This window comes from Aristolochia californica, unplaced genomic scaffold, assembly GCF_029961685.1.
Source record: "Aristolochia californica isolate CCGP_79_NKW_82.1479 unplaced genomic scaffold, dmAriCali1.0.hap1 SCAF_13, whole genome shotgun sequence".
NCBI classification, from domain to species: domain Eukaryota; kingdom Viridiplantae; phylum Streptophyta; class Magnoliopsida; order Piperales; family Aristolochiaceae; genus Aristolochia; species Aristolochia californica.
This window is the reverse complement of record NW_027181804.1, coordinates 24,572,481-24,644,569: the sequence shown is the minus strand read 5'-3', so window position 1 is coordinate 24,644,569 and position 72,089 is coordinate 24,572,481. Positions and strand designations below refer to the sequence as shown.

Here is a 72,089-nt window from a genome sequence, read left to right as displayed (position 1 = left end):
ATGGATCCAAAGGTCGGGGAGATATCCGACACGAATCCATTTCTCGACTGCAGAGAATGGCCCGGATTCGTGGAGCCAAATTTGGAGGCAAAGCCTGACCGCTGGTTGCTGTCTTCGGTGAAGAACTGGGGCTTCGAATGAAGATGCGCTCCATGCAAATCGAAGCCAGCAGAGATCGGCCAAGAGTTATTAGGAGGAAGCAGATTCGAGGGCACAGAGGGTTGGGGATAGTGGACATAGAAAGGGCGCATCTCCGGTGTGGGCCATGGCGGAAAGGGGATAGAGGGTCCCATGGCAGCGACGGCGGGATCATGATGATTTGGGTTGAGATGATCCGAAGACGGAGTGGAACGCAGAGAAGAAGGTGGCTGAGGAGCTTCTGCAGCCAACTGAGGGGGTTTCTGGAGTAATTTGAGGAGAAATTCACCGCCCGAAGGTCCGAAGTCCGACGGCGTTGGTAGTCCGCCTCCGCCGGACATGATTCCCGTCGATAACGAAAAGATATAAAAGGGGAGAGCGAGGAAAAGAAAAGAAAGAAGCCTGAGGGGAGGCGGCGAACGAGCGTGACGACTGACGAGGACGGGACCAGAGATTTTTGAGTGGCGGCGCAAACCAAAGCACGGTGAGATGTTGTAATCAGCTTTAAGGCAGGCAGGAATCCCAAATCCTAATAGTAAACTTCTCCCTGCCTAGCCCCGACCTAATGACTCTCTCACTTGGAAGCAACCCCGCTTGCTTGTTCTAACTTAATAGGTATTTATAGAGAAAGATGGCTCTTTGAGAGAAATATTGGTCTTGGGAGAGGATATAGATGTAAAGTGCCCTGAGACTGGGTACCGGGTATATAGACGCCGAGCAGGTTGCCGGCCCTCCTGCAGTGTAACCCTATGCCGACTGTTCAATCAGAGGAACTTTCCAATCCGGTAAGCAAATCAAAAAGGCCTGGAGACACAGCTGGCCTTTTCTTCTTGCCCAAGAAATCCCAGCACCCTATTGGAACGACAACTTCATGGGTCGGACGTACGGAAACGACCAATACATATTAGCGAATGATCAATAGTTGCTGAATGAGAGCGCCCCTGCACTGGCTGCACCCTCCATATAATAGCTCTAAGATTATCACTGAATTGTGTTTAAAATATAACCACCCTTAATGTTCATTTTTTAATTGGGCTAAGTTGAAACCTCGTTAAAGAAAGGGATCTCTACCAGTATCAACCCACCATGATCACATGAGCGGGTGAGGTGGCATAAGAAGTCTCACAAAGCTATAATTATTATGGAAGCAGGTCTCACATAAGAGTTTCAATTTAAAGGTGTTTTAGTCATATTAGTCTTGTATTTATATTAGGTTATTTAATTATGTTAGGATTTATCTTTAAATATTAGAGTTTGGGTGTAATTGGGACAAATGTAGTTTAATTGTAATTGGACTCTACTACCTTCCTCTATTATAAATAGAGATTCATGTACTCTGATTACAAAAAGTCAATGAAGTATTTCTCTTTTTCATAAATTCAACAAGGCATCAGAGCAAGTTCTATGAGTTGACTCGGTCAACCCACAGAGATAATGTGATCATTTTTCTTATTTATTATCTTTAGCAGTTTAGGTACGTATTTATCTTTTTTCAGTTTCTATACCCGTTATTTTCTTTGTGGTATCACCTCTATACTGAGCTTTTCATATTTCATATTACATATTGGCGGAAAGATATTCGAGTCTACTTTCCAAGAAAAAATTAATGTTTTCAATCAGAGTTATCTATAAAGAGAAATCGATATTTGAAGCAACAAAGGTCAGATTACAAAAATAGGTTCGAGCAGCAGTAGAAAGCTTCAACTTCTGAGTTATTTGATGCTATCAAGAATGAGACTTTATATGGAAAATTATATATTAAAATAAATATTTGTAAGTCTATTTTTTTACCTATTCAACCAATTCTCGATCTGATTTTTTTATATTGATATATTGATCTTGGAAGAGTCAATGGTTATGCTAGCAAAGGGGGAAAGAATACTTAGTTCGGCCAGATTACAGAGACCGAAATCTATCAGATTATATATCTCAAAAGAAGTATATTTTATGAAGAGAAGTTATACTTAGATGAAATGTATTTAAATCTATTTTCAAAAGGAGAAAGTTTCATATCAATCTGACCTATATTTAAAGATATATTCGCATTGGAAGAATCAAAGGTCATGCTGGTATCCTGTTGCATTGAAAAATCTCAATTTAAGCCGATTGTTTTACGTCACTTTTATTGATCAACTATATCAAAAAAATATCTTACTTACACCTTTTTTGGTTACATTTCTCCTCCTTCTTATTACTACATCTATGTTATTTAGTTCGTTAGGATCACTATCATTACCTTCCAGCTTGAGGGGGAGAAGTAAAGATGAAGTTTTTGCATCTAAGAAGAAATTTTTGCAACAAAAAAAATTGAAGATCAAGAATCCTGACTCACAATAATAATTGTGGTAATTATTGGTGATACCTGACTTGGCTCAACTTTGTTTTCTTTATCTCCGACTGGATTATTATTTTGAAGCATTGACAGCATATTCCATGGTCAACATATTATTTGGTGCAGATACTCGCATCGGATTATTTCATGGGTCCTTTTATAAGGTTTTTTATTATTTTGGTTCGTGTTATATGGGCCCATGCCCACTTCAGCTGCAGCTATTGTGTCTCTTTAGATGAGACATTATTATTGAAAAGTGGTGGCCTCAACATCCTATCTTCCTCTTTACCCATTACCTATTGGTTATTTGACAACCTTACTCCTACCATCCTTTATTTGACTCTCATATACTTCTTTGGGCTAACCTTTTGTGTGTTGCTTCAGTTGGGAGTTTAAGTCCATCATGTATATGGGTGTTTTAAGTCCATTGAGACTTTTGATATATATATATATATATACTCGTGGGTATTTTATCGTCATCTTGAGAATGACAGCCATTACCCACTTATCACCCATTTCTACCTGTGAGAGTCGGTGCCCGAGTTGGGACACCGTGATGGAAGAGTTTATTTCTACATCTATGTTACCCGTTACCCCCCTCCCCCCCTTAATTAGCATTTATTACTCCTACCACTTGAGAATCGTTGTCTTGTGGAGGAACACAGAGAAGGAGGAGTTTTACTACACTTCTGAGCAATGCGTATAGACCCACTACCATAGAATGATAGGAGTGTGCCCTACATCCAGCATGGGTTATGACTGGAGTATGGAGTGATGTCATACGGCTTGGAGTGATTTTACTCTCACTTATCTTATGCTAGTTGGGCCTCATGGAAGAGACCACCAGCGTGAGGGAGAGTGTTGGAAGATACGGAGGACAACCATTTTATACGAGAAAATCTTATACATCATTTGCAGCAAGTTGGGAGTTCATGATATTCTCTCACCCCCAGCTTGAGGGGGAGTGTTGGAAGATGGGCCCAAGCCCACATGACCAAGAAAGGCCCTTGTATCCAAGTGTGTTGGAATATGGGCGCAAGACCATAAGATATGGAGCCACCATGATCACACGAGCTGGTGGGAGCCACCATGATCACGTGAGGTGGCACGAGGAGTCTTACACAATAAGAAGTCTTACAGAGTCAGAATTATTATGGAAATCGGTCTCCTAGAAAAGTTTCAGTTTAAAAGTGTTTTAATCATGTTAGTCTTCTATTTATATTAGGTTATTTAATTATGCTAGGACTTATCTTTAAATATTAGAGTTTGGGTGTAATTGGGACAAAAGTAGTTTAAATGTAATTGGACTCTACTACCTTTCTCTATTATAAATAGAGGTTCATGTACTATGATTACAAAAAGTCAATGAAGTATTTATCTTTTTCATAAATTCAACAATATTAATTGGAATTTCAGTTTGATTGGATCTTCATCATATCCTCTTCTTGTTTGTATTTTGCTAAACATCTGTTGACTTAAGGTGGCTGAAGGAAATATAAGTAATAAGAGTGACATACTCAAAATTACTACTATTCCATTAAGAAGATTATCCAATTATCTTAGTTGGCCTCAATTAGTTAGAAGATTTTATATTACTCAAGACCTTCTCGGCCACTTAACCAAGTTTTCACCATCGATTGATGAAGAAAGTCCATTCTATTTAAAGTGGGTTAAAGATGACAATTTGGTAATTAGTTGGCTTATTAATAGTATGGAAGAACATGTAGCCAACAATTTTGTCCACTTAGAATCAACCAAACTTATTTGGGAGACTGTACTAAGTTATATTGTAGTACGGCGATTTTACAAAAGTTATTTGATGTATTGCAAAACATGCTCAATACTAAGCAAGGAAACAATCTTCATGAATATTTGGCTCAGTTTTGAGGTTTTCTTCAAGAGTGGAAGATCACTGAACCATACTCCACCAATATTTTGGTTCAAGAAAGGCAAAGGGAAGCTATAGCAGCATCAATTTGTTTGACAAATATCAAGTCATTCCTTGAAGTTGCTATGACTCAACTCTTAGTTCCTCCTCACTTCCTTCCTTTGATGATATAAGTGCCACATTGCAGCAAATTCCGGATTTGTCTCCTAACTCAAATAATGATGTTTTATCTGCTATGTATTTAGGTATAGAGGTACTTCATCCTCCAACTGAGGTTGCGGCATAAATTTTAGAGGAAGCCGAACAAGAGGTGGTGGAATCAATTCTAGTTCCTCTCGCACAAAGCCTCAAGTAAGCACTTATTATGGTTATTAAAACCACCTTGCAGAAACTTGTTGGAAGCTTCTTGGCAAAATGTAATGGGCCATGGCGACTCCAGCTTCTATTACTAATGATAAATGGGAAGAAAAGGTTGAACCACAAACCGGAAAATGACTCTAACTCATGAAGATTATTAAACATTTCAGAAAATGAAGTCATTAATGGGGACTTCCCTTACATCCTCACCTACGGTTGCTACCTCTATTGTTTTAGGTATACTTTCTTCCACACCTCCTCCTCGTCATCTTGGATAATAGACCCAGGGATCTTCGAACATCTCTTAGGTAACAAACATATGTTAAATTTTTCATGTCTGTGTATTCCCGATAAGTTTGTTACTATAGTTAATGGTTCACAAACCAAAGTACTTAGCAAGGGATTATCTTCTATTACACCTTCTATCCCACTTCGAGATGTCCTATTTGTTCCTCAATTCCCTTGTAACTTACTCTCAATAAGTCAACTCACAAAACTCTAAATTGTTTTGTCACCTTCTCACCATCTTCTTGTGTATTTTAGGATCTAACAACAAAATAGGTGATTGGTGGAGGCCATGAACAAAGGGGTTTATATTACTTGAACCTACCTCCATTAGCTCCACGTTGATTTTCAAGACTCCATGGATCTAACTCATGGAGAAAAAGAGAGAGACACCATTGGGAGAAAAACAACATGAAGAAGAGGTTATGGACCTATGTCCTAACCCTTCTCCTAAAGCTCAATTTATAGATTAATGGAGCTATAATATTACAATTATATCCCTAGAACTTAACCTAGTTAGAAGTCAATGTAATCTCTTATGAGATGACTCTTTATTTACTATCCTGCTATCACTATGTTGGCCAATGGGCCTTGAACCCATCTTCGTCATCTCTTGGAGGTGTGGGCCTTCCTTGGTCATGTGGGCTTGGACCCATCTTCCAACACTCCATTTTTACCCTTAGAGAGTTTGTACCTGGTGTCATACTTATCCTTAGGACACCAAGATGGAGAAGCTTATTACTACATATATGTTATTTGGTTCAAGCTGGGATCACTGCCATTACCTCCCAGGTTGAGGGTGAGTGTTGGAAAATATGATGTTACTAATGTAATTAGTTTATATTTTTTTGTCTCTTCTTCACTTTTACTAAGGTGAAGGGCATAATTGTAATATTTATATTTATTCATTTATAAATAGAGCTTAAGGGGGAGGATTTGGATATAAGTCCATAACCTCTTCTTTATCTTATTTTCTCTCAATGAGGCCTCTCTCTTTTTCTCCATGAGTTAAATCCATGGAGTCCTAAAAATCAACATAGTATCAAATCATTGATTTTTAGAACTCGTAGCTATGTTTTTCAGGATTCCAAAAACCTAGTTTTTTTCTTTGTCTTATTGATGGTTTTTTTCATAGGTATTGGAACTTCATTTTTTATATTATTGCTTGTTTTCTCCTGCTACTTTGATACCATGTGAAGTTGGGTCCAAGGCCCATCCCAAAATGACTAGCCAATTTAGGAAACCTCTTTCCCAACTAATAAACTCAAGATCTTTGTACTCACTGATCCATGTGGGACTATTCCTTAACAATATGGGAGAAATTTCAAGTGGGTATAATGTCCCACAAACATGTTTCATCACAAGAACAAGTAGCAGAAATTTTAACAAAACCACTTACGTCTAAGATCCTATCTTTTATATGTGGCAAACTGGATATTTATGATGTTTTCTCTTCTCCAGCTTGAAGTGGAATATTTGAAGATGGGTTCAAACCTACACGTCCAAGGAAGAAAGCACACATCTCTAAGAGGTGGCATCTTGGTTAATAAGAAGATTTCTCATAAAGATAACATGAAGATGTAATTACATGTCTATTTACGTCTCTTCTCTTGTAAAATTTGTAGCCCTAAGGGCATTGTAGTCATTGTAATATACACTCAAAGAACTATAAATAGAGGCATTTGGCTAAGAGGTAGAGTATTAAGTTCTCTCATCTCTTCTCAAACTCGTCCAAGCTCTCCTCTCCCCTCTCTTGGAAGCCAAGCTCTAAGCTCTCTCTCCATTCTCTCTTCTTCTCTTCTTCTTCTTCTCCTCTCCCTCCTTGGCTTGAGATCAATATGAAGGAGTCCTAAGTTCTACATCTTATATGGGTCTCAAGAGATATGTTAAGGAGATCAAGCCTCATGATTTACTAGAAGAGTAGCCCCAGTCCCTTCAGGACACGATTTGCTTCATCTTCTAACAGATGATAGGGAGCTCCTATGAAATTAGGATTAAAGATATTAGCATGGAGATAGTAACTCACAACCACATTCCGAGGAAGGGTACCTTCTCCAGACTCACGACCGCCTATATTTTCTCAATATGGGGGATTATCCAACAAGTAGAGTTGGATTTTGGGTATTTTATGTGACTACAAATGTTTGATATATGCCATGACTACCTATGTTGATGGTCTCCCATTTGCCCAACAAATCACGTCTATGAAGCACCAATGTGTGGTTAAGTTGATGGATGAGGAATGCATCGACATTACTAAGAAAATGTCAAGAGGCGAAATTAAAGTTGGAAATTTTGGCTTTGAAAATTGGAGAGGACAATGTGTTCCCAAGAGTCAATACGGGAATCATTAACCTTGACTTGAATCCGGTGGAGAGCTGATTCAGAGCGTCAGTCAATAGGAGACCAATACGAATTTTTCAAGCTCATCCTCAAGAGGTAGACTCCAGAGATTGAAAATTTTGTGGAGGAGTTGAAGGCCTCACCTGTTGATTTGCAGGCTGGACAACCAGAGCTACGAGAGGCACAGTTTGAGATTCAATCTCTCCTTGAGCCTATCCTGATCCATCTGGCTCCACCTCCATCTCCCAAGGGCTAGGCATTAGCCTAGATTGACTGAGTGGATCTTTGGATGTACTTCTTGTTTAAACCTTTGTACTTACTCTCTTTGTATCGCTAGATATTTTCCATATCTATAGCAGGCTTTAGAGCCATTTTTTTGCTCAAAATTGCCTTATTCTTTTTTATCATAAGAAAGGGGGAGAAAGCACTAAGAGAGCACTAACATGCACAGATTCAGGGAGAGCTAACTCCCAAATTACTTGAAATGTCATCGCTTAAATTTTTAGGATTGTTGATACTTTAGTTTTTATATATTGGGTTTTGTCATCATAAAAATGGGGGAGATTGTTGATCGACTGTTGACTTGCATACATATTTTGATGTTAACAAATGTAATCGATCTAATAATTACAAATTCAGCATTTTAGATGTCCAACCTTCAAGACACACAAAAATCAAGGTCTATGCAAAAGAACTAACACAAGCAATTTAAGACCTCAAGCATCCAAAGAGTGTCAAGTTATCTCGAAGCACCCACAAGAGAAGAAATGAAGAAGTGGAGTTTAAAGTCTACTTAGGATAGAAAATCTCAAGGACTCTATGCATGTAAAGAGAGCAGCCCCAACTGTTCAAAATTGAGATACAACTTGAAATTTTTGGAGCTTTATGACACTGGCATTCATAGCATGTTTTATTGATGCATATCCAACCTTTAAACATGTTAGAACTACTTAGGAATAAAGTTTCTTATGCTTTGAAGTCAATTCTATCAAACTGGCTTTTGATTGATTGATCATCATCTACCATTGATCGATTAACTAGAATGTGTACTAGTAAGAAATATAAAGCATAATCAATCAATATGTGAACATTGATTGATCAGCTAGGACTTTGCCAGATTGTGCTACAAAGCATGATCGATAAATATGTGAAAATTGATCGATCAACCAGAACATTTCGAGATAGTGTTATAAAGCATGATTGATCCTTCTCTTTGCACTGATCGATCATACTTTTCTAGGCATGCAAAATTTTTAAAGCAAGATCGACCACCCTATTAGTCTGATCGACCATTGCCTAGACATTGATCGAGCATACATGTATTGCATAGCTAGTAACTTCAATGCATGATCAATTAGTCCGTGTACATTGATCGATCAACTTAACTTATCAAACCCAAAAATAAAATATTGATTGATCATATCAATTGATCAATAAGCCATCTCTGACAAAAATATAGCCATTATACTTGATTGATTAATCATTAACTTTACATTGAACAATCAATGATATGTCAAATTTTCCTTAACAACAAATAATGGTTAGTTTGGCTTGGGATATTATAAATACTCCACTAAACATGCCTTTGAGAGGTTAGTAAGTATTTATTGGCATACCTAAAACATTCAAAATACTCTGCCTTGCAAATCTATTCCTAAGTTCATTTTTTAGAGAGAGAAAAACATTATCTTCAAATTCTTTTTTTCTCTTCTCAAAACCAACTTCTTGCATTCACAAAGTCAAGCTCCAAATCCTTTTCAAATTGTGCATCAAATCAAAAGTTGTAAGGTTTTCTTTTCTTTGTAATTTTTCATTTTACTTGAGAGGTTCGTCTAGAACCTTGGCTTAGATAAAAAAGCTTGTTAGAGCTAGAATCTAGCCAAATCTCAAGGGAGATTTCTTGTAATTGTGTACTTGAACATACACATGGCTTAGAAGATAGCATAAATCTCTTTAATGTAAATTCTAGCTAATAGAGCTAAGATTAGTGAGATTTCTCAAGCACGAGTTCTTGGGCGGTGTCTACCAATAGGGAAACTTCGATAACAAAACATCTTGTGTCAGCATAATGTTTTACGTGCTTTTACTTTAAATTGAGCACATTCAAGTTTTAAATTGTAAAACTCAATCCGCCTAACAACTCCCCCTCCCCGACAGGCAACCTTGGTCAATAGTTTGGAGCTTTCTTCTTTAGGATCTATTGCATCAAGGCTTGGCTAAGCTTCTGGTTGCCATGGCATAGCTTGTTGGTCTCAACTCCACAAAAAACCTTAACAATTCAAGGTAGATCATTACTTCAATTATTTAATAGAAAAGGAGTGAGTATCTTTTGCAAGTGTTGTACCTTGGATTAGCCTTTTGTTCAACCCTGTAATGTGATATGTTGTCTCTAAATTGATTTCTTGTGTTCTTGGTCCTTCTTTTTCGGTTCTAAGCCCGATCTTGGATGCTTCATGTGACTTTTGCCTAAGGATTTTCTCAGTGATAATGCAGTTGTAGGTGGCCCATTATTGATTGTTGATGACCTCATCCAATCATCTAATACTATCTTTGTTAGAGATTTGGGTTTCTGGATTTTAGTGTCCAACATAAGTATTTCTAGGTCCTTGGTTCCAGTTAGAGAGTTAAATTTGATATAGATTACTTTGTAACTATCTTAAATGTTTCAACTTGTATGTATACTTTTTTACTTCAGTCATGTTAAAGGTAGTATTGTAATTTTAATGTTGGTGAAGCTATAAATAAGATTATGAGGGAGGGAGTATGTCTTTATTCAAGCCTGACCTGCAACATGTTTCCCTAAACTCTCCTTTCTCTTCTCTTACATTCTACCACCTATCTCTTCTCCTTATTTTCTCCACTCTTCTCTTCTTTCTTCTTCACTTCTCATGAGCACAAGTGAGAATATTTTTAAAAATTTATACCGAAGAACCCTTGTATCAAACATGGTAGTCAAGAAAGGGGTTCTAAGGTTCCAACAGCTACTACTCATCCTATATGCTTAGCTGTATTTGGTTGTTGTCTTGATGAAATTCTCCTCCCATAAACCTAGATAATTCAGTTGTCTTCTTTTCTCTTCTAAGGTGGTGAAGAAAAAAAATCATACTCTTAGAGTTGACCATTAAGGTTTTGAGTTGTTCAAATAACTTGGTCTTGACCAGGAAATATGGGTTTGGTCTTGAGGTTGTTCATGTGAAAGATTAGTTTTCTATCTTTACAAACCACTAGCTCACTCAAACTCAAGGTTGTCACTTGAATTTTTTGTGTTTAAAACATAACTCTTCTGCCATTGTTGCCTTCAAGTCTGCACAAAAATTATAGAAAGAAAGAACATTGAGCATTCATGTTGCGGCGAATTGCAGGCTAGTTTTTTTAAAATACCTTGTGTGTTTGCTGCATTAAGATGATTCGGAAACTTCTCTTCCTGCTCTTCCAATTTTCCATAACAAGTGCTTCAGATTGTTTGTTTAAGTCAAAATCCTATATGGGACAATGTTGTATGTTTTGTTCAGTTTTTGGTTCTTCATTGCAAGCAAAAAAACAGCATTAGTCTCCTTGTCCACCTACAACTCTCTTCTAACATGAATTTCCTAGTTCACATTAAATCTACTCCAGCATTCTGACTAGTTCCTTTTTTTTTACATTAACGCAGCACACAAGCTCGTACTCTGGGATTTGTTTTTTAATTTTGGTTAGTGACCCCTTACATAATTTTGGAGGACTTGAAAAAAACTGATTTTTTATATCAGAACTATTCCACTTAAGGGTTTCTCAAACTACTTAAGCTGGTCCCAATCAGTCAAACAATTTTAATCACCAAAGATATCCTTGATCACTCTTTTAGACCACCGACGACCACTAATGAAGATGGTCCTGCATACAAGAAGTGGCTAAAGGAGGATACTTTTGTAATAAGCTGGTTGATCAATAGTATGGAGGAACATGTTGAAAATAATATGGTTGATTTAGAGACTACCAAAACTATTGGGGTTATATGTTCTAAGTTGTATTCTACCTCTAACAGCTTGTAGAAGCTCTATGATGTGTTTTAGATGATGTACAACACAAAATAGGGGTAGAACCTACATAAATACTTCTCCTCATTTAGAAGACTCATACAAGAATGGAATCTAGTCCAACCTTACTCAATTGATATTATTGTTTAAGAGAAACAGTGAGAAGCCTTGGCTGCTATTATTTGATTTACAAATCTTAAACCATACTTTTAAGTTTCAAAAACACATATTCGTAGCTCCACTGCTCAACACTCCTTTGGTGTTATTGTGGCACAGTGCTCCAAATACCAAGCAAAGAGTTAGAGACCACATCTATGCTTGTAGAGAAATCTGCAATGTATACACAAGAAAGAGGTAATGGTGAAGCCTGAGAAAACTGTAGAAGTGGCGAGGGAAAAGGAAAAGGAACAAGTGGATGTAATACCTCTAGCGAACCGATTTTAAGCCTTGAGTGTGCACCTATTAAATGGTGCACATGTCATGTAGCAAAGAATTGTTAAAAGCTTCATGGAGGCCAAAGTCGCCCACTCCAATCAAGCCACAAACACAGACTTCAAATGAAGAGGGGACCAATATCCTTCCAAATGTCAGAATATTCTCATTCATGAGACTATGAAGCTCTTCAAAAACGTAAAAGTATATTGAACTCTCCTGGTGCCACACCTTCTATTACTATTGTTGCCACTACCATAGGTGCTTATTCTCTTCTCTAACATGCTTGTTCTTCTACTTGGACCATTGACTTAGGGGCTTTTGAAAATTTGACTTGGAGAATTCGCTCTTTATCTTCATTAGCACCTTGCTCTACTAATCAATTGGTGTCAATAATTGTTGATTCCCAAACTAAAGTATAGAGCATTGGGTCCTCATATCCTACTCCATCCTTACCAATTTCTAATATTCTAATTTATTCCTAAATTACTTTGAGCCTCATATTTATGAGTTGATTAACCATGAAACTTAATTGTTGTGCAACCATTTTCTCTTTTCACTGTGTTTTTAAAGATTTGTAGACCAAGTGATTGGTGGAGGCCATGACCAAGGGGATTTTTATATTTTGGACGGCCAAATCACTTTAGTAGCAACAACATCACAGCATCAAGCTCTACAATGGAACACAATAGATTAGGCCATCTCTCTTTGCCTACTTTACAATCTTTATTTCATCCAACTTGAAAATTTTCAAGCTTACCTTGAGAAGTGTGTCAACTTGAGTAAAACACCATCTAAGCTCTTTTTCTCCTCATTTTGGGAATGTTAGTACAAGTCTTTTTCTTTGGTACATTTAAATGTTTGGGGACTAGTGCGAATGTTGAATATTACACATTCTAAGTACTTTATTGTTTATTTAGAGAACATGTGTCGAATGGTTGTACTTGTTGAAAGATAAATGTGAAATATTATCTATTTTTCAATTGTTTTACGCCATGATATCTACTAAGTTCAATACTAGGATTAAAGTATTTCAATCTGATAGTGCAAAAAAATAACTCTCATTAGATTTTCAATAGTTCTACAGTAACAATACAATGTTCATAAAAAATCATGTATATATACACTTCAACAAGAACATGTTTCTAAATGGAAAAAATAGACAACTACTAAAGGTTACACATGCCTTATTATCTCGTATAAATGTTTCACAATTTTATTGGCCTCATGCCTTTCTCACTATCCGTTATCTTATTGACCACATGCTCTATATGGTTATCCATAGCGCTATTCCTTATTCAGCTTTTTTTTTTTACATACAAAAAATGCATTTTCACTTCCTCCTTAGGTATTTGATTGTATATGTTTTATTCATAACATGTCTCCGTAAAAGGCAGAGAGAGTAATAAAGAAAGATAAACAACGAGAAAGGAGGGAGGAGAGAAGAGATATCTATCCAAGAGCTTACCATCAACTAGGGCAACTTGGAGAAGTAATAACTTCCATTAATACTTAAAGGAGATTAATTATAAAAAAAATTCTAAATTGTCCTTGAGGCTACACTTGTGATCTTTCTGCCAGAATAATAAGATAGATTACATCATATGCAATTACCCAAACACAAAAAAATATCTCCTTGGATTTCAACACTCCCCCTAAAATCGGGAATAAGCATCATAGGTCCCCAACTTAGAAGCATAATTTTGAAAAACGAGCTCCCTATAAGGCTTTGGTAAATAGATTTGCAAGTTGGTCTTCTATGCACAAATAAGTAGTAGTTATTTAACCACGTACTACTTAATTTCGGATGAAGTGATACTATAGTTTGATATGTTTAGTTCTCTCATGAACTATAGAGCTATTGGAAATAAAAATAGAGAGCTAACTATTACACTTCATAACCATCAGTAGGAAAAAAATATTCTCATTGGTTTGGTACCCTTTTCATAGAGCCCCTAAAAATTGCCTCGATCATTCTTTATTTCCCACATCCTATGACCAAATTTCTTGCCTATTATGTTTTTGTGTTAGCACTCCTTGTTAGCATAACCTCTCTTCCACACTAAGTGCAAGTAATAATCCTACCACTATATGTGCTACTCCCATTCTTTTGGTTCCTAGGATTTCTTAGACCTTTCTTTGTACCATTATGCATAGTTTTCTTTTCATTGAGAGTTATGTTGCCCTTGGCATCCTTTGAGTTATTTAATTGACTCTAAGAGGTACTAAGCACCTCCACATTTTCCTTTTCTAGGGTAGAAACATCCTCAACATCCAACCATGGAGGAACTAGGCCTTCCAAATTATCCTTCAGATTTTCTAAAGTAGACTTACTATCATAGTCTACACCATTATTTTTTTGACACAAAGAGTACTTTTTAAATGATCTTTTAATACATTCTTGTTGTTTCTCTAGAGAGTTATACATGGAACCACCTCAATTAAATAAAGGAAATAAAAATAAAAATGAAATAATTTTATTTAATTAAATAAATATTATGTTAATATGAATAAATTTACTTAAAATTTGTAATTAAATTTTATAAAATATTTAAATATTCAAATATTACAAGCTATTTGAAAATATTAAGTATATTAAGTAACTGAAAAAGTATTAAGCTACTTAAGAATGAAAGGCTTTCAAGAAATTTCCCATCTTTGAAAATATTCCTCCTCAATTTGTTTCTTATAAAAAAATTCTCAATTTTGATAAAATAAAAAAATAAATCTAATTATTTTAAATAGTTAAACAAAAAGGATTTTCAAAATATTTAACCAAATAATAAATTAATTAATAAAAATAAAATTATTAATACTTAAATGTAATTTTAAAATATAAATTAATTATTTAATTAAAAAAATTAAAAATTTGAACAATATAAATAATTCTTATCATAACCAAATAAAATGATGCAGTACATAAAAAGGAATACTACTAAGGGTTTTTACCATCGGTTTTGATAAAACTGTCGGTTATTATCTCTAATATTGACAATTTAAGTGACCATCCGCTATCGTTTCATTACATCGATTGATCATAGGAAGTCGTCGACAATTATTTTGTGAGTATTTTTACTAGCATAATTTATTTTATTAAAAATAAAAAATTATAAGATATATTCTTGTGTTGGCTACTTGGCTTCAAGCTACTTCACAAGTTAAAATTCCCACCCTCAGGGGAATTTTTAATTCTCGCCTTCACAGTGATTCTTTATTTGTTTCCTAATAAAAATTCCTTGGAAGTAACCGCCATTTCAACCATATCCCCCACTCAAGCGTTCAACTAAAATGGACTGAAATGTTATTACCTCAACTTGTGGTATCATTTACAAAATAATTACAAATAAAAAGGGAGTAAAAAGCAAAAAGAATCTTCAACCGGCATGTCGGACGCTGGGACGGACACGTGTACAATAGATGCCCGCGGACGGCGAATGGCATCTTTTCACGTGAAAGCCCATGTGATTTCCTCCGCCCGAATCTCTCCTCATCATTGTGTCGTTTCCGTACGCAGCCCGACGGCGGCTTCCGCCACCAGCGACTCCACTATCTCCCGCTCGATTTCGAACACAACTAGCTCCCACTCCTCCAACGCGCCAACGCACAAGGGCGTATCCGGCACGTCCAACCCCACGAGGGCGTCGATGTCCTGAAGTGTCTTGCAGTTCGCCTCCGGGTAGTTATTCATCCGAGCCCACAGCATTTTCAGTAGGTTCGTCCCCGTAAGATCGGCTACTCCGGCGGCGGCCATGTGAGTACGAAGACACGGCTTAAGGAGCTGGGCCAAGATCTCATCAGAGAGATGAAAGAGAAGCTTGCGGTAGGATTTAAGGTTTACTGGGCCCACGGTTGGGGTGTAGTGATTGTCGTGATACTCGAGATCGTGGAAGAGCGAGGGATCGAGGGGATGCGAAGGAGAATACCATTTTGATCCCGTACCTTCGAGGATGACGCTTACGTACCGGAATTCTGACTCACCGGTGCTGTCGTCTCGGACACCGAGCGTCTTGGGTGGTTCCTGATTCGATCCAACACCTCCTTGTACCTGATGAGACAGCATTTAACGGAAACTATGACGCTATTTTTAAGTTTTTATCTGGGAAAAAAAAATGGAACCAAGACTGACCTTGTATTTCGGAAGAACCTCCGTTGCTAAGCTTTCAAAGGTTTCCGAAGATGGAGGTTTTCTGGGTTTTCTAGTAAATCTTTCACAAAGGGCTTTCTTACATTTGGTCGTTGGCTTTGGCTGTGGAAATCTCTGGGTCGTCGTCCCTTTCGGCTTGCTAGTTCCATTGACTGGTTCTGGTTGTTGCGGTGCTTGAGGACGTCTGAGAGACTTAAAGGCCGAATGGATATTGTAATTTTCTGGAATGACAGAACCAGTCTTTTGTTTCGGAACTCTGAGTCGAGGAGAGCGAGAGGGAGTACTCTGCTTGCTCTGCCCTTCGTTGTCTTTGTTACTGCCACCTGCAGTAATATTTGTTATATCAGCTCCAACCCTTCTGCTAACATTTTCCTTTGCCTGCTTCACGATCTCCCTGGCGTACTTGCTGGGACTTTTACTTTCTTCGTAGGGTTTGAGTTTCGCGTCTCTCCTACTTCCTGATCTTCTCAAAGAAAACGGAGACGACGACGAGGGAGCTTCTCTAGATACTCTCCTGTAGTTGAATTCCGGCACATCTGTGTTTTCCTTGTTGTGTTGAAGGGAAAGTCTTGAATCTACATCGGACCTTCTCGTCATCGATATTCTGGGAGTGTCGGGTAGAGAACGGCTTCCGCTTTCATATCTGCTGCAAGTAAAGTTGTTCTTGTACTGGAAGGACTGATGAGGTTGACGATGTTTCCTTGTAGATCTACGATAACTAGGAGAAGATGTGGCGGAAGATATCTCCTCTGGTAGCAGATCAAGACCCATCAATCGGGCGACGAGATTAGGAGTTTTGGACCCTCGGGAGTATACGTCATCTGAGAAAGGCAACCTTTGAACATCGTTTACTTCTCTTTCTGATGAAGACGACGATTTCAGTGGTAGAAGTTGAACACTGAACTGCAAAAATTTAAGTAAGACAAAAAGGAAATTAATTTGTTTGGCTATCCACTCACTTGTAATTTAAGTGGAAGAAAGAATCAACCAAACAAAGGAAAAGAAAAAGTTTACTTTGGAACATACAGGAATGTCATCTTCCTCTTCTTTCAATATCGCCGACGAGGATGACGATGACGGACCCTCCTGCAACTCCAAGCTATTTCTTGGTGCTTCCACACCTATTCAACCGAATTACTCACATATATTAGAAAATCCAAGAACCATTTGGCTACATTAAACAAGATCAACTAATTCCGAAGTTGAAGAAGATTAGCATTGCGTATATGCGCAGTCTTCTCTTGATCCACATGATTCAAGCAGAATGACACCGAACTGCTACACACAGTAAGCTGTTTAATATTGTTATAGCTAGTAACCTTTTGGCGGCGTGTGGTAATCTTTGTTGGTGTCTCTGTCTTGCTCTAATGGCCGATGTGGTTGCTGCTCATGTTGTTGGGACGAAGCGCACTGAAATTTCTGAAAATCAAAGAAATGAAGAACAGTGCTTATGCATCCAAGCTGACTTTCTTTCTCACCACTGCTTCTCCTCATTGATCTGCTGCCGCTGCTCCAGTACCACTCTCTACCCATGAAAGAAAGCAGAGCAGGCAAAGATCATGTCACCGGCGAACATAAGACTTCCCACACCTTTGAAGAGAAGGAGAAGGAGAAGGAGAGACGATCTAAGAATTTTTTTAAAAAAAAAACCAAGGTGGTATTTTTCTACAGAAGCGTGAAAAGCGGATCGATCCCCGAGCATTTGGAACAACAAAATGGTTGGTGTTATCTCTTATCTCCTACTCATTGGGAATTGAGATCAAAAGGCAAGTGATGACGATATCACCACGCGCTTCCGCTCTACTTTGCTCTAATGGCTCTCCGACCCGTGAAACTGAAATCCCGCGTTTGGACCTGCCGAGGCGGGGGCCTCTTAAAATTTTCTGACTCGTGAAACTCGAAAGAATGGACGGACCGGGTTTGGCATGCGGTCGGTTTAAGAAATAAATTTGACCCAAACCCACCCGAAAAAAACTTGGTTTGGATTCAGATTTTCTTCCTGCCTTTGTTAGTGCAGGAACGGAATGGGGTTTCAATAGAATTGATTCTCTAGCTTTATCTTTTCGAATAAAGTTGTTACATGTTAGGGTTACTTTTGGTATTTTATTAGAAAGTTTGGAACGACCGGATGAATAATAGAGTAATAATGGTTCAAATCTCGACCATGACCCTGACACTTCGCTGCATTGGTCGGCCAATTCCTCGGATAAATACAAATTGAACATGCCAAAAAGCCTATGGGTTGATATGTCCAATCTCGTCGGAAGTACTTAATCAAGCCGTCTAACTATTATTCACTTTAGTTAGGGAGACTATTTAAAAATAGGGGTTTTATAGTTTTATTGCTAAATTTGACTCTTTTTAAAAATATTTGTGATGCGGATCCGTAGTCGGATCCATCTTTCTGAACCCGGTTTGGGTTTATTTGCTTTGAGTTGTAGCCCGGGCTAGTTGGGGACTTTGCATTTTTTTTTTAAAACTCGTTCTGTGTACGGGGGAGAGATATTATTGACTATGAATGATATTGAATAGAAACAAGAGGTTTTCTCTCTAGTTTTTAGGGCGACCTATTGCCATTTTCCCCACAGATTACCGGTGAAATTGCCAGCAGGATAATCACTATCCTATGTCCGACGTCAATTTGGTTTAACCCTTAGTTGTTATTAAGGGTGTAATTAATTTAATGTGCTAAATTGATTTTAAAGTGATAGCTTATGCACATACAAATGTCCGAATATTGGAGACACGAGATTTATAGTGGTTCACAATCTTCTTTTATGGATTGCTAATCAACTTTTAAGGTGCTTTCAATAGAGTTAATTTACTATGTTTTAGGTTGCCAAATAGCACTTACATCAAATTGTCTCTTAGTCCCATTACAAAGATGCCCGTATAGAGATTTATATGGCTTAATTTACTATAATAGTCAATTTATAATCACTCGTCTTTGTCTAGAAATATAGAAGTTGTTAAAGAATATATTAATGATAACTTTTTTCTTAATGTTCATGAGTTATATATAAATAATAAGAGTTGAGCTCGAACCTTAATTTTTTAGAGCTCTTTGTTGAATTTATGGAAAAGAGAAAAACATTATTGACTTATTGTAATAAGAGTACATGAACCTCTATTTATATTAGAATAAAATAGTAGAGTCCAATTACAATTAAACTACCATTTTCCTAATTACACCCAAACTCTAACACTTAAAGATATGTTCTAGCATAATTAAATAACCTAACATAAATAGAAGATTAACACAACTAAAACACTTTTAAACTGAAATTCTTCTGTGAGATCTCATTCCATAATAATTTTGGCTTTGTAAGACTTCTTATTATGAGAGTTAAGTAAGAGGCTTTCATATCTTCTCTTCAACACTCCTCTTACAAAGCTTTCTTCTCCAACTTGTCCCTTATCTTTTCATCTCCTCACTTCTGCTTTTTTTCTTCTTTCTTGCTTGTATCTACAACTCTTCTCCACCTTTTTCTTGCCCTCTCTTCTTCATTGAAGCCAATAGAATATGACTCAACAGTCTTAGATTTTAATATGGTATCAAAGCAAGGGGTCTAGGACCCTTTTTTTCACTGCTCAAGATTTCAAACATGATTTGTGATCAAGTTCTCAAAGATGATTTGGGAGGAAGAAGAAGCTCAAGATTCCTCTATTCACCTTGATTTTGATGATAGCAAATATAAGCATTTGATTATTTTATTCTTGAATGGTTCATGAACAAAGAAAAAATGATTCTGAGTTGAACTTGTTAAAGGAGTTAACTCCATTTTAAAGTAAATAGTGGCCTTATATAAAATTAAGTGAGTGAGTGGCATGAGATATACTTTTGTAATAGCTTAAGTTCCTTTCTTTACTCATGTATTAGGTTTTTTACCCTCACAATCTATAAATAAAAGGTAAAAAGTAGAGCTCTGTAGAATTTAGGACTTCTTCATAATGATCTCGAGCCAAAGAAGGAGAGGAGGAGAAGAAGAGAGAAAAGAGAGAGAGAGTTTAGAGATCGACTTCCAAGAGAAGGGAGAGGAGAGTTTGGCAAATTTGAGAAGAGAAGAGAAAATTACGCTCCACCTCTTAGCCAAGGGCCTCTATTTATAGTTTTTACAATGCCCTTAGGGTTACAACATTGCAAGAGAAGAGACATAAATAAACAAGTAATTACATCTTCATGCCATCTTTGTGAGAAGTCTTCTTATTTACCAATATGCCACCTCTTGGATGTGTGGGCTTGAGCCCATCTTCTAACACTCCCCCTCAAGCTAGAGGAGAAAAAATATCATAAATACCCAACTTGCCACATATAAAAGATAAGGTCTTAAATGTAACTGATGTAGTAAGAATATCCTCTACTTACTCTTGATATGAAATATGTTTGAGGGAGAATATATCCTCTTGAAATTTCTCCCGTATAAAGTGGCAGTCCACCTCAATGTGTTTGGTCCTTTCATTGAAGACCGGATTCGAAGTGATATGAATAGTTGTTTGGTTATCACAATATAGATTCATAAAACCTACTTTATAAAATCCTAATTTGGCAAGAAGGGACCTGATCCATAGGAGTTCACTAATTGTGCCTGCCATAGCCATGTATCCTACTTCTACACTAGATCTCATAACCACATTTTGCTTCTTGCATCTCCATGTAACCAGATTCCCTCCAACAAGAATGCAATATCCAGAAGTAGACTTCCTGCCATCAGGTGATCCAGCCCAATCTGCGTCTGGGAAACCTTCTATGTTGAAGTGACCATTTTTCTTATAAAGCAATCCTCTTCTTGGGGCTCCTTTTTAAGTATCGTAATATCCTTTCCAAGGTTTGCCTATGGGTAAGTTGTGGTTTATACATGTATTGACTCACCACTCTTATAACATATGATATGTCTGGTCTAATTACTGTAAGGTAGATAAGCTTGCCCACAAGTCTTTGATATTTTTCAATATCAATATCGTCTTTATAATTTCAACATAATTTAATATTTGTAACCATAAGTGTGTCAGTTAGGCGACACCCCATCATTCCTATTTCTTCGAGGAGGTCCAAGACATACTTCATCTGAGATAATATTATCCCATAATTGGACTGAAGAACTTTTATGTCAAGAAAATAATTTAGAAGTCCAAGATCTTTAGTTTTAAATTCATGACAAATCATGTTTTTTACTTCTTGTATGTTATTCACATCATTACCAATTAAGACAATATCAACAACATACACAATCAATATTATCTTTCCTTTTGAGGTATCTTTAATAAATACTGAATGATCTACTGAGCATCGACTAAATCCAAACTGTAGTAGAACTTGGCGAAATTTATCAAACTAGGTCCGAGGGGGCTGTTTATACCAATATATGGACTTCTTTAAGCAGCATACAGACTCCCCCTCAACCACATAACCAGGTGGTTGAATCATATAAATTTTCTCGTGTATATTACCATTTAATAAAGCATTTTTGACATCGAGTTGATAGATGGGCCATGAAAAGTTAGCGGCAAACGATAATAGGATATGTACCGAATATAACTTGGCAACAAAGAGGTCTCCTTATAATCCACTCCATAACATTGAGTGTACCCTTTAGTGGTAAGTTGGGCCTTAAGGCAAGCAATGAACCCATCCAGATTATGTTTGATGAAAAAAAAACCCATTTAAAACCCACCGGTTTCTTACCTATCGGAAGCGGTGCTAAGTTCCATGTCTGATTTTCATATAAGACTTGCATTTTCTCATCCATAGCCACCTTCCATCCTGGATGTTTCAGGGTCTTCTGATAGGACTACAGAATAGAGGTGGAAGAAATAGATGCAAGGAATTGATAATATGCAGAAGATAATGGATGGTGAGACATAAAGTTGGATATAGGATAAGAAGTAGTGCAAGTAAGAGGTTCTTTTCTCATTGCAATGGGTTGAGTATCAAAATGTGGACCAAATAGAATAGGGGAAGAAGGACTTACCTTTAGGATCCAAAAACTTCACAAGTGTGGTGTCGGGCAATGCTTTGATGGCAGAGTGACATCGGCATTAAAAGGCACAAATGGGCAAGGCGTGGTAGGAGGGAATGACAGACCCGGAGGAGCATCATTCGAAGAATAGAATGAGGTGTCCTTAAAAAATTCACACCCCTAGACACAAGTAACCACCAAAGGGTAGGATTGTAATAGACATAACCTTTTTGGGTGCAAAAGAACCCAACAAAATGCACATCATAGAGCAAGTTTACTTTTCTAAGGAGATGTGAGATGGATAAAACAAGCACACCCAAAGACCTGTACGGGAAGAGAAAATGGGTCTTCACTAGGAAATAATACAGAATATGGAGTCTTATGACCAAGTACAGATGATGGTAACCTATTGATATGGCAACAGGTTGTAAGTATGGCGTGAGGCTAATAAAAGTAGGGTACCTTCATACAAATGTCCTAATAATTTTATTGCTAAATTTGACTCTTTTTAAAAATATTGGGTTTAACCCTTAGCTGTTATAAGGTTCTAATTAATTTAATGTGCTAAATTGATTTTAAAGTGACAACTTATGCACATACAAATGTCCGAATATAGGAGACACGAGATTTATAGTGGTTCACAATCTCCTTTTATGGATTGTTTATCAAATTTTAAGGTGCTTTCATTAGAGTTAATTTACCATGTTTTAGGTTGCCAAATGGCACTTACATCAAATTGTCTCTTAATCCCATTACAAAGATGCCCATACAAAGACTTATATAGCTTAATTTACTATAATAGTCAATTTATAATCCTAGTCTGAGTATAGAAATATAGAAGTTGTTAAAGAATATATTAAAGATAATCTTTTTCTTAATTTTTATGAGTTATATATAAATAATAGGAGTTGAGTTCGAACCCTAATTTTTTAGAGCTCCTTGTTGAATTTATGGAAAAAAGAAAAACATTATTGACTTATTGTAATAAGAGTACATGAACTCCTATTTATAATAGAGGACTTAAAAATAAGTCCTAGCATAATTAAATAACCTAACATAAATAAAAAATTAACACAACTAAAACACCTTTAAACTGAAACTCTTCTGTGAGACCTCATTCCATAATAATTTTGGCTCTGTAAGACTTCTTATTATGAGAGTCATGTAAGAGGCTTTCATATCTTCTTTTCAACACTCCTCTTACAAAACTTTCTTCTCCTACTTGGCCCTTATCTTCTCATCTCCTCACTTCTGATTTTTTCTTCTTTCTTGCTTGTATCTACAACTCTTCTCCACCTTTTTCTTGTCCTTTCTTCTTCATCGAAGCCAATAGAATATGACTCAACGGTCTTAGATTTTAATATGGTATCAAAGCAAGGGGTCTAGGACCCTTTTTTTCACTGTTCAAGATTTCAAAGATGATTTGTGATCAAGTTCTCAAAGATGATTTGGGACGAAGAAGAAGCTCAAGATTCCTCTATTCACTTTGATTTTGATGATAGCAAATATAAGCATTTGATTATTTTACTCTTGAATGGTTCATGAACAAAGAAAAAATGATTCTTAGCTGAACTTGTTAAAGGAGTTAACTCCATGTTAAAGGAAATAGTGGCCTTATATAAAATTAAGTGAGTGAGTGGCATGAGATATTCTTTTGTAATAACTTAAGTTCCTTTCATTACTCATGTATTAGGTTTTTTACCCTCACAATCTATAAATAAAAGGTAAAAAGTAGAGCTCTGTAGAATTTAGGACTTCTTCATAATGATCTCGAGCCAAAGAGGGAGAGGAGGAGAAGAAGGAGAAGAAGAAGAGAGAAAAGAGAGAGAGAGTTTAGAGGTCGACTTCCAAGAGAAGGGATAGGAGAGTTTGGCAAATTTGAGAAGAGAAGAGAAAATTACGCTCCACCTCTTAGCCAAGGGCCTCTATTTATAGTTTTTACAATGCCTTTAGGGTTACAACATTACAAGAGAAGAGACATAAATAAACAAGTAATTACATCTTCATGCCATCTTTGTGAGAAGTCTTCTTATTTACCAATATACCACCTCTTGGATGTGTGGGTTTGATCCCATCTTCTAACACTCCCCCTCAAGCTAGAGGAGAAAAAATATCATAAATACCCAACTTGCCATATATAAAAGATAAGGTCTTAAACGTAACTGATATAGTAAGAATATCCTCTACTTACTCTTGATATGAAATATGTTTGAGGGAGATTATATCCTCTTGAAATTTCTCCCGTATAAAGTGGCAGTCCACCTCAATGTGTTTGGTCCTTTCATTGAAGACCGGATTCGAAGTGATATGAATAGTTGTTTGGTTATCACAATATAGACCCATAAAACCTCCTTTATAAAACCCTAATTTGGTAAGAACGGACCTGATCCATAGGAGTTCACTAACTGTGCGTGCCATAGCCCTGTATCCTGCTTCTACACTAGATCTCACAACCGCATTTTTCTTCTTGCATCTCCATGTAATTAGATTCCCTCCGACAAGAATGCAATATCCAGAAGTGGACTTCCTGTCCTCAGGTGATCCCGCCCAATCTGTGTTTGAGAAACCTTCTATGTTGAAGTGACCATTTTTCTTATAAAGCAATCCTCTTCTTGGGGCTCCTTTTAAGTATCGTAATATCCTTCCCAGGTTTTACATATGGGTAAGTTGTGGTTTATACATGTATTGACTCACTACTCTTATGACATATGATATGTCTGGTCTAATTACTATGAGGTAGATAAGTTTGCCCACAAGTCTTTAATATTTGCCAATATCAATATCGTCTTTATAATTTGAAAATAATTTAATATTTGTATGCATAGGTGTGTCAGTTAGGTGGCACCCCATCATTCTAGTTTCTTCGAGGAGGTCCAAGACATACTTCATCTGAGATAATATTATCTCATAATTGGACTGAAGAACTTTTATGTCTAGAAAATAATTTAGAAGTCCAAGATCTTTAGTTTTAAATTCATGACAAATCATGTTTTTGACTTCTTGTATGTTATTCACATCATTACCAATTAAGACAATATAAAAAACATACACAGTCAATAATATCTTTCCTTTTGAGGTATCTTTAATAAATACCGAATGATCTACTGAGCACCGACGAAATCCAAACTGTAGTAGTGCTTGGCGAAATTTATCAAACCATGTCTGAGGGGGTTGTTTAAGCCTATATATGGACTTCTTTAAGCGGCATACAGACTCCCCCCCTCAACCACATAACCAGGTGATTGAATCATATAAATTTCCTCGTGTATATCACCATTTAATAAAATATTTTTGACATCGAGTTGATAGATGGGCCATGAAAAGTTAGCGGGAAGCGATAATAGGATATGTACCAAATTTAACTTGGCAACAGAGAGAAGGTCTCCTTATAATCCACTCCATAACATTGAATGTACCCTTTAGTGATGAGGTGGGCCTTAAGGCGAGCAATGAACCCATCCAGATTATGTTTGATGAAAAAAAAACCCATTTAAAACCCACCGGTTTCTTACCTGTCGAAAGCGGTGCTAAGTTCCATGTCTGATTTTCATATAAGACTTGTATTTTCTCATCCATAGCCGCCTTCCATCCTGGATGTTTCAGGGTCTTCTGATAGGACAATAGAATAAAGGTGGAAGACATAGATGCAAGGAATTGATAATATGCGGAAGACAATGGATGGTGAGACATAAAGTTGGATATAGGATGAGAAGTAGTGCAAGTAAGAGGTTCTTTTCTCATAGCAATGGGTCGAGTATCAAAATGTGGACCAAATAGAATAGGGGAAGAAGGACTTACCTTGTTAGGATCCAAAGACTTCACAAGTGTGGTGTCGGGCAATGCTTTGAGGGCGTAGTGACATCGGCATTAAAAGGCACAAATGGACGAGGAGTGGTAGGAGGGAATGACAGACCCGGAGGAGCATCATTTAAGGAATAGAATGAGGTGTCCTAAAAAAGGTCACACCCCTAGACACAAGTAACCACCAAAGGGTAGAATTGTAATAGACATAACCTTTTTGGGTGTGAAAGTAACCCAAGAAAATGCACATCATAGAGCAATGAGCAAGTTTACTTTTCTAAGGATATGTGAGATGGATAAAACAAGCACACCCAAAGACCTTTACGGGAAGAGAAAATGGGTCTTCACTAGGAAATAATACAAAATATGGAGTCATATGACCAAGTACAGATGATGGTAGCCTATTGATATGGCAACAGGTTGTAAGTATGGCATGAGGCTAGTAAAAGTAGGTTACCTTCGTAAAGTAGAGGAGGCGTTGGGCAACCTCAAGGAGATGATGGTTCTTCCCTTCAACAACACCATTCTGTTGTGGTGTGTAGGGACATGATGTTTGATGGATGTGGTCATTACCTTGACAAAAGGACTGAAACTCACTAAACAACATTATCAAACCTAAGTACATGAATTTTCTTGCCAAACTGGGTTAATGTCATAGCATGAAAGGCCTTAAACATAGTAAATCTGTCAGATTTTTATTTAAATAGATATAACCAAGTAAACCGAGTAAAATTATCAACAAAAGTAACAAAACTTTTGACTTGAGAATATTGGAGACACTCAAAGATCCCCCATCTATTAGAGTGTACTAGAGGAAAGAGAGCAACACTTTTATTGGTACGACGAGGAGAATATGTGCTCCTTTTGTGTTTGCTTAACTGACAAACCTCACAATTTAAAGTAGACAAAGACTTTAAAGAAGGAAATAAATGCCGAAAAGAAGATATAGAAGGATGGCCAAACCGGTTGTACCATAGTTGCACATCGGATGGAGAGGATGAAAGTGCAACTAACGAAGGTAAGTCTAAGTAATACAAACCACCTATTTCATGGCCTCCACCAATCACCCGCTTCATTGTTAGATCTTGAAATACACAAGAAGAGGGTGTGAAGGTGACAAAGTAATTTAGATGTTTTTTGAGCTGACTTACCGAGAGTAGGTTTAAAGAGAATTGAGGAACAAATAAGACATCTCGAAGTGGGATTGAGGGTGTAATAGAAGATGATCATTTGACAAGTACTTTGGGTACCATTAGCAATAGTAACAAACTTATTAGGAATACATGGAGTTAAAAAATTAGTATATGTTTGTTACCAGAGAGATGTTCAGAGGCCCCGAAGTCTATTATCCAAGATGAATAGGAGGAAGTGGAAGAAAACATACCTGAAGCAATAGTGGTAGCAGTCGTACGTAAAGATGTAAGGGAAGACCCCATGAATGACTTTATTTTTTGAAATGTTTCATAGTCTTCATGAGTGAGAGTCATCTTCATGGTTTTTAATTCAACATTTTCTTTCCGTTTATGATTGGTAATGGAAGCAGTAGTCGTGGGCCATTCCGGTTTTCCTTGAAACTTCCAACAAGTTTCCACAAGGTGGTTTTGATCACCACAATAAATGCATATTCGAGACTCTGTGCGAGAGTAGCTAGGACCGGTTCTACCACCTCTTATTTGGCCTCCTCTAGAATTTCAGTCGCGGCCTCGGTTGGAGGACGATGTACCTCTATTACCTGAATACATAGCAAATGAAACATTATTATTTGAATTACGAGAGAGATTGGGGATTCACAATAATGTGGCACTTATTTAATTACAGTATGGTAGTGCGTAGGAGCTAAGAAATTGAATCTTAGGAACTTCAAGGTATCGTTTGATATTTGTCAAACAATTTGCTGCCGCTAAAGCTTCCATTTGCCTCTCTTGAACCGAAATATCGATGCAGTATGGTTGAGTGATCTTCCACTCTTGAAGTAGACCCTGAAACTAAGCCAAAAGTTCATGAATATTGTCTTCTTGCTTAGTATTGAGCATGTTTTGCAATACATCAATTGACTTTTGTAAAGAAGTTGTACTAGAATACAACTTAGTATAAGTGTCTCAAATCTGTTTGGTTGATTCTAAGTGGACAATATTGTTTGCTACATGCTTTTCCATACTACTAATAAGCCAACCAATTACCAAATTGTCATCCTTAACCCACTTAGATGGCATTGACTTTCTTCATCAATCGGTGGAGAAGACTTTCTCTTAAATTTTTTAAGAGAGAAATTAAATTAATTCAAAAATTAAAAACTCAGAACAAAATTATGTAATAATTTTGGAAATTAATGAGAGATTGATTTTATTTAACCTCTCTCGGGCTGCAACTCAAGATCATTCTCCGATGATCTTGCTCCGAGTGATAAAACCCTAACAACGTCGTCCCCAAACATAAAGAGAAAATTAGGGCAACACATTGCTTTTGATGACAACAAAACTTAATTCAAGACCTCAAGCACAATTGAAGAACATCTCTTGAAGAAGCACCCACAAGGAAGAAGACAATGAGAAGACTAGAGTTCAAGTGTAATAGACATATGTCTAAACTCAATCACCTTTGTAAGAGAGCACTATAAACTCCCCCTTTCCTTAAGTACATTTGTGAAGTCAGAGGTTTAGATTATAAATTGTATACAAACATGTTTAGGATCATCATAAACATAACTTAATAACATACTAGAGCACTTCGAGAGAAAAGTTCATGCTTTAAAAAATGCACACTTTTAAACTAGCATTCAAATGATCTATCTACCACTAGTAATGATTGATCATCCAGAACTGTGTCGGCCAATATAAAGCATGATTGATCATCAAGGACATGGCCATTTCATACTACAATGCATGTTCGATGTCCCACATGGATTGATCGATCATTGCTATCTCTTGGGAAGATTGGCATTGTGTAATTCATGTATTGAGCTACATGTCGCCAAAAAGAGTTGCAATCTCTTTTATAATTTTCCAGCTCTTAGAGCATAATAGTAGAAATTTTCCAAGCAAGAGTTCTTGGGCGGTGACTATCACTAGGGAAACATTGATAACAAAAAATCTATTTGTCCCTGTGGTGGGTAGATTTTTTCTTTACTTTGAATTACTTTTACGTATGACTCACACGCAAAAGTCATTTTTAATTTGAATATCTCAATTCAGACCAAAACCAACAACTCCCCCCCCCCCGGAAGACATCCTAAATCCCCTTGATTTTGAAAAAGATAAATGGCATCTCAGGTAGAAATTATGTTCCAAGAAAGTCACAATCTCTTCTACGTTCCCATGCTCATTACTTCACAATACCAATGGTGGAAATTAATAACAGATTTTTTCTTACAATCCGTTGGATTTTAAATATGGGAAGCTATCGTGATTGGACCCTTCATCTCATCCCAAAATGTAAAAGGAAGATTGATTCCAAAATCTGCTTGTGAGTAGGATGACCTTGACTCTACAAGAGTTGATGGAAATGCTAAAGCTATGGAACTCATTTTTAGATCCTTGAGTGCTGAATTAGTTATTTCTTATGTATCATGTAAACCAGCCAATGATTTATGGGATAAATTAGAATATGATTTTTCTAGAAACAAAAATTGTTGCCCTTCTCACTCTCAATGCAACACATCTAGTAATTACACAAAATTGTTAATTGTTGGAAGATACAGTCAATCTTAAATGACATTCTTGTAATAACCCTTTTATTTTTTACTCTTATTCACACCTATTAGGGTGAAGGGTATACTTATAATTGATTTATTCATGACCACTATAAATAAAGCTCAAGGGGGAGTACTAGGTCATTGATCACAACCCTAACCTCTCCCCTTCCTTCTCCTCTACATACTCCCTCTCCTTTCTTCTCTAGTCATCCTCTCCTCTTCCTTCCTTCTTCTCTTCATTTCTTCTTCTTCTTCTTTGTTCTCTTCTTCTTCCTCCTCACACTCATCACAAGTCACCTTAAAGTTTAGAGATGATAGAGTCCTGAAAACAACATAGTATTGGAGCAACTTATTTCAGGACTCCAATGTGCAAGTTTTGATTTGAAGAGCTGAAGTCTTCTTCTTCGATTTGTGCTTGAATTTCATATATATATTAATGTCAGATATATGCTTGATCTTTTTCATCCAGAATTTATGATTCTTTCATGAGATTTATGAGAAAAATTTGAAGTTTTTCCTACTTCATGAAAACTATTTTTTTGTGGAAGAAAGTTATCGGTTTGAGGGGCTTTATAACAATGTTTCTATGCCACTTATCACCCTATGGCTGGTAAATGATATTATTCACTGGAAATCAATAGTCTAATCTATCATTACTGGATACCTCTTGTTTTACTACATACTTGGGTTGAATTGCCGTAATATTAGTTCATTGATTGCTGTGATTTGACATCTCGAATTGTTGTTTGATGTATGCCAAGAAGCTTTGCTTGAATTCCAAAATTCTGAATGAATTCTAGTATATTGGATAGAGATTTACCTCATGTTCTAAAGCCTCTTTGATCCCAGAGAGTTTTTATCTTTGGAAGACTAATTTAGGAAAGTGCTGCTAATCTAGGAAAGTTTATCTTTGAAAAGTTTCCTAATTTGTTTATACAAAATCTGGATAGGATTCCAGTCAGGAATTCGTAGGTTTTTTGGATTAGAAACTTTCCTTATTAGGACTACCCAATTTGAAATAAATCTGGTGGTTAAAGATTACAATTACCAGATTTTCCATACTTATTTTACTGTTGTAATACTGAGGACGTCACCTACTAGTTTACTGCACATGTGTCCAACACTTTCTTGGGGATGTAATTTTATCTTTCAAAATTTTATTCTTGCAGCAGCCATATGAGATATTGGTGGCCCTCCTATTTTTTAATCAACAACAAACATTACCTCTCCTAGACGTCTATTGCAACAGCTCTTATATCTTATTTATAGCAATATATTACAACAACTCTCATATCTTATTTACAAGTTTTACTGATGCATACCCAACATTAAAACATATTAGAATCACTTAGGACACACTTTTATCTTGCTTTGAAGCCTAGACTTGAAAACTGCATTTGGCAGCTCGATCATCTAGAATATGCACTGGCTGTAAATCTAAAACATGATCAACCTATCAAGGTGATTCATCGTTCAAATAGAACTTAACTAGAACTGATGCATCAATCTTGTCTAGGAATTTAAACATTGTAAAGCATAATCAATCATACAAATTGTATTTGATCGATTATACAAAAGTATGCCAATGAAGGACACGATGCTTGATCGACCAGACACTTGTCATTGATTGATCATACATGGTTTTGCATAACAAGTAGGATCAATGCATGATCAATTAGTCAAGGTGGACTGAATGATCAAATTAAAATATTTATTTAGCTAGACAAGCATTGATCAATAATTGCACCGATCAATTAGCCTAAAGTTTGATAAAAATTTAGTCGTTACATATGATCGATCAATCATACATTTACATTGATCAATCATTGAGTTACCAGCTTTTTATAAACAGCCAAATAATGACTAGTTTGGCTCGGGGAAGCTATATATACCCCACCAAACGTGTCATAAAGAAGATACTAAGCCTTTATTGGTAAATCTACCTTATTCAAAGCATTCATCACTAGATTTTTTTTTCAAAGTTCATTTTAGATAAAAAAAAGTGTCATCCACTTATACTAAATTCCCATCTCTCACAAATTTCTCCATGCACTTCATTCAATCAAGCTCCTAAATTATTTTTACTCATGATTCAAAGTTGGAGACTTGGTGAATCCAATCCAAAGGAGACGGCTATCTCTCCAAAGAATACAAAAGGTACACGTTTTTCTTCTTTTGTATTTTTGTATTTCTATTCATAGGTTGATCTAGAACCTTTAATTCTTGACAGAAGAGCTTGCTAGAGCTACAATCTTGCTAAATCTCATGGGAGATTATTGTATTTGTTATTTGAGCATACACTTGGCTTAAAGGAAAGTCAAAATCTCTTTTGTGTAAATTCCAGCTAATAGAGTGAATTAGTGAAATTTTCCAACTAAGGATTCTTGGGTGGTGAAATAATACTAGGGGTTCATCAATACCAAAACATCTTTGTGTTGATTGTGGTGTGTGCAAATTTTATTTTACAATCGCCTTAAATTTAAATTACCACACTTATTTTAAAATTGTAAAAACTTAATTCATCCCTCCCCCTTGAGAAGCCACTAGGGCTAACACTTAACTTAAAATACAAATTAAAATTGTATGCACAAATTCAGAAGGAGCAACTATCACATAAATTCTGAATTTTATCTACATGTGGAGTTACGTTTTTAAATTTCTATGAGTTAGGTTTTATCATCATAAAAAAAGGGGGAGATTGTTGACCTAAATTGACCCTCATATATATTTTGATTATAACAAAACTTAACCATATTTGTGGTAATATTTGCAACTCAAACATTTTAGATGCATTTCCTTCAATAAACACAAGATTAAAGTCTATACATACAAACTGAAAAATTCAATGCAAGACCTCCAGCTATATGACGTGTTAAGTTGTCTCAAAGAAGCGCCTACAAGGAAAGCTTGAAGAGTTGTAGACTAGAGTCAAGCTATATAGAAATATCTCAAGAACTCTAGACATGCATGAAGACAATCACCAAAATTCAATTCTAAGGTACACAAGAGCATTAGAGCTTTGGGGCATGAAGTTTTCCAAAACCATGTTTAAATGATACATAAACCTGATTTACACTTGCTAAATCTCTTTGTCTTGCTTTCGTCATACTTAGAATTCAAAATAGTATATTGGAATGGAGCAAGATTGATTATGAAGACTTGATGATACATCATGCTTTATAATTTTTTTCATACTACATTCGGGATGACCAATCATACTTTATTGCATCATCGATAATCCCAAGGACTACACAACCAGTTCTATAAAGTATGATCGATCAATTGAAATGGGTTGATTGATCAATCAATGAGTTCTTTGAAAGGTTGAAAACTTGTTGATTGATGCCCTAATTGATCAACAAGCTTAGAAAACTTGAAAAATATAGCTGTTATACATAGTTGATCTATCATACATTTCCATTGATAGATTAATATTGTTTTTTATATTTTTGTAAACGAGTAAAAAATTGTTAGTTTGGCAGGAAAAGTTAAAATAGGTCCCCAAACTCATTGGGGAGCACTAAGTGAGCATTTATTAGCAATTCAAAGCACTCTAAAAGCCTTTTCAATTGATATCTTCATACAAACCCATGTTGAGAGAAAAGGAGCAATATATTTTCCAAAGTCGCATCATTCTCTCAAAACACTCAACATTCCTAATATTCTCAAGCTCCTCTACATCAACTATGTTGCTCAAATCATTGGAGACTTGGAACTATCTAGGAGAAGGTCATCTCTCCGATTCAAAAGGGTGTAAGTTTGCCTTCTTACTTATGTATTATTATTATTTTTTAAGAGATGTTTTGGAGCTTCAATCTAGAAGGAAAGAGCTTAATGGAGTCATAATCTAGTTGTACAATCTCTTGGGAGAGTTTTCCCTTGCATAATTGGGCATTACAATAGGCTTATAGAAAGCCAAAATCACTTTTGGTTGTGAAATTTCAGCTAATAGAGCTTATTAGTGAAACTTCACGAGCAAGAGTTATTAGGTGGTGACTATCAATTGGAGAGCATAAAAAAAAAATATATATATCTCTCCTTGTAGTGTATACTTTTTTATTACTGGCCTTATGTTAGAAGATGGGCCCAAACCCACACAACCAGGGGTGGCCCACACATCCAAGTGTATTAGAAGATGGACTCAAACCCGTATGACCAAGAAAGGCTCACACATCCAAGAGATGCGGAAGATGGCTCAAGGGCCATAGACCAAGGTGAAGACCCACAAGCCCATACAATGATGGCATAATGGTAAATAAAGAGTCATCTCATAGAGATGGCATTGATGTAATTAGTTTAAATTCTAGAGGTATTATTATAATATTATATTTATATCAATCTATAAATTGAGCTTTGGGGGAGAGTTAGGATATAAGTTCATAACCTCTTCTTCATTTCGTTTTCTCCCAATGAGTCTCTCTCCCTTTTTCTCCATGAGTTAAATCCAAGGAGTCCTAAAAATCAACATGGTATCAGAGCATTGATTTTCAGGACTCACATTTATAGTTTTCAAGATTAAAAAAACCTTTATTTTTTTCCTTTGCTCATATTTTGCTTATTTTTTTGTCATGTTGTTGTTTTTTTTATGAGAGGTTTGATAGGGAGAAAGTGGAAGCATCTGGTTCTTGAACTTCGAGTCTAGGCGCTCGATCTGTTGGAAATCATGTGTGGAAGAAGGAAGACCAAGGAACCGAAGGAGGAAAATGTGACCCATGGTCCCACTGTGAGAGAGGTGTGTCTCACTTCTTTGCTTCATTCAATGATACATTCATTCACGTTACTGATTTGTCTGGGCGTTAAACGATGGTGCACATTACTGATGGAATGAAAGTTAAAGCATATAGGAATGAGTCTTCACCATTTGCTGCCATGCTTGCTGCACAACGTTGCAAGGAGTTTGGAATTTCTGCTTTGCATATCAAGCTTAGAGCAACTGGAGGAAACAAGACAAAGACCCTTGGTCCAGGTGCACAATATGTTCTTAGGGCCCTTGCTCGTTCTGGAATGAGAATTGGTCGTATTGAGGATGCCACACCTATGCCAACTGATAGCACCCATAGAAAGGGTGGAAGAAAAAGGGAGGTGTTGCATGTAAAGGCTCAATTGGTTGCACCACTACAGTCGGCACAACTAGCTCAACCTCCCCTACACACTTGTGCTTATCGCCAACTAGTTCTGCGACCCGTGCTGCTTCACCAGCCTTTGTTCCAGAAAACTTAGCCTTCCTCGTTACTAATGCGGCTGCTTTTGTCGTTTCTACAGCTCTAGAGGAAGTTTTCATTAAACACTGGATGTTGGCTAGACGTTGTTTATCTCAGAAAATTATTTGTTAAAGAAGATTACATTATGATGCTGGTTCTTATTTCGAAAAGCTCTCTATTGGATTTTTTATTTTTATTTTTCTAGAAGTTCTCCATTGGATTTTTCTCTAGTGGAGCTTGGTTGGTAAATTGTGGTTGGTTTGATCCAACCTGTCAATTCTCTGGTCAATCCCAGAAGTTACTGTTTTTCCCATAATTGTCGCTTGCCATCGCAGTACTGACTCTGCTCAGTCTAAGCCTGGTTCATTGTATTTCCAACGTCATGAGATCTTTTCTCCATTGTTGTTGTCGATTGCTTGCGGAGTATCTTTGTCAAGGTTCTGTTTCTGTCGAGGTTTTTGTTGTCCCGCTCTTTTTGATCGCAAGGAAGACAATTGTATTTCTCTCAATTAAAAGACTTCCTTAGTTAGGAAGCGATGGCACTAGTCTTGCCCGAGCCTTGGACCAGACTCTGTCATGTCGACTCGGACCATAATGTTTTGGTTTTGCCCAAGTGAACTTGAGCTCTCTCTCGGGTTAACTGTTTGTTGTTCTACAAAGTTAACCTAGGTCAAGTCGCGTTCGTTCAACCTGATTCAAACCACTCGTTTTCTGCTTTAGTCATACGGGTGTGGGTCCTGAGTTCTATACATATTTCTTCCACGACTCGGCTATATTGGTCTACTACTTGACTCAGCTCGAGTCGGTCCCTTGTCTCCGACTGGATTATTATCTTGAAGTATAGGATGCTTATTACATGGTTCCAACATATTATTTGGTGCAACTTTCTTATTTAGTGATGGACTATTTGAGGATTATTTTATGGGTCATTTTTGAATATTTTCATTATTTGGTATGTGTTATTGGGCCCATGCCCATTTCAGATGTTGTTATTATGTTTCTTTGGCTGAAACATTATTATTGAAGAAGGACTTCTGAGTTGTTGATTGTTGTCAGCATTGATTATTCTAATGAAGGAAAAAAAAACACATGATTGCCCCAGAATATTATCTTATGGGTGATTACCCGTTACCCCCCTTAATTGGCATTTATTACTATCACCATTTGAGAGTCGTGTCCTGTGGAGGGACACGGTGATGGAGGAGTTTTATTACACTTCTGAGCAATGCCTATAGACCCACTACCTACAAAAAATGGGAGTGTGTCCAACATTCAACATGATTTATTTGACTAGAGTAGGGAGTAATGTCTTACGGCTAGGAGTGATTTTACTCTCACTTATATTATGCTACCTGAAGAGACCACTAGCTTGAGGAGGAGTGTTGGAAGATATGGAGGATTGCCATTTTATACAGGAAGATCCTATATACTATTTGCAGCAATTTGGGCATTTTATACAGGAAGATCCTATACACTATGCTAAATATAAATCCCATTAGCTCTCACCCATAAAATATAATTATCCCCATTTAGTTTTGTATTGTTTATCTTACCAAAGTGTTCTTCTTTCTTAGATGTATTATCTGACCCAATTATGGGATTAACCACATCTTCAATCTCAGTCATAACTGTAGCAAACATATCCCTATACCAAAGTAGTAAATCAAGGCAACAACACAAGTAAAAAATTTAACATACCTACCACATATTACTAGCAAGGTTTGTGCATACTTTCATGCAAAATTCAAGGAAGAACACAATAAGTCTTACTCACAATATCTTTTCTTTGGTTTCAAGTAAACTTTAATCAAGAATGCAGTCTTTAACAAGAACAAAAATCAACTCACATTTCAGTTTTAAACCCAATGAAACTCTAAACGTATAGTTTCACTTCAACATGCAATTCACATCAACCCATGCATAGTCTTATAGCTCTACAACTTTCTCTTCATCTACAACTTCCTAATCTAGAATTTCATCTAGTTCTCATCACAACATTCACACCAAAGTACAAGAAATCAAAAACAAAAAAAATTCTAAACATATGCAATATTGAGAAAGGAAAATACTTATTCCTCATGAACTACCCTAATTGTTGGTGTTACTTCATATTGCTCTCCACGAACAACTTCCTCATAAACATTGTAGAGCATACATCTGGATCAAGCTCCTTGCTTAATTTACCACATAAATCCTCCTCCTTGGATTTGAAGAGAGAATAGAAGAGACAGAAGAAAGAAGTATAGACTACCTTTCCTAATAAAATTGCTGATGATGTTTCTCCTTCTACGTATGTGAATTTAACTTCTCTTGACCTTATTTATAGAATTTCAATCCACTCAATCTACACTCGTCTTAATATCATGTGAAACATGGAGAACTTAATTTATATCTTAAGAACTAGAATTAAATTAAAAGACAAGATAAGGGAGAAGAAGAAAAAGGATGAAGAGAAAGTGAACCAAGTAGGAGAAAAGAGATGTTTGCACAAGAGTCTAGAGATTCCTACTTAGCCGTCTCTATGACGTTATTCATTGTTTCTTGAGTACTAAATGCCATAAATGCTCTTAGGTTACAAACTTGAGTAACTAAGGAAAAAATTATGCATTAGTTACATCATATAAGGTGGCTACCAAAAAATATTTCTTACTAACTTTCATCAGTAATGAAGGCCATACGACTGGTTAACAACCATCCGAACAGTCCGTTCTAGAAAAGTTGCGGAATAAGAACGAAGGCTTCAAATCGGGGAAGATACATCTCCAAAATTTACAAGTGATCTATCAATATAATTAATAACTCATTACAAATATTTTTAGATGAGATTTTATCCAGTTTCATAAGAGGACATAATGTCATTTTCTAAACTCAACAGTTCAAACTTTGACATTGAAAACTTAACTATTCAAGTTGATTTTGCTCCAAATGACTGATCTCTTAAGGCATAAACGACCACTAGGTGGGTATTGACTCGGTCTACTTGATGAGCTGCTATTATAGATATCTATGTGAGTTTAAACTTGTGTAGTCTAGTTAGCTAGTGAAAAGACTGTTTGTGGTTCTAAGTTGAATAACCTAGTTTATTGTTATATCTCTATGTGAGGGGTAAACTATTTTAAATTGGTTATTATGGTCAATTACCGTGAGAGTAGATTATCGATCCGAGATTATCTTGGATCGTAAACCACTATAAATCAATGTGTTAATTGTGTAGGTTTATATTTAAACTCTCATTTACAACTCAATTACATGAACTTGTGAACACTTTTCATTATAGTCAAGTTAATAAACGATTCACCTCATTCTAAGTTGGCACTTTTAATGATTGATCACGACCTAGTTTTTGGCCTCATAGTCTCCACCTCAAAACCAGTCTATATCAAAAAGGGCCATCAGACTAAGATGCACAAGTCACCCTGTCAGCTTTTTGAAATCTTTTGTCCTAAATCGTGTGATAACGACTTTATTAATTACTTAAGTAAAGTTTGGCCATGACTTGTGATAAGGATGCATCATGTTTCTCACCCAATCAAATCTCCCAAATGCCGTTTCTTCTCTGCCAAACTCAGATAACATAATTTTTCTTGTAAGCTACGTTTCTGAGTTTTTCTTTCTGGCGAGATCAGAAAACAGAATTTGTGAGTATATCATTCATTGATTCATTTAATTATCAACGATTGGTGCAGAATAGAGTTCCAGCGTCCACCAGTCGGGCATAGATCTGGCGCTTTAATGGCGGAAGAAATTTGAGATCAGATGAAAAGGTAGGTAGATAGATACCAGACAGCGCGGTCTCTTTGTAGTCTCTTTCTTTTACAACTGACTTGCTTTTTCTTTTCTTTTCCGCTTTCCTTGCTTTGTTTTTTTTTCACTTCTTTTTGCAAAAGCGGCTTTCCGACGACTACTTCTTCTTCTGGACGACGACTACTTCTTCTTCTGGACGACGACACACACCCACCATTTCTCATTTACCAACTACCTTCAAGCCGCACTTCGCCCACGATTTTGAGATCAGTTGCTATGTAACGTCTAACTCCGCGTTCCAATTAATGTAATGTACCAAGTTGCTAACCTTAAATACGCCATTGTTATCTGATCTTGGATGACACTAATTTGTCTTGATCAAATTCTGATCATCCAGCTCAGTTGGCCATAATTAGTTCTCCGAGCGAAAGTTCCCAAGTTGTACCACAAGTCTGACTTGCTTTTTAGAGTTCACTGCATTGCTGCGCTGGCCATTCTGCAAGCCAAGTAAAACTGTAAAATTACCATCTTCGGAAGTAACGTGGTTATAATATATGTATAAGAGGAATGGAAGCTTGCCTAGACCAGAAGAAAAAGAGTATTTGAATTTGGAATCATAGTATTCTGGATTCTGTGGGTGCCGACGGTCTCTGATCGTACGATCGGCGTAAACGTCTGCCGTTGTGGGGCCGCCGCATAAACAGCTCATGCCCACGTCAATCGGAGGACGCATTGTCTTACTCTATTTTTGTAGGTACATCCCCCACTATTATTCTGTTCCATTTTTTTTTTGGTAATTTTATATAAATATATGTATACCCTTCGTCTTAATGCTTTTGGCTGCTCTGAGTTGTTGCAGCTTTGGAGATTTGAAAGCTTCCTCGCTTGCTGGACTGCGATAGTGCCGTCCATGACTTGCTAGTTCTAGCTTGTCCTGGTAGGTCTTTTCTTTTTGCTTCTTTTCCTTCCCCACCCCACCCTTTTCAGTTGCTTCTTTATACAGTTTAGATCCTCTTACTTGAACTCAGAAACATGCCGGATTCATGATATGTCTCGACTGCGAAATCTAGTGAGATCTCTGTATAATTTGATGCAAATACGATGGTTTTTTATGAGTTATTTATACTTCTTGTGAGCTCAGAATTTGGTGAGAAAGATTGGAGAAATCTTCGTTTTTTTAGGTGTCTTTAGCTCACTTATATGGTCAATGAGCCTAGATTCATATGTAAAATTTCCACTTTCTCTCAAAGCTTTTTAACTTTTGAAGTACTTCGTGTTATTATACGAAGTTTTTTTTTTTTTTATTGTTTTTCTTTTGCCGCGGAAAATGTGTTTGCATTTTTTGAAGCATTATTACGATTTTTTAGTGGTTCGCCATCGTATGCTCTAAAGCCCTTTCCAATTTTCTACCGCCTTATCTTTTCTAGTAACCAAGAAATAGAATTGAGGCCTCGTGCAAAGCTTCAAACCGTTAGTATCGGTATGAGATTTGTATAACATGTTCTTTTTTCTGCATTCGTCAGGATATTGCACAAAATTCCCTCTTTGTAGTAGTAGGCTGTTGAGACTAATGATGGGAAATCAAAATTTGAAGATCCTTGCATTGGCATTCGTGGGCTCGTTACTTATACCTACGGTGCCATTTTCACTTGGATATACCTATGATCAGGATGGTAATATTTGACTTTATGTATCTCTGGCTATCTTTATGTTCTTATGAGCGATGCTGATTACTGCAGTACTTAACATTTGCTCCATCAGGGAGGATAGGTTATGATATAAGTATTGTGAAATTATTCCGTCTTCTTCTCGTTAAACTAGTTTGTTCAATCTAAGTCTAACATTGGAAACTAGAACTCCCTTTAACGCCACATAACTGCATTTCATGTTCGTTTTCTCTATTGTGGTCAGTTTATGCAATAAACCTCCTGTACACTGCACTTGGATCCCCTCCTCTTCCTGGATGGATTCCAAATGGAGGCGACCCCTGCACAGAGAACTGGCAGGGAGTTAGTTGTGCTCTTTCAAACATTACCTCTATGTATGGTCATCGACTCAACTTTAAGCCTCTGGTTTTTCCTTTCAGTAATTGTTATATCTAAAATCTATCTGTTTGTTTGATAGCATCCTTCCCGCCGCCAATTTGGGAGGGCAACTTGGGGATAAGTTAAATAATTTTTCTTCTTTAATAAAACTGTAAGTAGATTTTTCTTAAAACTGTACTCTTTTTTAGTTCCTTTATGTTTTCTTCTTTTTCTTTTCCACCATGCTAAGACAAAACATACAGATTTTGGAAATAAAATCATCAAATAGTAATTATGGTAGAGATCTTAGCAACAATCGTCGGTACTATTTTATACTTTCTTTTCTTGTTCTGGGCAGAGATCTTAGCAACAATCATATTGGAGGGAGCATTCCTTCTAATCTACCAGCTACTGTGCAACAATTGTATGTTCCAGAATACTGATCTTCTTCTTTTTCTTTTCGTATATGAAATTGTTGCCATCAAAATGAAGCAGTGACGTTTAGTAGGTTTTTCTGCACTTTAATTCTTCTATCATCATTTCATTTGTTATATTTTACTTTGTTGTTTGCGACAGTTATCTTTCAGCTAATCAGTTCACAGGGAGTATTCCTAGCTCTTTATCAGCTTTAAGCCTTTTGACAGCCTTGTAAGTGGATGAATATGATTCTGATTGTGATTGTAGGTGCCATTTCTATTAGTGTTAGTTCTTTTGGTTATGCACTAGTTTGTTTTTCCAGGTCACTCAACAACAATCTTTTAACTGGAGAATTACCTGATTCTTTCCAGGCGTTGACTTCTTTAACAAACCTGTAAGAGTTTCCTGTATTTCTACCAGCTTGTTCTTGTTTAGCATTTGTTGCTAATATACATTTGTTGCAGAAATTTGGCTTTTAACAATTTGACTGGGGGACTGCCTCCTTCTCTGAGGAGTTGTTCATCTTTGACTACCTTGTGCGTGGCCTTAAATGGTTATTATCTTTCCATGCACTTCAGATTTCAAGTTTTGACATTCTTTGCTTTTGACCAGGGATATTCAGAACAATCAGTTGACAGGAAGCCTGGATGTTTTACAAGATCTTCCACTACAAGAACTGTACTTTCTTTTAACACTGAATTTTTTAACTTTGCTTGAAATTTCATGTTTTAATTTGATAATACTCTTTCTAGTTTTTGAATCTATGGTCCCAAGCCTTAGTAATGGAGGGAGGTCGTATTAGGTAGGTCATAGCCGGTGTAGAACTTTTGTTACAACTGATGCCTGAATCATTCCCTATTGACTTATTGTAGAATTGCAATCTAGGGTTGGAAGAGGAGAGCAGAAAAAGAGAAGCAACGGTGCATTAGATGTTTGAGAGTAGTAATCGAATTTTGGTACTCTAAAAGATGAGGTCTTTCCATTTTCTTCAGCATATTGAGCTCTGGGGAAGACGTTTGAAACAATAGTGAGGGTAGGCATACTTAATTTTTCTATCGATAGGGTCTTTCCAACTACTTACATGTCAAGAAAACTCATCGATCTCGGGTCTGTCCCAGTAGTGTCTAGCTAGCAATTTGTAGAACTCTTTGATGTAACTAGGAAATAGGTTTCATTTTTTGTGTGAATTTGTGAAGTCTTATTGTTAAGGAATAGTCCCATATGGATTAGTGAGTACAAAGATCTTAAGTTCATTAGTTGGGAAAGAAGTTTTCTAAGTTGGCTAATAATTTTGGGATGGACCTTGGACCCAACTTCACATGGTATCAGAGTAGGTACTTATATGTAGGCTTGCACCTAAACTATCCACTTGTAGGCTTGCACCTAAACTATCCACTTGTAGAGCCACAAAAAGGGCTTACACCTAAAACTATCCACTTGTAGAGCCACAAAAGAGGCTTACACCTAAATTATCCACTTGTAGAACCACAAAAGAGGGCCTACACATGAGGGGAAGTGTTAAGGAATAGTCCCACACATGAGGGGAAGTGTTAAGGAATAGTCCCACATGGATTGGTGAGTACAAAGATCTTATGTTTATTAGTTGGGAAAGAGGTTTCCTAAGTTGGTTAGTCATTTTGGGATGGACCTGGACCCAACTTCACACTTATATATGGCTTGATAATAGTTATAAACAGGCACTCTTTTCCCATTAGCTGAAAAAATCCCAAACGATGTCAGCCTTTGATGTGATTGGATTTTTTCTTAGTGATTGGAAAGGTGGGCTGTGGGTATGCTATAGAAAAGGAAGGTAGAGGTAGTACTTCAAATGGCGAAGAGAGGCGGCTTGGTTTTGAAGGAATGGAAAATCGTCAAGGATGACTTCTTTGTTGGCGAAAGGCGATGCCTGCTTTTCTATGAGCACCCCCACCACAAAATGATGAATTTTGCTAGTCTTCGCCTCTGACCCAACCAGGAGAGAACACACGATCAATTCCTTACTTGCCTGAATTGAATTCATATCTCCTTTTGGGAGAAAGTTTCTTCATCTCTTGCTCAATGGTTTTCTTAGGCTCAAAGAATTGGCTTTGGTAGTTCTTCAAGGCTTGGCACTAGGCAACAAATTCATCCCCTCCATTGTAAAACCACAGAAGCAACTTGTTTTATTAACTGAGCTCCATGAATTTAAACATTTGCTCTATCGTAGTCACCTACTCAATGTAGGGTTTGGCATCAAGATGTCCATTACATTCAATAACCTCAACTTTAATTCCATTCTTCCATCAGTTCTTATATGTTAGTGGAGGATTACCTTGGAGTGGACTTAGGTGTGGATTTTGTGGCCTTACAACAAAGGTGCTTCTATTGACTAGAGTTTCCATTATCTCCTTCATAATCTCCAAATTTCATATTGTCAACTCATATATTAACAAAAATACTTGCTGTTGCTTGTGGCAAGTGCTTCATGGGCTCCATGAACTTGTTTGTGATGCGAATGCTAAACTCTTTGAAATCTCATCTTGGGTTACTGTCCATACTGGTTTTTAGGATTTGGAGACTTGTTCAGGTATTAACCTTGATTGGCACTAGTTTTGATTGCAAATATGGTTACAAATCTATAAAAATAAAGTTGATAGATAGGACTGGAATGTAAATGAGTGAGCCGCTTTTATCTCAACTCTTGGGAACTCCTGGTTTTGAAGTTTAAGGAGAACTTGTAGTTCCAGTAGTAGGATTTTTTATTTTTATTTATTTTTATTATTTTTTTTTTTATGAAAAGTGAGAATTTTATAAAAATAAGAAGAGAAAGAGATACAACCTAGAAGGAGGGGCCTTGATTTTGGTATTAACCTAGAGACTTGTTTAGGTATTAACCTTGATTGGCACTAGCTTTGATTGCAAATGCAGCTACAAAACTATAAAAATAAAGTTGATAGACAGGACTGGAATGTAAATGAGTGAGCCGCTTTTATCTCAACTCTTGGGAACTCCTGGTTTTGACGGTTAAAGAGAACTTGTAACTAGCAGTAGTTTTTTTTTTTTTTTTTTTTGTTTATGAAATTGAGAATTTTATAAAAAACAAGAAGAGAGAGAGATACAACCTAGAAGGAGGTGCCTCTCACCACATTAATGGTTTGGAAGGAGGATCCTTGTTCAGCTTGAGCATTCGCAAGGTGATTTGGTGGACCTAGGCACATGGGCCCAAATACAGTCTAGGGAGGAAGAGATATTACAAACATTTAAAAAGATATCCCAATGACGCTAGGGAGGAGTCTTGGACTTGGCACACTCGTCAATGATTACTTTGGAGTCTCCTTCGATGATGAGGGGACCAGTCAAACAAACATTGAGAAATTTTTCTTAACAAAGAAAGAGAAATAAAGCTCTTATAACAACAAGTATAAGAATAATTTTAATAACACTTCCAAAGGGAAAAAAGTCTTATATAGAAAACTGAGAAGAAAAGTTAATGGGTTATAAGGTTGAGCAATATGCCTCCTAAGTAGCTAGTTATTTTGGGATGGAACAGGGGTCAACTTAAAAAATCCAACATGGTATAAGATTAAGTTGTATGTGTAGGCCAAGGACCAGTTTATGCTCCCAGGTTATCTCTGTGTTGTGGGCTTCATAAGGTAGGAGTTTGTATGTTGCGGGCTCCATTAAAGAGTTTGTGTTTCCTATTAAAGGGTTTGTACCCACGTCTTAGGCTCGTTATGTGTAAGTGTGGACGTGAAGGGGAGTGTTGAGTGAGAAAGTCACATTGAAAAATGATAAGAAAGGTTAATGGTTTATAAGGTTGAGCGATAGGCTTCCTAAACAGCTAGTGATTAGAACCGGGCTCAAGCTAAGAATCCAACAATATTTTAAAACATCCATGGACTTGCTGAAACAAGTTTCGCCACCGCAATAGGAATTCCCTAACTCTAATTATAAACTAATTTTCTAAATATGTAATAATTTAAAATAAATTATTTATAAACTAAAATATTTTTTATCATTTAAAATAAAATCTTTAAAATCTTTAAATTTTTTAAAATATATTAAAATATTTAATTTAATTAGTTATAAACTGAAATAATTTTATTAATAATTTAAAACAATAGATATATACTTATATTAAAATTTTAACAATTTAAACTCTAGGTAGTAAAATGGAATTTTTGTCTTTCTATATCAGAAACAATTTGCTAAAATTTGCTAAATTTATTGAATATTCATTCTCCTTCCTTAAAAAAAAACAATTTGCTAAAGAAAAATTTCCAACAACTAATTAAGATGGAATTCACCAATTATTGACTTACTATATTTAAAACTTTCTTTTGTTGGGTACTGTCTTTTTTTTTTTTTTTGAAAAAGATGTATTAATAAAACAAGAGAAATTACAAGATTTGAGGGAGCAAGTCCCTTACAACCAGCGATTGTAGGGTCTATTTTTGAGTCTCCTTCGATATGAAGAGGACCGCTGCATTTGTCTCTGAATACGTGGAGACCGGAGAGGAGGCCATGAAAAAGAAGAGTGCATCATAGCCAAATTTCTCCAATTTTCACGGAAAGGGGTGCCCAAAAAAGAAGATAAGGATTTCTTAGTCAGAAGCCAAGAAAATATATGACCCACTACTCGGTCCGTAACCCGATCTGCAGATTCACTTTTTGCATAAAATCGTCTTTGATTACGCTTATTCCAAAGCCCTCACGGGATGAAACTAACACAAGCCGAGAGCATAATTTTTCCGAGGCTAGGCAGAAGGGTACCAGTGAGCAACTTACTGAACGAGAGTAGATCAGCCGCCATGCAGAATTGTAACCCAAGCTTACTAAGAATGGAGGTCCACACCTTCCAAGAGAAAATGCATTGACGCAGAATGTGGCTTGTGGTTTCAACGTCAGAGTTGTAGAATGGGCACAAGGGGTCAATTGAGGGGTGACTTCTTCTTCTAAGCACGTCTGCCAAGAGAATCTTGCCTTGACAGGTGCTCCACATAAAGAATTTTATTTTTGGAGGGGCACATAAACACCATACGAACTGTCTTCAATACTCTTCTTTTCTATTCTCCTTTCTTCTTTAATAGAGTTTCAATAATTTTAAATGACTTCCTCTGTCTTCATTTTCTTATGCTTTTTTCTCTACAAGAGAGGCATGTACTACATTAGGCTTCCGATTGTAGTAATAGACATGAAGAACGCTGATCTAACAATTAATTTAGCAATGCAAAAGCGGAATTGAATGGGATCATGTAACGGACCCCTAAAATAATTGCAAATTAGTGTATGCTTAATATGATGAAAGTTTGAACCCTACCTGAAACATAGCAGATGCTGCAATTGTTCTGTATACTGACTGTACACTGACTTCATCTTTTTCTCATATTCCACAGGAACATTGAGAATAACTTTTTTTCTGGACCTGTGCCTGTGAAGCTCTATTCAATCCCAAATTTCAAGTGAGAACATCGTAATCATTTCTTCCTATCTTTTGGATGCAGCGAGATCCTGATATCTGATTAGTTTACATCTCTAAAAAACTTGGACCTTTATTTGTGTCAGAACATGGTAATCTTAAAGAAGCGTTCATAAAAACCTGTAATTGCAAACAATCAAACCTAAATTGAATAAGGTTAACGTCAGAAAAAAGTGTCCTAAGAATTAGCTCCTGTTTATCTTGCAGGAGAGATGGAAACCAATTTAACACCAGCATTGCACCATCTCCCTCGTCTTCACCTCGACTTCCACCTCCGTCTCCAACTGCTGATGGTGCATCTTCAGGAGAAACACCTCCTTCCACTCAAGATGGTACACATTCTGTCAGTGCCAAAAGGTTTTGGACTACTGGAAAAGTAGTTGGAGGTGCAATTGTAGGAGTTGCATTATGTGCAATATGTGTGCTTTCTGTTACATTTTGTGTTAGTTGCCCCTGTAAATCAGAAGATGACAAGATAACTAAGCGACAGGAATTTGATTCTTATAAAGCACCCATGAAGAAGGCTACATATCGAGATAATACAACTCATCCACCCCGAATTGCAAAAACTGAGTCATCCAATCAAGTAGCAAAGACTCAAGAAGTATCAAGCAGAATACCAGAAGGTAAGTTATCTGATAAAACATTAATTATTCTATAATATTACTTTTTTTTTTCTACTGATAGATGCCTTTTAATAGCTCCAGAGGAGGTAGATCAAAAGGTTGTAGTTCCAGAGGACGTAGGTAAGAAGCCGAAGGAGCAACATGAAATTGATATGACTGGAAAGGGTGCAATTTTAATGCCTCCACCTGTTGAAAAAGTTGTTGTAAACCCGATTGTGCGGCCAAGATCACCAAAGAAGCTAAAGCTACCTTCTTCTGTGGAGGTTTTTACTGTTGCAGCTCTTCAGCAATATACAAATAGTTTTAGGCCAGAGAATCTTATTGGAGGAGGAATGCTGGGAAATGTTTACCGGGCAGAACTTCCTGGTGGGAAGGTAAGCTTGTTCGCTGTTTGAGAGCAAACTGTCTCTATGATTATTTGTCTGATCTGGAAAGAGTCTACTCTATTTGCTGGTTTTATTGCATCTGAGCCAAAAACCTGACAATATGTGCTTGGAGTGGACTCAACCTTTATGAGGGCCTAGACTTGAAGTGATAATTTTATGCTTTGGTTAACACCTTGTTTTCGGTTTCTTCAGTCTGAATCATGGTTGTATGACTCCTCGAGTCGATTCACGACTCGGGTTGTTACTTGACCGGGTCGGTTCCAAGGGCCATACCCGCATCATGTACCTGACTCGCTCTGTATTTAAAGAATTGTGTGGTTCAGGGTCTGACCTGGGCTGGTTCTTGGCTCCTACTTCGAGTCTCGAACTGACTCGAAGTCGGTGCTAATATTTTTTTTTCAAAAAATATTGTTCAAAACATTATTTAATGCACACAATGTATTACTTAGTTTGTAGTTTAATTCATTTGTAATGAATGATTGTGTGAATACATCTTTTTATGTGTTGTATAGTATTATCTATATTGTAATTTGTATTGTAGTATTTCACATTTAATAATGTGTGTGAATACATGAAGTAAATGAAGAAGTTGCTATTAAGGTTTTAATACAATTTAAATTTTTTCAACTTACAAAAAGTTGTTATTCTTGATTAATGTGTTTAACCATTTATTGGATGCTCTTGTCCAATGTGCTTAATGGAGTGTGGTCGGTGAAACTGCTTAATGCAAATTTTTTTTTGGTATTTTGTATATTGATAAAAATTACTTAATAATTGATTAACTTATTTGTTGTTATGGTTAGGAATTGTACCGAGTCATGAAACCATGGTCTGAGTGGGATATGGTCTTTCTTTTCTACTCCTAATAGAGTACTTGATGTGTAAATTCGATCTTTTTGGCACTTGAGCATCTTGGCCAAATTTTCTGTGTTTTATTTTTGGTTAGGGTTGTTAAGTTGAGAGACCAAGGACTAGAGAGAGAGAGAGAAGAAAAAAGATAGAAAGGAGAAGAAAGATAGAAAGGAGAAGAAAGATAGAAAGGAGATGAAAGTTGTAAGACTCTAGCATATGAGACTCCAGTGAGACTCTTGTAAGACTCTAACATATTAATTTTGGCTTTGTAAGACTTCTTGCTCTTAGCATATTAATTTTGGCTTTGTAAGACTTCTTGCTATAAGAGTCATGTAAAATTCTTCTATACTTGCTCTTCAACACCCCCTCCCTCAAGTTGGAGTTTATGACTTCCGCTTGGAAGGAAAAAATTCTTGGTCTTTAATTTTCTGTTGCCTAAAAATATCTTCTTAAATAAAAAAACTTGATCTTTTGTTGAATTTCTAGAAAAGAGAAACTTCACTGACTTGATGTAATTTGAGAACAATGAGCCTCTATTTATAATAGAAAGAACAAGTAGAATCCAATTACAATTAAACTACCCTTGTTCCAGTTACACCTAAAGTTAAACACTAAAAAATAAGTCTTAGAACAATTGAATAACTGAACATAAATAGAAGATTAACATAACTAAAACACCTTTAACTAAGACTTTTCTTTGAGACCTCCTTTTGTGAGACTCCAGTAAGACTCTAGCATATTAATTTTGGCTTTGTAAGACATCTTGCTCTAAGAGTAATGTAAAATTCTTCCATACTTGCTCTTCAACCCCCCCCTCAAGTTGGAGTTTATGACTTCAGCTTGGAAGGAAAAAATTCTTGGTCTTTAATTTTCTGTTGCCTAAAAATAGCTTCTTAAATGAAAAAACTTGATCTTTTGTTTTCTCCTTTTGAACAAAATATTTCTTTCTTTTACTTCTTCTATTTCTTCCTATCAAACTGGGGATAAAAATGACATAGAGACCCAACGTAGACAAAACACAATATGGGAGAAGAAAATCACTTTTAGCCATACGACAAAGTTCCATACACTAGTCAAAATGGTCATAGTCTGAGACACACTCCTCTCAATTTTAAAGGCAGAAAAACGGCCCAACTTTAGGGCACAACAAAGAGATTACTTACTTCTTAACGATAGCTCAAACACAAATCACCACTTGGGTGAAGAATAAAAGATTTGACTCAAGCTAGATGTTGGGCAAACTGCTATACTTTTTAGGTAGTGGATCTAGGCATTGCTCTGAAGTGATAAAAACATAAGGTGATAAACTAAAGAAATACAAGAGGAAAACAACTTTAACCGGAAGGAGGTGACAATGCAACACTCATACTTCCAAACAAATCTTGAATGTCACCTTCTTCATTTTTTTTAGAAAAACAGGAGAAACTATAATGGTAGAACTGCAAACATAACAAACAAGTTGGACCAAGTATAAACTGAAAGAAATTTCTCGGGGGTGAGCATAACTTTTAGAGATGACAATACGGAAGATACACAACCAAATAACAAAAACAAAAAATTTGAAAACAACATCGAAGCAAGATGCATACCTTGAACGAGCATATCATGGAGTGATTAAATCTGACCAAAACTCTTTGACTAGAAGTTGTTTTTATAAAAAACTAGGACTCTCGGAGCAAAAGAAACTCAATTCACATCAATAAATAGAGATGTAATAGGAGAGAAAGTAGGAAAAAAGAGAGATTTTTGGCAAAACTGATCTTTAGTACTTTTGATATTGATATATCTAAAAATATAACTCAGAATGACAAATGGTTTGTTATTGAATAAACTAGACTCAAAGAACTTTAATTTGATACCCTAACATAAAAAACTTCATTCTTGAATCTGTCACGACCACTTGATTTGTTTCTTTTCTGTAGCATAGCCCCTTTCTGACTTCAATGAGAATATATCCTTCTTTATAGATCAGATTGACATGAACGTTGATGAATCTGAGACTAGACTTCGACATCTTTAATTAAAGTATAATATTCATTTATGAAATATACTTCTTTTGAGAGAAATAATCTGATAGATTTCGGATTGTGCAATGTGGCCAAATTGAGTACTCTTTCCTCTTTAGCCAAAATGACCATTAACCCTCTCGAAATTGATATCTCCCTCTAGAAAACTCTGATTGAGAATTGGTTTGATCGGGTAGAAAATAGACTTATAAATCTTTCTTTTGATGTATAAATCTCCATATAAAGTCTCCTTTTGATGGCATAAAATGGCTAAAAAATTGTAGCTTTCTGTTGTTGCTCGAACTTCTCTCGTTGCTTGACCTTTGTTGCTTCAAATATCGATTTCTCTTTGTAGAAAAATCTGATTGCCAATTTTTTTTTTGTGTTGGAAAGTAGACCTAAAGATCTTTTTGTCAATATATAATTTGCAATATGTAAACTTCGTGTGAAGGTGCGAATGCTAAAGAAACAGCGAGTACTGGAACAAGAAAGGAAGAAAAAAGGTAGAATACGAATTTAAAATGTTGGAAATGATAAACCAGAAAATGATGACATTATCTCTATGGGTTAACCGAATCAACTTACATTACCCGCTCTGATACCATGTTGAATTTCTGGAAAAGAGAAAAACTTCCATGTGATTTGAGTACAATGAGCCCCTATTTATAATAGAGGAAATAAGTAGAATCCAATTACAATTAAATTACCCTTGTCCCAATTACACCCGAAGTTAAACACTAAAAGATAAGTCCTAAAACAATCGAACTACTGAACAACTGAACTTAAATAAAAGATTAACATAACAAAGACACCTTTAACTGAGATTCTTCTGTGAGACTCCTGTAAGACTCTTGTAAGACTCTACCATATTAATTCTGGCTCTATGAGACTTCTTGCTTTGATAGTCATGTAAAACTCTTCCATACCTGCTCTTCAACAAGATCTTTCTCTAGGCAGTAGGAAGAGAATTTGGCCTATCGTCAATTGGGTAATGGTGGAGTTGTTGGGTTCCCTACGAAGAAGTCTTCTCTGCATCCCTTTTCCTTTGGATTGTTGCAAGGAGAGTGGGGGATGCATCTTCTAGATAGTTTGAGTAAGCGGCTACTACTGTCCTTTGGGTGGATGCTCGGTTTTTGGTGGGAATAGTCGATTCTGAATCAGAATGTGGTTGTGGTGGATGGCTGGGTGAGTAGGTGAAGGTTGGAAGTCTTCCATTCTAGAAATGGGTATGCGATGGTGGATTGTTGCAGGTGGTTTGAGTGTTGTCTGGGTTAAAAGGGTAATAGCTGGGGCCCTTCAGTTTCTGTAGGTGTACAATGAAATTGCCAAGTGTCCAATGAAACATCTCTTGTGTGAGGGGGAGAACCTGAAGGGTTGATGGGTGAGTGACACAACATGTGACTCTTGATTGGCATGTGAGATGGCGATTGGTTGGGCAACAAAGAGTTGGTATTTGGGACAAGTATGCGCTAGCTTTTGTTAGGCTAACTGACAAAAGAGATAACGTTGTTGGTCTGAGCTGTTGGTGAGATCAGTTGTATGAGAGTTGAATCTATAGAGCAATACTTTTTCTTCTCTCTCAATCTTCTTTATTTCATTAATTCGATTCATCTATTGTAACTTGGTTGGTGAGGGATGTCTTAGCTATAAGTGCTACTAGAAGGGTGAAACATTTGCATGAAATGCTTAAAAAGATTGCAATGGTGAACCCTCCAAGTGGTAAAGCCCATCTTTCTCATGCCCTAAACCAATTGTCCTCCTCGTGTGGAGGTCCTGAAACACATAATTAGTAGAAAGAAAAAGGTTACAGAATAATTTAAAGACCGAGTAATTTGGCTGATAGGAGGAGGTTGAATCTTCCTTATTCTTCTAACAGGTGAAGCAGAACCATCAACAAGAGTAACATGGCTAAACAAAGAATTGATTAAAGACAGTAAACATGGAGGATATACCTGACATGTGAGTGGATGCACCAGAATCAACCACCTATGAAGGGGTAGGGGATGCATGGAAAGTAGACATACTTGAACTGGTCATGGTTGTTGTGACTGTGGCTATTGGATCATTCAGTTTTATAGATATAATAGATGAGGTCAATTTTACCATCCTCTATCTAATGGTTGAAGTTCATTCAAATCACTTGGTTCCTATAGGATGGCTGGATGGAGTTGCACTACTTTCTGGAAAACTCGAATTGGCCCAACAACCTTACCAAACTTATCCCAACATATATCAAAGAATCATTCTTTGCCCACAAGGAACAAACCTGCCACTTGTCAAACGCCTAGCAACTTCCCAGGAGGTCACCCATCCTAGGATTACTCTCGCCTAGGCTCGCTTAACTTCAGAGTTCTTAGTCAGATACCTAGCCAATATAACCCGAAAAGACTAGTCGATTAAGTGGGACCAAGGACCCACACTTACACCCACCCCGCCAAATGCAAAGACCAAATCAAATCCAAAGACCAAACCAAAGTTCCCTCCGGGATTCGAACACGGGGTGGAGTATCAAATGCCAAGTACCTAATGCAAAGACCAAATCAAATCCAAAGACCAAACCAAATCCAAACAAACCAAAGTCCCCTCGGGGATTCGAACACGGGGTGGAGTATCAAATGCCAAGTACCAAACCATCTGCACCCAACAGACTAGTCGTTTAAGGTGCGGAAAGCCAAGTACCTAACCCATCAGTGGACCAGGGGCGGACGGAACCTAACCCAGGTGGACCGGAACCACCTAACTCTGACACCCACCGTTCCCACTCCCCGCGGGATTTGAACGCGGAACATGGTGCCCAGATCTGATACCATGTCAAACGCCTAACAACTTCCCAAGAGGTCACCCATCCTAGGATTACTCTCGCCCAGGCTCGCTTAACTTTAGGGTTCTTAGTCAGATACCTAGTCAATACAACCCGAAAAGACTAGTCGATTAAGTGGGACCAAAGACCCACACTCACACCACTTTTACCGACTGACTTTGTGCCAACTATGGAGTAAGGGCAGTGACCTTTGATCCCATGTTATTCTTGCTACTTGGTGGAACAACTGCCATCTCAAGCCAAACTACTCTGTTAAATGCCTTCTTCACTGTGGGCACATCGTCATTAACCAATAGTTGGGCCTGAATTGCATCACATTCGGGACCTAATCCATCCAATTTTTTTTTTTTTTTTGAAATGGAATCCATCTAAAAACTTACCCACATGAATATGCCCTTCTTGTTTCAAAGTTTTTTTTTTTCGTTTATGTAAAAGGGTGGTAAACACTTATTTCATGCAATATACCCTACTATTTAGTAAAATAATCAGGAACAGTTTTGTCCCTCTTTTTAAGCTGAAGAATCTTGCATACCTTGGAGATATTGCTTATTTGATCATAGATAGACTCGAGAAAAGTCCATATCTCCATTGTTGTCTTATAGTCCATCGCTTGATTTTTGAACCTGGGTTCTATGCTATTCACAAACCAAGTCCTAACTTGATTGACCTTTACTTTCTGGTCATTATTCATAGGGTAAGGTGGATGGATGTTGACCAGGTCAAATAATTCTTCCCATTCAACTTTTTTGTAGTGATCTGAATAGTATCTTTACCATCAAATTACCTGATTCCCGCATAGGAGTAGTGACTTCTAAATCTCCCGTAAATAACAACTGCTACCAGCCAAACACACAAGAATAGAAGTTGACAAGTTCTCACGGAAATTTTAACAAACACCAATGGGGTACAATGCTTGCCTACACATATAAGTGGGGTCCACAATAGTTACAATTATGACTGTTGAATTTCAATTAACCATGCAATTCCTAAATTGGTTTATAAAAAGCCTCAGATCAACAAATTCCCAAATCAAGTATCAAATATGTTGACATCTGCAATTCTGGAGATGATGTAAGCACAGGTATAGATTTGCGCATGGGCACAGACAAAAATATGGAGAAATGCCAATGTACAACTCTCTAGGGGCACAAAAACGTCATAAAATTACTCAATAGGTAGCATAAGCCATCAACCCTTAGGTTATGATATGGAGAGAAAAAGAAAAGTCTAACCTTTAAGTCTAATTGGTAGGAAATTGGAAGAACTCGTTTTTGGGGAGATCATAGACTTAGGGAGAAGAGAAATTCTATGTGAAACACTCAACAATCAAATCTTAATGCTTTGTTACCATGTTAAATTGAGAGATGGAGTAGAGAGAGAAGAAGATGAGAGAAGTGTGAGGCAGTCTATATGCACTTCAATGAGGACTGGCGGTCAACCTCTCTCTATTAATAATTCACTTAATGGAAATCGAGGAGAAATGTGCAAAAATGTCTCTCTACACTACAACTTCTATTTCTCCCTATATACACTTCAAAATTTAATGAAAATTAGAATATAAAGCTCCTATACACATCTGAGCTTACTACTATGCTAGAGGGACAATCTGACAAATATAAAATTACCAAAATACCCTTCTTTACCTAATTCAACAAGGCCATACTATTCTTTTTGCGAACCTGTTATCAGTTTGTCATACGAACAAGACTACCATTCATGCATGTTTGTGCTACAATTTCTTGTAAATAAGTAATGTGAAAATTCTATGGTGAGAATTAGTGAAGCATGTTGGCATAAAGATAAAGATATAATCAGCTAGAAGTACTTCTAATTTGGGAAACATTGGGCATTTGATCAGTCATTAATGTGAACTAATTGATTAAAATGGATAACAATCATAATTTTAATCTTTTACCCAATGGTTCACTAAATCATTCAGTTATCTAGGGAGTCATTTAGAGACTTTCCTAATGAAACTTTACCAATCGCATGGAAATTATCTCCTTATCTGCAATTGACTATTCTCCTACTGGAATGTTGCATACAGGTATTGGCAGTTAAGAAACTAGATGTTTCATCTCTTGTCCTTCAATCAGATGAAGCTTTTCTGGACCTTGTCTCTGCCATAGGTAAGCTTCAGCACCAGAATATAGTTAAGTTAGAGGGATATTGCATGGAGCATGGACAACGGCTGCTTGTATATGAATACTGCAGCAATGGAACCCTTTATGAAGCCATCCACTTTGATGATCCTGAGTTCAATAAGAAACTATCTTGGAATAGTCGCATCTTGATGGCTCTTGGAATCGCAAGAGCTCTGGAGTAAGTGTTTCTCTTTGTCCTCATTGCTTTTTTCCTATCAAAACCCTAAAGAGAAAGGGAAAGAGGAAAATGATTTGACTGATTAAATGAAGTAGTGAGTTCCTTATTTGGTTCTCCAACAAAAGGAAGACTAAAATTCTTGATTTACCTTTACATTTTAAAAGGAGGAGTACGATTGTCTTTTCAAAAGAAAATAAAAAGAGAAGGAAAAATAATGGAAATTTATTTCTAATGTATTGTAGCGAAGTTCCTTACTACAGCGAATCTCTCAAATGAAAGACGGAAATCGTCAATTAAGACATCTTTCTTTTTGTTACAGGTATCTGCATGAAGTATGTGAACCACATGTTGTACATGGCAACCTCAAGTCTGCCAATGTTTTGCTTGACAATGAGCTTCTTGCCCATGTCTCAGACTGCGGCTTGGCTCCACTGATAGCAACAGGTTCTGTTAATCAGGTACCATGCTTCTGTCCTCTCCATCTCTCTCTCCCTCCTCTCTCCTCACTTATATATACTGATTACTGCTCTTATATACAGTTGTCTGGCCACTTACGGACTCTGAGTTACTGTGACCCCCAATCCATTCAGTCAGACACATACACATCTCAAAGTGATGTGTACAGCTTTGGGGTTGTGATGCTTGAACTCCTTACAGGGCGAAAACCCTATGATAGGTTAGGAATCTGACCTCACTACTTATGCATGGGTTACAATTCATTGGCTGATTTACCTATCTTCATTCTCTTTACTAGTTTGAGGCCTAGGGGAGAACAGTCCCTAGTGGAATGGGCAAGGCACCAGCTACATGACTTTACATCTTTACAAAAGATGGTTGATCCTTGTCTTGCTGGGACCTATACTTTGAAATCTATATCAAAGTTTGCAGACATCATTTCATTGTGTGTGCAGGTGAGTTACATTTTGCTTCTGTCTTTTCAAAATCCATACATTCAGGAGTGTACTATTCACTATCAAAGAAGTGTTCAATTAGAGTGGCTTTTTGCAGTTTTTTCTAATTTATTATGTATCTTACTGCTATGAAAATGGTAGATGTGCCATGTTTGTGTGCTAGGCTACTTGTGTACTTTTGGTAATCGTTAAATGATGTGTCAACAGTCAATCTAATGGCTGCTGGCTTTCTATTTGAGAGAGCTTCTCTTGAAGTTCCTTTTTTTTGAGAAATCTCTTGAAGATCTTTCTAACTGTTAACATTTTTTGGGCCATAATCAGAGGTAAGGAGATTTCTTTCTAACGTAGGTGAAGAGAATTTAGATTTTGTAAGAGCCTTTTGAGGTGTCTTAATAATTTGATCGTATTATCGTGTCTTTCATTTGGTAGTCATGTTGACATGGATTCGAAATATAACCTAAAGACCAAGTTTGCACTTGAGATCTGTAGGAAAACTAAAATCTAGCAAGTTTGCTTTGGTGCTGGACTCTGACCTAGAACAAATTGCTGTATTTCTGACCTGGGATTTGCTAATCCAACCTAAACTTGAAAGAACATGAGATTGGAGAGGAAAATTAGCAACTTTCTTTAACTGAACTGAGGGAAAGGTTTAAAATTAGGGTATTAAATCCAACAACTACAAAGATATAGTTTCTAATTTAATAAGCTATGCACCTATCAGTAAAAGCATAAATACCTTTGCCAAGTAAAACAAATATCCAAAATACCCTGTTGTGCTGGAAATTGACTCCTTGCACTTGTTGGCCTAATATAAATATAGGAGATCTAAATATTCTATTCTTCAGAAGTCACCTTCTTAGCAGAACAACGAGATCTTTTGGCTTTACTTTTTGAAAACATCTTATGAGATTCAAGTTTTTCTAAGTGTTCATGTTCCACCTCCTTTCTTTTTGATATCTCATGCTTCATCTTGCTTAAAATTTGAGACTGCATTATATTCTCCCTGGTTGATGAGAATTTGTCCTTGAGATTGGAATACAATAACATTATTTCCCCATGATAGGGATATAAATGCTTGACGTTAAAGATATTCGATGGCTGGTTTCCAGTGTGAGGTCTTTGGGCAGAGCGAAACGAGAGAAGGGAGAGAAGGGCGAGGGAAGGTATTGTATTGTGCGCCGCGAGCTCGAAGGCGCTAACGTGTGTCTAAGAATGTTGCGACAAGAGAAGGGAGAGACCAGATCGGAGGGAGATTCGATGGGATGACAATGTGGCTCGAGGTCCAGCAGGCCGACGTGCCGACGAACTGTCGCGACAAATTGACAAGTAGTCCAGCTGCTCATCGAACCATATCAGGTTGTGATTTTTCTGGGAGACAGAAGCTGAAAGATACTTGTCGTTCCCGATCGAAAACTCCTTCCGATTGGGACCCCCACCTCCGACAGCAATCCAGGGGGAGAAAACTTCCCCCTGCACCCCCCTCACTTCCCTCGACGACAACAAAGACCTGCAACTTCCGCAGGTGATGCCCGATGGCCTTCAGAAGTTGTTCGGCACTCTCAATATCACTTCTCTGGTGATTCCGAGAGCAACAACATGAGGAGAGCTTGAACAGTTGTTGTGCGACCTGTGACGACGGTAGCGCCAGCAGTTGGACCACTGTTCACCACCGGAGCCGAAGAAGACGACCCCGAGAACCATCTTTCCACTTTGTTTTTGGTCCTATAGCAGTCACAATCACTCATGTGACCCATTGGAGTGCCGAAAATGTCTGTATTATAGTAAAAACAGGGGAACGCCGTGCCTTCAGCACTGTTCCTCTGTTGGCTGGCGCTTCTCTCCTCGCTGCCTTCTTGGTTGCAACTGTTGAAGATATGAGGACATCGCCCAAAACCAGAGAGCTCTAGTCCGGATCCTGAAGATATTATTTTCATACGATCCGTTGTGGGAATTGCGTTGAATGCAAAATTTCGCAGCATAGGGGCACCACTACCATGGCCCGTGTCACTATCTCAGAAACAACCAACTCCGGCTTTGGCTGGAGTCAGCTAGCCCACGCCATCCGCCACTTTCATCACCGTCCAGCCCCAATCACCCCCGAAACAAAACCATGACACCATTTCAATCCCTCCAAACCTGATTCGCCATGGTTTTGATCGCCTTCTCTGTGCTGCCTTGTCCAATTGCTCGTCGAACCAGATCAGGTTGTGATTTTTATGGGAGACAAGCTGAAAGATACTCGTTGTTCCCAATCCTTCGACGGCAATCCAGGGGGAGAAAACTACACCCCCCTCCCTCCCTCTCGACGGCAACAAAGACCTGCAACTTGTGCAGGTGACGCCTGATGGCCTCCAAAAGTTGTTCGACACTCAATATCACTTCTCTGGTGATTCCGAGAGCAACAGCAGTGAGGAGAGCTTGAACAGTGGTTGTGCGAGCTGTGATGACAGCGGCGCTACCAGCTGGACCACTATTCACCACCGGAGCCGGAGAAGACGACCCCGAGAACCACCTTTCCACTTCGTTTTTGGTCCTACAGCAGTCACAATCACTCAGGTGACCCTTCAAAGTGCTGAAAATGTTCGTATTATAGTAAAAACAGGGGAACGCCGTGCCTTCATCACTGTTCCTCTGTTGGCTGGCGCTTCTTTCCTCACTACCTTCTCGGTAGCAACTATTGAAGATATGAGGACGTCGCCCAAAACCAGAGAACTCTAGTCCGAATCCTGAAGTTATTATTTTCATACGATCCGTCTGGGAACCGCATTGAATGCAAAATTTTGCAGTACAGGGGCACCACTACCATGGTCCGTGTCACTATCTCAGAAACAACCAACTCCGGCTTTGGTTGGAGTCAGCTAGCCCGCACCATCTACCACTTTCATCACCGTCCAGCCCCTACCCTCCCCCATGGAACCATGATACCATTTCAATCCCTCCAAACCTGATTCGCTATGGTTTTGACCGCCTTCTCTGTGCTGCCTTGGTCTCCTCCAGCACGCCACCGGCTGAGGGCCAGCTCATATTAGACTAGTTCCAATGCCACCTGTGTCTGGGCCCTCTAGCATCATATCTCTGCTCGGACGAGTGGATAGTCACCTTTCGCTCAATTGATGACCGTTGGATGGCAACTCATCTTGCAGTCTCTACCCCCATTGCTTCAGTCTGTGACTGAAGCCCCTCCTTGCATCACCATGGCCTCGGTCAATGGATTCAGATTATGGGCCTTCCGCCTGAACTTTGGGAGAGCAGTGTATTCAATCTCATTTTTGGCACTTTGATCAGACTGGACAGTAGCATGACTGAACGCTGGCGACTTGACCAAATAGTAGCACGACTAAACGCCGACGACTTGGCACGACTAAACGCCGACGACTTGACCGAGCCATGCTCTTCATCACACCCAGCCGCGTTCACTCTGGGACGACTTTCTTGCGTCTTGACATTGATCAATCACACCTCTTGCTTGGTATCACATTTGGAGGACTTGTGGGAGATAGCTTATCTCACTGGCACCAATAGTAGCAATCCTGTACTTGGTCATCAGGCACCTCCACCCCCTTGGATAGCCTTCTGCCCCTATGTCTCAGATTACCTACCTTACCTTTCCCATCAGCAATTGACTCCCCACAGAGATCCCCCAACCACACCAACACCCCTACCCCCTACTTGGCATCGCATTGATACCAGGACCTCCCCCCCTCCCTTCGACACTTGGCCTTCTCTTTTTTCCGCCCTGTGGCCCCTCCACTTGGGACAGCTGCCAGCATCTCACACACCTACAACAATCCGATGCCCCCACCCCTACTCCCACATAACCATCCCCATAGCCCCCCTTTTCAACCAGAACCCCTCCTAAATACCCTCCCTTAGACCCTGTTTGCCATCATTGCCCCCCTATCACTCGTATGGACCTCTCACCGACGAGCCAAGTCCCTCCCAAACCCACCTCCCCCCTCCTTTCTGGTAGTGGGTCCTCATCTTCCTCCTTGTCTGGGACTATTCAGTCCAGGCGACTGTTACTAGATCACCTCCTCATCTGGCTGACCTACCAGCGTCGTCACCGCACTTCTGGCCAAGCCCCCCCTCCCGGGGAGCCTAGTGGCCCTCCCCGCCAGTCAGGGGATATGATTCATGAGACCTATGCTTTCCTCCGCTGGATGATAGAAACTGGCAGCTCTATTTCGCTTTGCAGAATGAGCACCACCAATTTGATGATGAAACTTGGGGTTGTATCTTTGAGTGTTTTTTTTTTTTTTTTATATGAATGGTGCGTATATTGATTAAAAAAAAAGGAGAAGAAAAATTACAAACCTAGGTCCAAGGGCCGGACTCCACAACAAAGTGTTGGAGAGAAATGCCTACCATAGCCTGGTTGTCTGCCAGGTGATTAGCAGAGCAGGGAATGTGATTTCATTTACAACTTAAATGGGAAAATAAATTACATATTTCATTGAACATATCCCAATGACGCCATGGGGGTCAGACAGAGTTTGCACACCAATTGATAACCACTTTTGAATCGCCTTCAATACAAAGAGGACCAGAGAGGTGGCTAGAGAAAATTTTCAGCCCGTGCAACAGTCCGAGAGTTTTATTGTGGTAGAATCAGAGTTGCCAAGGGGGCCTACATAAGGGGGTTGTATCTCTGAGTTGGCTCAAAAATTGGGCATGGTTTATAGTGATAACATTTCGGGTGGCAAGACCACATTAGGAGTTTGCAGATAAGTCAAGAATGATTATTCTTTCTTGGAATGTTCATGGGATTGGATCCTCCAAAATGCGTGTTACTGTTTGGTATCTTCTTTCCAGAAGTAACCCATCTATTGTAATCCTTCAAGAATCTAAATGTCAGAACCCTTCCAATTCCATTATGCATGACCTTTGGGGTTGTAATAATTTGGAATGGCTTGCCATCAATGCTACTGGGTTTATTGGTGGCCTCTTTCTCCTCTGGAACTCCTCTGCAGTTGAAGTCTTAGATCACGTGAATGGCTCTTTCTCTATTGGAGTTAAGCTGCGTGACAGTTGCATTGGTTTCACTTGGGGGCTTGTTGGCATTTATGGCCCCACCAGATACCGTGATCGTCGCTCTTTTTGGGATGAGATTTCTGGCTTTTTGCCTCTTTGGCCCATTCCTTGGCTCCTTGCCAGGATTTCAATGCAACCCGTTTTTGTAATGAGAAGTCTCCCCCTACCTCCTGGTCTACCTCAACCATGAGGCAATTTGCGGATTTTATCAACAATTTTGAGTTGGAAGAAATCAACCTCTCTGACAAGATGTTTACTTGGTCCAATGGTCAGAGGCCTCTTATCCTTTCCAAGCTTGATCGGTTCCTTGCCACTGATGATTGGCTCAAACTTTATGGCAACACTTGTGGGTCGGTTTTGAGTTGTGCTGGCTTCGACCACTAGCCTATTCAGATTGATACCAAACTTGATAAATGGGGGCCTGCCCCTTTCAGGTTTGATAATTCTTGGTTGTTGGATATGCACTTCGCCGGCAACGTCGCCTCATGGTCGGAATCCTTTGGGGACCCTAACTATGATGGCTGGTCTCTCTCCCGCAAGTTGAAGCGCCTCAAAGTAAAACTCAAATCTTGGTCTTCAGAGCGTCACCTTGCTGCCTCCTCTAAGAAATCCTCTCTCCTGTCTCAGATTGCTGCTCTTGATATGGTTGAGGAACAAAGATGTCTTACTCATGCTGAGTTTTCTAACCGCATCTCTCTTCAATGCAATTTTCAATCTTTTTTGTACTCCGAAGGTTCAGTGGAAGCAAAAAACCTGCTTCAAGTGGTTGGCCGAGGGGGATGCTAACACAAAGTTCTTCCATGCCATCGCCTCGGCCCGTTGGAAGACTAACTGGGTCACCTCCTTGTCTATTGACAACGAGTTTACCTTGGACATGACCTCCATTACTGATGTTTTTCTCAGTTTCTTTGCAGATCTTTACAGAGAGGAGCACCACCATTGGCCCAGGCTCTCCAGCCCTCACTTCTCCGCGATTTCCTCAATTTTGGCGAGTTTCATTGAGCTTCCTTTCTCTGACTTGGAGGTTGAGGATATTGTACTGGGACTCCCTTGGGGCCTGACAGATTCAACGGGGAATTCTACAAGGCTTGCTGGCCCGCTGTGAGGTCGGACATCATTTCTATGGTCCGAAGCTTCTATGATTGTGGAATCACCTTTAAGAGTGTGGGTGCTTCTCTTATTGCTTTGGTCCCCCAAAAAACTAGAATTGAGCGCCCTTAGGATTATCAGCCGATCAGTCTCGTTTGAAGTCCCTACAAAATCATCGCTCGTATCCCTGCTCGTCGTCTCAAGGTTGTTCGACCCACCATCATCCACTGGGGCCAGAGTGCTTTTATCAAAGGTGGTGATATATTCGACTCAACTATGGCCACACATGAAATTGTAGATCATTTTGCCAAGATGGGTCGGCCACGGTTTGTCCTTAAGCTGAACCTTGAGAAGGCTTTTGACCGAGTTAGTTGGTCCTTCATGGACAACATTATGCAATGTATGGGCTTTGGAGACAAATGGAGATTTTGGATCCGTAGTTTTATCTCTTCAGCCTCTTACTCCTTGCTCCTCAATGCCACAGTTTGTGGCTTCTTCTAAGGCACTCGAGGCATCCGTCAGGGATACCCCCTCTCCCCACTCCTCTTCAACATCATTGTTGAGTACTTATCCTCTATGTTCTACTATGCCCACAACATTGGTTGGTTAGAGGTTGTCTCTGAACAAAGTTGCTTTGACATACCCCTGCTCTAGTTTGCGGATGACACCATTTACTTCGGCATCGACACACTTGACCAGGTCCGCCACATTAAGGCCCTTCTCGGCCTTTTTGACATCACTTCTGGTCAGAAATTAACTGGGGAAAGTCAACCATCATGGGATATCACATCGACCCCCCCTTGCTTCAGATTATGGCAGAGACTCTAGGATGTCCTATTCTGATTGCTCCCACATTCTACCTAGGCCTTCCTCTTACTGACAGTAGACCCCGGATGGATCTCTGGGCTCCTGTGATTGAGCGGCTTGAGCGATGCCTCTCCTCTTGGAAGGGTAGGATGCTCTCCAAGGTTGGTAGATTGATCCTCTTAAAATCATGCCTCACGGGTATTCCAAACTACTTCCTCTCTTTCCTGGCTTGCCTCGCCTCTATTAGTTGGCGCATTGACATGATCAAGAGACGTTTTCTGTGGCATAGCTCTAGAAATGAGTTTCACTATCACCTTGTCAGTTGGAATGAAGTGTGTAAGCCAAAATCTTTGGGAGGGCTCGGGATCATACACACCGGGATCATACACACCAAGAAAATGGAACATGCTCTTTTGCTCAAGTGGTTTTTGAAGCTCAACTCTTCCTCGGGGGCTTCGTAGAAGCCAATGGTTGCCTTCAAGCTTCGGTGTCTTGGTGATAGATGGATTACTGGAGGCAACTGTTGTCATCTCTCCCCCATTTGGAAGACCATGTTTCATTTGTTCTCCTCTTTCTGCATTGCCATTCGGTTCTTTGTTGGAGATGGCTCCAGTCTGCATTTCTGGATGGATTGGTGGTCGGATGATGGCTCTCTTGCCTTGTCTTACCCACCACTTTTTCAGCTTACCACTAGTTGTGACTTATTTGTCTCTGATGCTTGGCGGAATGGCTCATGGAATCTCTGCCTTAGACGTGGCCTTACTGATGAGGAAGCCATTTCTGTTTGTGGTTTGATTGATAGTCTCAGTAGTATTATGGTTCGCCCTTAGACGGCTAATTGGATGATTTGGCTCCCTGATGACAGCGGGCGATTTTCGGTCTCCTCGGCCTACCGTCATCTTATGGGATGGACCCGGCCTCCTGTCCCACATCCAGCTGCTCTTGCTTGGCGCCTCTCGGCCCCGCCCAAGGTGAAATTTTTCCTTTGGAGTGCCTGCCACAACAAGATCCTTACTACAGACAACCTTATTAGGTGTGGCAACACCACTTTCGATCCTCTCTGCCCCTTCTGCGGGACGGTGGCTGAAACTGTGAATCACCTCCTCCTCCACTGTGACTTCGCCTAGAAGGTCTGCACCTACATGATTGACAACATGGGACTCAATTGTTGCATCCCGCTTGACCTGAGCACCATGTGTCATTTTTCTTCTGGAACCTGCCTGCCTAGCCTGGGCAAGCTTGTATTGGCTGCCTGCATTGCTTTTATTCCTTGGTGCCTCTGGAAAGAAAGGAACTCTAGATGGTTTAATTGTACTTTCTGCTCTACTGCAGAGGTTTCCTTCACTGCCACTGGGCTCATATCTACCTGAATCCGCTCCCTGAAAGAGTTTGCTTGTCTCTCTTGTGCCCTGGTCCGCACCAATTGGAAGATTGTTACTCAAATGTTTGTCCCCACTACCCCCCCCCCCCCCCCCCCCCCCCCGCCGAGTTGCTATTTGGGAGCCTCCTCCCTCCGGATATTATAAGCTAAACTTTGATGGTAGCTCCCTTGGGAACCCGGGTTTGGTTGGGTTTGGTGGGGTGAGTTTTTATCCAAGAGGCACTGCCATCCTCTCTTACTCTGGCCCTCTCAAAATTGCTGACTCGACCACTGCTGAGCTCTCCGGTCTCCTTCATGGCTTGCGATTTTTTCAGAATTGCTTCAGTGGTCCCCCTATCGTCGAGGGAGACTCCAAGATTGTGATCGGATGGTGCTCCACCTCATCTTTCCCTCCATGGCATCATTGGCAGATTTTTCTTGATATTTTGAACATTGCATCCACCATTTCTTGTATTTGGTCTCATGCACTTAGATCAGCCAATTCGGTTGCACTAAATGTTGTTAGGGGAGGTCTCCCTTGATGTATCTTCTCTTTCTTTGAAATAAAATTATCAACATTTCAAACAAAAGATATTTGATGGCTTTACCTCAACAGGCAAGCACACACAAAATGCATTGCCATTAATTTTTTTGAGAATCTTATACGGTTCAAGCTCTCTATTTCAAAAGCTTTGTAGGACCATCAATTGGAAACCCCCCAGGAGACTGGACCACCCAAACAAGGTCTCCTACTTCAAACCTCATTGACAGACTCCGACCTACATCTGACCTCTTCACAAAATGCACTCTTTCAACTCACCACATTGTCCACTTTATGAACCCGACTTGTTGAAATTGGAAGCTCGGTTAACTCAAGAGGATCGGCTGGATCATAACCATAGACAATTTGACAGGGATTTAATTGTAAGTTGCGGTTTTTGCTTTTATTATAATAAAGCTCTGCGAGTGGCAATTAAATGTCCTGATTATTTGTCGGTTTTAATAGTTCACTCTTCAAGAGTTTACCTCTATCTTGGTTCACTGCTTCAGTCTACCCATCTGTTTGTAGGTATTGATGAGTTTCAACTTTGCTTAATGGTATTTCCAAAAATGTCCATTTAAACTTTTTATCTTTGTCACGAAGAATTGATTCTAGAACACCATGTAAATGCACTACTCTCAACACCTATTATGCAACATTTGAAGGATCATGAGCTTTACTACATGGTATGAAATGTGCCATTTTGGAAGACCTGTCAATCTCTAGCGGAATACTGTCTTGTCTTCTAGTGGTTCTTGGTAACCCAGACATGAAATTTATAGTTGAATCTGTCCTACGCTTAGAACGTACTAGCAGTGGCATATAGAGGCTGGTATTAGAAGCTCCACCATGAGCAAGTTGTTCGAAGATGAATTTGGTGACACAGCAACAGGAGCCTTGGGTGTCATTGATCATGGCAAATTCAAAGGTTTTTCATCCAGTTTTCTCTTCTACAACGATGAATGTCTAGATGCTCCATTTTTTTTTTTTTGTTTTTTTTTTGTTTTTTGACTGTGTAAATGAGTCCTTCCACCCCAACACAGGAATCTGGATGAAGGATCAATAGGTGTTGTGTCGTGTTGAGATCCGGTGTCCTCACCATTTAACTTGCACCGTTCCAGGTAAATATGATTTCCACTAATTTTGTAAGCAAAAGAGCTCTCAACACCATTTCTCTCATGACCACTGTTCGCCGGCAAGTAATGACAATCAGTTCAATTTCATCGCTGTTCGACTTGAGTCCATCCATTGTCAATTTATTTCCCTTTTCCATGCGTCCATCTCCTTAATCTATACTGCAACTCCAGCTCAATATCACTTTGTGCTCTTAGTCTCTTAGTAGTTGTTCTCTTATATACTATCTGCCAACCTACTTAAAGGACGAATCATATTTTGTGGATGACACGCTTGTAATTGTTAGAAAACAGTATAAGAGGTAATTCAGTCATTTTACATGGTCTATATTTTCTAGTAAAGTTATTGTTTTACTCAACATGCTTACATATGCCTATGGGTTAATTTTCATGTAATTTGGAGGTGTATATTAGGAGTTATAAGCAGTTATGTGCATGGAGGCTGTTCATGTAATTGTACTCATTTCACTTAAGTTAATAAGAAGATTAGGGGGTCGAGCACGATCCCCAATTAGAGAGCCTTTCTATTACTCTTTTTTCAGCAACTTCTTTCTCCTTCTCCTTTCTTCTTTCTCTTAATTCTCTTCAATTCATTATTTCACATGGTATCAGAGCAGTAGATCTTGATTACAACTAGAGAAGTTCCTTCTCTCTCTCCATTGAAGACAACGAACTCATAGAAAGGGAGATCTCAAGGTTTGATCTTGATTGTTAACAAAAATTCGATTTTGTTGTGTTCTTTCTCTGCTATAACCCTATGGTTGATGGCTTCTGCGGCCTTTGGATCAGTTCGATGCTTGATTAGAGCCCCAAGAGGGACATCTGATTCAGGATTACCCAATCTCTGTCGTGCATAGCCCAATATTAGGTTGAATAGTCTGTGTCATCATCTAATAGGCTGATGTCAGCCTGTTTTATGAGTTTCTTGGAAGTATTAAAATGGAATTGACAGTTCTTTGTGAATGTTCTGCATTATTGGGTGCATATGTGTGTGATTACTCAAACCCTAATTTTTTAAGAAGTGGGGCCCATGTAATCTGCACAGGTACTTTGTTTGTATGAAGCTGTAGTTGCTTTGTTTTGGCCATTCTTTGTAATTGTGGTGAAATAATAACCCCCCTCAAAGGAGTGTGGAGGCTCTAAGGGCAAAGATTCGATTTTGATTACAACAAAGAGGTTAAATGGGTAAAATTACCTAAGTTAGTCAAAATTAATTTGTATCTATTTCAAGGCCAAATAGAAGTTTAAATTCACGAGGGACGATCCACCAGTACCCTTGACCGATGATTAGGAAGCAGAAGATAGCCAAGTTATGACTTTAACCTACTCAATAACATTGATTCCAAATTAAAGAATCAAATTGTGAATTGTGTATTGTGAAACTGCAAAAGAGATATGGATGTCTCTAGTAGCACTGTATGCACAAGAGAGTAATCTATCCCGAGTTTATGAACTATATGCAAAATTATTCAGCTTTAAGAGAGGTGAAAGATTAGTTACAACTTACTAAAGTGAGTTACTAGGGGTTATGCAGGAGACAAGTATTTTTCACCCCTTTACTACTAATGAGAGGGAACTATGGAAACAATAGGGGCAACTAATGTAGCTAAATTCTTGGATGGTTTGGGACCAGAATTTGATCTAGTCATGGCACAATTACTTGCCTTAGATGATGTCTCATCGTTATCTACAACAATTAATAGAATCATGCATGTTGAAATATCCAAGGGGAACAAAGAGGCTAAAAGTGCTGATGCATTTGCCCTAAACAATTTGAGTTATTCAAAATCTGTCGAAGGTCGTGGTGGAAACAGTAAGGGGAAAGGCAGAGATGGTCATTGTAGAGGACAAGGCCAAGGCGATAGTAAGCATGAAAGGAAATGTATTCATTGAGGCCGCACAAACCACTTCTCTGATAAGTGTTGGAGTAAGTTTGGTAAGCCTACTTGGGCAAATTTCCCTAGTTCTTGAAAACAATGAGGCCTCCACTAGATTCAAAGTGGGTATTGTACCAGGTTCACCCGATGAGCTCCTAGCATATGGCACAATTGACCATTGCACCCTCATCAGCATTTGTAACTCAGCCTTCACTCTCTATTGCTACTCTTTCCAGTTCAGGTACGTCAGCCTTACATGTGCATTCTACATTCACATGGGTTTTTGACTCAAGAGTTACTACTCATATGTCAAATATGACTTCATTACATACTGACTTAAAGGAATCTTCTGTTATTAGAGAGATTACAATTATTTGCAGTATGACCCAACCCAACAACGAAAATGCTCAACGACTCTTCCCTTAGGTTGAGAATCATTAGAATTTTTTTTTTTAAATGATTAGCTCTTGGAGTGAAATTATGACCTTCAGTGACCAACAAAAGATTTTTCACTGAATCTTCTCCACCTCTATCCCACACTTGTTCCATATTGCTTTTTATGGCTTTCCTCCACACTTCTAATTCTTGGTGTGGTTTTGAGAGTGACATAAGATAGGTTTAGAACCTCGTATATATCATCCCTATCCTCCAAAGCATTTTTGGTTAAGAGTGTATAGAAGTCATTTGTGTATTCTTTGACGCTCTAGTTGCTCTGTTGTAACTTTTGAAGTTGGAGAAATGAATTTTTTTGTGGTTGATCGGAAGAAATTCCTTCTGCTTTTTTGCTTCATCACTTCCCAACTTCGATTTTTTTCTTTTCCTTAAGTTTATGCACCTTCATCAATTTGCCCCACCAAGCTTGAGTGTGTCCCTTCAGTCTTAGTGCTACTAAAGGTACTTGTTTATCTTTTGGAACTCTTATGAACTCAAATACTTAGTCTATTGTGCTTTGCCGATCTACAAACACTCGTAGTTGTATTTTCCTTGAATTTTGGAATCTCAAGCTTCAATCCGTTATCCCAACTCTTATTGTAAGAACTCCGACCTTTCTGGCTTTGCAATTCATCTTCAGATTTCTTCTTGGAATTTTGTCAAACATCCTATATGCTTGTATACAAAGCAGTCCGAGACTATTCTTCCCAAACTTCAACGTGAATTTGATGGAGGCTTGATTGGTTTATGGCCATTGGTGCTTTACCTTTTGGTTCTTCTCTAAGCCTAATTGACATTGATTGAAACATTCTTCTCATCTCCTCTTTGAAGCCCTGAAACTTATTTTCTATTACAACTTACCTACTAAGCTTCCCATTGGAGAGTCAGGTTGCTTCATTTAAGTGCCGGATTCTCCTAGAGTTTTCCCACATTCTAATTCCATGAAAATCGACCACCAAGAGCTCCGATGCCCAGTTGATGTTGACATGGATTTAATACACACCCTAAAGCTCAAGTTTGCACTTCAGATTTGTAGGAAACAAAAATCCAGCAAGTTTGCACTTCCTCTTGACTTACCTTGAAACAATTTCTGTAATTCTGTCTTAGGGTTTGTTAATCCAATCTAAAATTGAAAGAAATTGAGATTAGAGGAAAAGATAAGATCGAAGCTTTCTTTCCAAATTTTTACTTGAACAAAGTTAGGTTTCGAATTTTGCCAATTTATCAGCCAAAGAATTGGCTGATCTTGGAAAGAGGTTCCAATCTCTCATTGTTTGGGAAGACTTCCCCTTTTGTAATCTGCTCGTTTGAGCTCTCTTAATAAAATTCAGCATCATTTAAAAAAAAAAAAAAGAGTTTAAGATTAGGGTATAAAACCTATCAACCTCCTATTCCGTTGCAAAATGTCACTTTTGCTCATTGTTTAAGTATCACCCTTAAATTACAAAGATGCCCCTTTGTACTTGATAATTAGTACACGCATCATCTAAGAATTTAAATTTTTTTGAAATAAAACATGCATGATCTTGACAACTAAAGAAAAATAACACAAATACCATTTTGTGTTGGAAAGTGATCTAAATATATTGTCTGAATACCCTCCTCAATCTAAATATGCTATGCTTGAGAAGCAGCCTTCTCAGCATTACGACGAAATCTTCTTGAAAATTCATCTTCTCATATTCCTTTTCAAGTTCTTCAATTCTTTTCATATTTCATGTCCAATCTCTTGTTCCTTAATTTAATTTGGCATTTATCAGCTAGGCTCTTAGTCAATTATTGTCTAGACCAAAGTAATGCTCATCCGAAGTCCCAAAATCAACACTCCAAAGTGGACTTTGGTAAACAGGAATAGAGAGGGCCTATTTGAACTGAACTGAACTGACTCCTTCTTGCTTTCTATTTAGTGAATTTTTTTAGGAGAAATACTATGATTACAACCCAACATGATACAGTGTTGCATTGATACTATGACTTTCTGAGTTCTGGCTGGAAGTTCATTTTACATTTAACAATGACATTGTGCCATCACAAGGTTTTTCTGACATTTTTATCATACAGGAGGATCCAAGCTTTCGGCCGCCCATGTCGGATATTGTTCAGCAGATACTAGACATGATGCCTAGAAGGAGAAGGGACGGGGAATCTTTTTAGGCAAGTTATGCAAAAGAGGAGATGAAGGGGGTCAATGAGCAGTATTTTCCCTGCAAATGGTTCGAGACAACCAACAAATTGTCACTTGTTAGTGTGACAGCTGATTCTTTTACGTGAAGGGAACCATAAATTATTAGCCTGAACTATAAGCATGATTATTTTTCCATTTGTAAAAGTGCTAGTTCCATTGTTTTATTATAATTATCTATTGAAGCGATGCTTGTAATGTGTGTCTCATAAGTGTTCAATTAAATCGCTTTTGGATCAGTTTTTTGGTAAATGACGGAATCAGATGCTATCAGAGAGGCGAATTGGTGGATAATTTTTGTGTCACGAGGACGTAAGAATAAATTTTGCATTCATTCGTGGTGGAGAAAATGTGGCCGGTGGTTGCATCCCTAATGTTGTCCTTCTCTGTCTTATGGATAGCCAAGGGTGGTGGCCGGTGGTTGGGAGATGCCCAACCTCTTTTGTAGTCTGAAGATTGAAACGACAATCTGCCTTGTGCAGCGTCTTTGTGGCCGGCCACCAGTGGTATAGACAGTATTTGACTACGTAAGAAAGGCTTATTCCATGAATTTATGGCATAGGAACTCCATGAGAGAGCCCAGTTGATAAGTGCCAAATTAAATTAAGGAGCAAGAGATTGGACATGAAATATGAAAAGGTTTGAAGAACTTGGAAAGGAATATGGGAAGATGAATTTTCAAGAATGTCTCGTCGTAATGCTAAGAATGCAACTTCTCAAGCATAGCATATTTAGATAGAGGGTATTCAGACAATATATTTAGATCACTTTGCAACACAAAATGGTATTTGAGTTATTTTTCTTTAGTTGTCAAGATCATGTAAACCACAAAGATGTCGATACCAACCTTTCTGTGACAATCTACCTATTTGTTCCCCACCGGCCACAAAGATGGTTCTCTTGTGTTGCTCCTTTTTTTTATGATCATGAGATCTTAAATCCGACACACACACACACGAAAACTCTTAAATTTCTAGAGGCTATAATAAGAGTTGTAGATCTTACCAAAATTTTCAATATCACAAACAGAATTTAATAAGTATTTTGTTCATAATCTTTGAAATAATTTTTTGTAATTTCTACAAGACTAGAAATATGCCTAATCTTGTGCAATGGCTAGTTTTTTTAATTGGGATTTTGTGCTATAAATACCCAAGTCTTCTCTTGCCTCAACATTTGATTGCACGAATGTTTAAAGCTCCCAAGTCCATTCTCAGTGCTTCTCAAGTCTTTTGATTTTTAAAATCTAAGAGGGAAGTATTCATATTAGCTATTCCTGATTTAATTTTGAAATCAATATTAGTGCTACTGTTATTCTAAGGTGAGTCTCATGCAAATGTCTCACACTTGAAGTAAAGTCAAGAAGAAGAGAAGAAGAATACTCTACATTGAGCACATGTGGGAAAAATAGTTCATCCTTATTCTCTTAGTTTTAGTTTCCTTATTACAACTTATTTTATTTAGGGAGAAACTCTTGGGTGTAAT

At 38.0% G+C, this 72,089-nt stretch overlaps 3 protein-coding genes and 1 pseudogene across 9 annotated transcripts in view; 2 read left to right on the top strand and 2 right to left on the bottom strand.

Annotated features, from left to right (window-relative positions):
• LOC137947953 (UTP:RNA uridylyltransferase 1) overlaps nucleotides 1-837 on the bottom strand; it is a 13,405-nt gene extending 12,568 nt beyond the window's left edge. The window contains exon 1 of the mRNA XM_068793825.1: nucleotides 1-837. This exon is cut by the window's left edge and continues 673 nt beyond it. Coding sequence (XP_068649926.1) covers nucleotides 1-479 — 479 coding nt within the window. The 5' untranslated portion in view covers nucleotides 480-837.
• Nucleotides 838-15,069: 14,232 nt separating this feature from the next.
• LOC137948928 (uncharacterized) lies at nucleotides 15,070-17,765 on the bottom strand. Of its 3 annotated transcripts, none has more exons than XM_068795146.1 (4): nucleotides 17,255-17,765; nucleotides 16,950-17,056; nucleotides 15,918-16,838; nucleotides 15,070-15,836 (listed from the first exon to the last, which is right to left on the bottom strand). In XM_068795146.1, the coding sequence occupies exons 1-4, from the start codon at nucleotides 17,466-17,468 to the stop codon at nucleotides 15,282-15,284; spliced, it is 1,797 nt and encodes a 598-aa protein (XP_068651247.1). In that variant the 5' UTR covers nucleotides 17,469-17,765; the 3' UTR covers nucleotides 15,070-15,281. The 3 variants fall into 3 exon arrangements, with proteins under 3 accessions (XP_068651247.1, XP_068651248.1, XP_068651249.1); XM_068795147.1 differs by having other exon boundaries at nucleotides 16,962-17,056; XM_068795148.1 differs by lacking the exon at nucleotides 17,255-17,765 and having other exon boundaries at nucleotides 15,918-16,833; nucleotides 16,962-17,052.
• Nucleotides 17,766-34,047: 16,282 nt separating this feature from the next.
• LOC137947730 (small ribosomal subunit protein uS11z-like) lies at nucleotides 34,048-34,604 on the top strand (annotated as a pseudogene).
• Nucleotides 34,605-38,977: 4,373 nt separating this feature from the next.
• Nucleotides 38,978-70,810, top strand: LOC137947926 (protein STRUBBELIG-RECEPTOR FAMILY 3-like). Of its 5 annotated transcripts, XM_068793784.1 has the most exons (19): nucleotides 38,978-39,083; nucleotides 39,189-39,266; nucleotides 39,853-40,002; nucleotides 40,241-40,370; nucleotides 40,454-40,525; nucleotides 40,712-40,777; nucleotides 40,930-41,001; nucleotides 41,093-41,164; nucleotides 41,235-41,306; nucleotides 41,383-41,448; nucleotides 46,146-46,211; nucleotides 46,436-46,560; nucleotides 46,738-46,854; nucleotides 46,930-47,228; nucleotides 54,967-55,241; nucleotides 55,561-55,699; nucleotides 55,781-55,917; nucleotides 55,996-56,152; nucleotides 70,484-70,810. In XM_068793784.1, the coding sequence occupies exons 3-19, from the start codon at nucleotides 39,900-39,902 to the stop codon at nucleotides 70,574-70,576; spliced, it is 2,061 nt and encodes a 686-aa protein (XP_068649885.1). In that variant the 5' UTR covers nucleotides 38,978-39,083; nucleotides 39,189-39,266; nucleotides 39,853-39,899; the 3' UTR covers nucleotides 70,577-70,810. The 5 variants fall into 5 exon arrangements, with proteins under 5 accessions (XP_068649885.1, XP_068649883.1, XP_068649881.1 ...); XM_068793782.1 differs by having other exon boundaries at nucleotides 46,436-46,854; nucleotides 46,936-47,228; XM_068793780.1 differs by having other exon boundaries at nucleotides 46,436-46,854.
• The last annotated feature ends 1,279 nt before the right edge of the window (nucleotides 70,811-72,089 follow it).

Coding starts and splice junctions, on each gene's coding strand:
- LOC137948928 (XM_068795146.1), bottom strand. CDS start 17,468: ATGGGTAGAGAGTGGTACTGGAGCAGCGGCAGCAGATCAATGAGGAGA. Junction 16,839..16,949: donor ACATTCCTGTATGTTCCAAA/GTAAACTTTTTC, acceptor AAATTTTTGCAG/TTCAGTGTTCAACTTCTACC. Junction 15,837..15,917: donor AGGTTCTTCCGAAATACAAG/GTCAGTCTTGGT, acceptor CTGTCTCATCAG/GTACAAGGAGGTGTTGGATC.
- LOC137947926 (XM_068793780.1), top strand. CDS start 39,900: ATGATGGGAAATCAAAATTTGAAGATCCTTGCATTGGCATTCGTGGGC. Junction 55,242..55,560: donor GGAATCGCAAGAGCTCTGGA/GTAAGTGTTTCT, acceptor TTTTTGTTACAG/GTATCTGCATGAAGTATGTG. Junction 55,918..55,995: donor GGGCGAAAACCCTATGATAG/GTTAGGAATCTG, acceptor TCTCTTTACTAG/TTTGAGGCCTAGGGGAGAAC.